The following is a 62,488-nucleotide window of genomic DNA, read 5'->3' as shown; positions in this document are numbered from 1 at the left end:
TCAGAGCAGGACTTAAACCAGATTTATGAGCTTTTTTTTTCAATGACACCACTGATCATGGGGAACAGGTTACAATGGAAGCAAATGGCCTCAGTGTAAACACCTAAAATATCTTTACTGAGGTAGTTCAGAAGTTCCTGCTCCCTCCTCAGCACCACACTTCTCTACCTGAACTGTACAGTAAGTGATGAAATTCGCTGTTGCTTTATCATGAAAATCCCATCCATTTAAGATACTCTGAAGGGATAAGAAGAGAAAGGGTCCCCCCCACCCCTTGGTGCCTTTCTCCTTAAGGGAGAGGCTGTAAACATACCAACAGCCTTGCTGGCACCAAACAGAATGAAAATACACCGTTGTCAGCAACATGCACCCGGCACTACAATTCCTCCACATGTACTCCTTCCCCTCCTGTAACAAGGAGCGTTAGCAAACCTTTTGGTAGAAAAAAATCTCATGACCTATACAAAGGCATCATACATACCCTGCTCGTCATAAAGTCTTAACGTGTCCAACTTGTTCAGCCGACACACAAGCTTCAGTGGGAATATCTGTTATATGTTCAAGCAGCTGATGTGACGTCGTTTGTACATAAGGGTCTATGTATGTACCAAGGGGGATTATGAAACAATGACTAAAAATATGTGTGATAATGTGAGTTTTGTATTAACTAATGTATTTGTATTTTAAATCAGTGTAGTGAAGCAAAGGGCATGAAGAAAAATAAAAAGTAAATTCTCCTACTGGCTTGCAATGTGGTGATACATATTACATGTCTCTGAGTGAATCGTTTAGATAACAAATGACTGGTGGAGAGTTCAAATGATTAGATCTGTTTCTTAATTAAGAATGATTCTCCATGGCTGCTGGGGCTCATTGGATTGAGTGCCAGCCTGGGAACCAAAGGGTCACCAGTTCAATTCCCAGTCAGGGCACATGCCTGGGTTGCAGGCCAGGACCCGAGCTGGGGGTGTGCAAGAGGCAACCACACACTGATGTTTCTCTCCCGCTCTTTCTCCCTGCCTTCCCCTCTCTCTAAAATAAATAAATAAATAAAATCTTTTAAAAACTTCTAAAAGAGAGAGAGAATGATTCTTGCCCTGGCCCGGTAGCTCAGCTGGTTAGAACATCAGCCCCATATGCCAAGGTTGCAGGTTCAATCCTTGGTGGGGGCACATACAGGAATTGCCTGATGATTGCATAAGTAAAGAGAATAACAATTCAAACCTTTTTTCTCTCTCATCAATAGATAAAAAATTTTTAAAAGAGTGATTCTTAACACACTAGGTCTGCAGTCATCGGTCACTGCGGCTTAAATACCATTGCCACATACTCTGTGTGTAGGTCTGAAAGAAAACCCTGAAGTAAGGTGCTTGGTGCCAGAGACCGATGTCGTGCCCACGCGGGTAAGATCCAGCCATTCTCTCTCGATCAGACGACCTGTACCACCGGTCCCTGACTTACCGTCACAGCAAAAGAGAAGTGCAGAGCCAGCCCCAGGGAAGACAGAAAGGCAGCTTTAGGTGCTCCTGCTGTGTCATTGGTGTCCCCTTCCCTGCCCCTGACACCCAGCATCTCCTCCCTTCCTTGTGTCACCATTCTGGGGTCAAGCGGCACTACATGATTCAAACGTTCCTTACCGTCTCTCCTCCCTGACCTGGGAAAATTTCCCGGTTCCATGGGCCACTCTCTCCAGGGCCCCCCACCCCCTCTGAAGCCAGCTCGACAACATCGCTGCTGGGAACGGCCGGCCGGCGGCCTGCACCACCTCTTTCCATTCCGTGACCGCTGCCGAGCACCTGCGAGGAGCCAAGTACCTTTCCAGGTGTTGGGAACGAAGTGATGAGCAAAACAGCCCAATACCCGTCCCTCGATCCAGCGAGGGAAGAGAGAAACAATAAACAAAAAGTTTACCGTGGTCAGGGGTGCCGAATGCTCAGAGAAAAGCTCAGCGCGAGGGGGGATGAGGAGTTCGGGAGAGGCTGGTGAAGGGGCTCGCCCGAGGTCACAGCGTCTCGGCTCGGGGGCAGCCGACGCCGGTATCTGAACGCTCTGAAGCCCTGAAAAATGGTCCTACCAAGCTACCCTAAAATACAGAAGCCACGTTTTTTTAGTGGAAGGTAGGTAACTATTTATATATTTTTACAGTCTAAATGCGATGTGTTCTATCCTACCTTAAACAAACAAATGAAATCCCACCCATACAAAAGACATGAAGCGATTTCAGAAAACGGCAGAAACACATTCCTTTCCTTAGAGTCCATCAGAACAACACAGTAGGGGTGGCTGGAAGCATGACTCCACTCGTTGAGTAGAAAGCTTGACACTGTTCAAGAGTCTTTACAGGGATGGGGCAAGCCTGAGTCAGTTAGGGGAGAAAAAGTTAAGTACTAAGCACCTGTACTCTGAGTTAACTGGGCCAAGTGCGGTCGCGGGTAAATGACAGCAAGACACCATTCCAAAACCCAAACGTCTTCCCTTTTTATTAATGCTCGAGAAGTGAACTTCGACATTTAATCAGCAAAACACAAATGAAAACACTGAACTTGTATGTATAGTCTCTGTAAACATACACATTATTACATGGATTTAATAACCCTAACCTAAATATGAGAACAATTGGTTCCCTGATCTCAAAATAAATTCAGTGTTGACATTACTGTTTCTAACTTACAGTGTTTTACAGTTAACAGGAAGAATTATAGACACCCAAGTTCAGTATAATCGGGGCTTGCATGTTAAAGTATAAATAGAGTCTTTAAGAAATAAGCTACATAATAAAATAAGTTTACTTTTGAATAGCAGTACAGTCATTTTCTTCAATCAATAAAAATATTCCTTGGTTATAAAGCAGCCTCATTTTGCAAATGTATTTCAGGAAAATAGCTCTAGCAATATTTGAAATGCCACACTCCTTTTTAAAAAGGCAGCAAAGCAACAGAATTTAGATTTTAAATAGCATATTACAAAATAGTTCAACATATTATTTCTAAGCACAAAGTAAGCTCCATTCTGAAGGATGATTTTAATCTCATAAAGCAAACTGTTCTGATATTTCTGTTGTAGTTTAAGGTCTGAATGTGTACAACTGGAGATAAATCATCACACACATAGGACCATAAACTGCAATACTGTCCACAATACAAATGCTCCGCATTATCACATCGCTCGGTGATGAAGCTCAGTTTGTTACCACGTGCTCAGCAAGGAAAATAAAAACATGATACGGTTCTGTAGCTTAACAGGATGAACTTGCAACAATCAGCTTTATGAATAATAAAACAAAAAATCAAGAATAAACAAATGAATACTATAGTCTTCCTAACACATCTTAATTTGCACTCTTCTCTTAAATATAATCTTTCAATGCTTTTCACATCCCAGAAGGAAATGATGGCAAAGCGGAAAGTGCATCGTGTTCTAAAAGTGCTTTGTGTGTCTGTGTGTGTGTTTCAGAGATCTGTCCAATAAGGAAGTTAAACGCGTGCAAAAAATTAAGTCCAGTGTCATGTGCAAAAACGAAAGAGTAAGCAACACCAGCTGGTCACCTACTGGCACATTTTTTCCCAGCTCTCAGAATCTTCTTGGGTCTAAAGCTTCACTAACTTTTTTAAATGGTTATTTCAAAATTGTTTTAAGAGAGCTGGGATTCCCACAGTTCACGCTGCTAGCTCTTGAAAGGAGTCTCTCTGAGTTGTTAAAATGGTTTTTAGGAAGATAGTCGTATTTCCAAATTTTAAATAATGTTTACAGTCTACATGTGCCATGGACTCCGTATTTCACGCCCTATAGATATATACAAGTGTATGTACACACTCGCGCGCGCGCACTCGCACTGAACACTCCAGTTGAGCTCAGCAGTTCTCGTCCACCAGCTTGGAGCCCTTTATCCCCCGGTAGGTGACCCGGCTCGGCCTAACCAAGACGCCGTGGTTCGGCTTGCAGGTGAAATAGCGCGTGTCGCCCACCGCTCCGTCGTTTTTCCCCTTGGCGCTTCGGAGCTCCAGCCCGAGCCAGATGCCCGCGGCGAAGTCCGTGGGGCCCACGTACCTCACGGTGCCCATCTCGTTGGAGCTGGTGAGGAGGACCTGCGCGCCCTCGCGCAGCCGCGCGCCCCGCTCCGCGCCCCCGGCTGCCGCGCCGCTCCAGCTGCGCCGCAGGGCCGGCCTGGACCTGCGCACGGGGAGAGACGGACAGACTGACGCCGGGCCGGGCGCGGCTCCCCGCGCGCACGCCTGCGGCCCGGCTCCCCATCCAGTCGCTAAGAGAACACCTTACCTTCGCAATTGAATTTTTTTATCCTGAATAGCAATGTGAGAATATACTTTAGTAGTTTAGACATTTTTTTAATCTTTTGATTATTTTAGTACCACACTAACTGGATTTAAGATGTACAGATAAAGATATATATAAAGATTTATTTACGACCCTTGAATCAGCCCGCACCTAAGGTTTTTTTGTTCTTTTGTTCCTTGCAACATTAATCACCACGCATTTTGGCCACACGCTCTATAAATAAAAATAAATGAGTTTTAAAGTTGAATAAGTATCCTCAAGAGTATTTTCTCAAACAGGTGCTGAGTCTCAGTCTGCAGGAATCAGTAAAACCTTACTTCCTCCTCACAGGACACGCACGGACCACGGACACGGTCCTCTCGTGACGGCGGGTCGCCGCGGGCGGGCGCGCAAGGCCTCACCCGCCCTGGACCCCCACGCCCCTCCCCCCCCTCTCCGCAGCCGGCCTCCCACCCAACTACGTGGTGACCTCACTCTGCGCCTCTCCCCCTTCGGCATCCTGACATCCTGGTGTGTCCTTAGCCCTTTCTTCTGTTCAGCCTCAGAGTTCCTGAATATCTTCAATGAAGTGGAGCATCAACGTACCGCCCCTATACTCGCTCAGCAACTCAAGTGAGGAGACGAACTTCAAAATTCTCAAAATCAGTGAAGGCTTTAAGGAAGGGAAGCAAACACCCACCCAACCCCACTAAACAGCACCTCCCAGCGCGAGGACCCAGTGCTCGCTCGCAGGGAAACCTTAGGTCTCCGCAAAGCCGCCCAGCGACCTCGGGCCTGATCAGTGCAGAAAGGCCCCCCTGCTGCTTGGGGCACGGTCAAGGTCGCTGAAGGTCGCTGCCTGGTCTCTGATTTCCAGGGGCCTGCAGGGTCTCCCCGCTTGAGCAAGGATATGCACTTCCCCACTCTGGAACTATCCCCCCCCCCACCCAAGACATCACTCATAGACTTATTGGAAGCATTTAAAAATAAAAATAAAAAAGAACCCCTTAACCCAAACAATCTGGAAGAGCCTCACGTTCCTCTAAAAGTAAAACAGTTTCTGAAAGTCTAAGAAAACTGTGTGGGGAAGGGAAGTGGGTGTGGGGTCAATAAATCTAAATGAAAAAAAGAGAGATTCTCTCTATAAGAAACAAAGGGGAAAAAAGCACGTTGCACAGTACACTCCAGCAGATGCCGTGGGAGTGGGCGGCGGGGGCGGGGGGGGGCGGTTTAAAGGCTGGTAAGATCGCCTCATGCAAACAGGCCTGACATTTCCTTCATGAATTCCTGAAAACATTAAATCTCTGACTAATTAAGTAAACGGTTTAAAAAATCAACCCACCCTATTCAATTATAACACAAAGTGCAGACTCCTCCAACTTTTATTAACAGTACTAAACAAATCTGAAAATATATGCAATAGAGTACTTTTCATCACCGCTGACGTTTTTTTATTGCTAAAGAGAGAAAGGACCCTTCTCACTACACGCCTCACACCTTTTTTCTTAAGTGTTAAAATTCTACCAAGCAATGTAAAAGATTCAACATTCTACTTTTCTCTCTTCACAGAATCTCGTCATGTTCCTCTTGAAAGGTGTTTTTCTAAATCTTCTTAATACTTACTTGGCAAAAGCATTTCTTCTGTTAATCTCTTTTTGGGAAGAAGCAGAAGTTGTACTAAAGCTTCTCCTAAAACCTAAATATGAAAGTTAAGGTCAGAAGAGGAAAAATAAGTCATGAATTTGTAGTACTTATTAAAAGTTATCCTTCATCATTTCTTTTACAGATGCTCTATTAGTTCAAACATTTCTTTGGAAACAGAAAGCAAAGCAAATAAATACATACAGAATGTAAAAGCCACTTAGATTTCATGACAAATTTTTATCTTACCTTTCTCACATGCAATGCACATATCTGAACAAGTTAAAACCATAATGTCACCTTTGGAAGTTTTATTATAACATTTCTTGAAGACCAAATAAAACTGAATTATACATTGATAAAGCTGAATCTTTGTTTCTGAAATATTAATCTTGATAAATCATACAAAGAGGGTAAACTAATTTTAAAACACTATCACTAAATATATCCAATTCGTAAAATATTAAGTAGTAAGTTTCAGAGCTTGTGATTGCTGTCATCCCAATGACAGAGTAATTTCTTTTAAAAAAGCACTTTATACAAGGTAAGTTTCTGAAAAGATGTGTTTAAAAAGAATGGGATCTCAGTCCTGGCAGTTAACGGCAGCCAGATGTGCTGAACGACTCCCTTGATCAGAGCGAGTACAATTTAAAACAACTACAGCGTTTTCAACACTGTTGAGCTGACACAAGAGGCAGAATTTCGAAGAGGCCAGAACCTAACAAGAAGAACCGCGAGAGGCGAGGTGACCGAGCACCAAAGCCACCTACCACCGAGGGCCTCGCCCCGGACGGGGAAGGACAGACAGCGCGGAGCTGCCGAGATGAGGATTCTCACAAGACGGCTGGTCAGAGTGAGAACCCCGAGCTGCTCACCCTCAGCCTAAGGTCAGAGCAGCCAAACGAAATGCCGTTTGGACGAAGACAAAGGGAAGCTGGATGGTGTTAACATCAATGCTCAGAAACGGGCAAAACTTTCTCCTCTCAAAACTGGTGATCATACGTGAGTTTTATTTTATCTGTGCAATATTTTTTAAAAACTGCAGAGGCAATAAATTAAAACAGCTCCAGGTTGTCGGTGTCGCCAGACAGCTGCCGGAAGTAAATGTAATTTTTTCTGCAGGTGTCCACCCAGGCCTCGGAAATCCCCATACGTCGAATTCCAAGTAAAAGAAGCATTTTGCAATAATGAACGACAAAACTCGCAAGGATAAAAGGCACCATGAGTTGGGCTCAACGGAAACATATGGCAGAATCAGATTCACAGACACTTCAAATATTGAATTATTTAACATAAAATAAAAGATAACATTTAAAATGTTTAAAGACACAAAAGGGAAAAAAAACTTGAAAATGTGGGGAAGGAATAAATGACAGTAAGTAACGACCAAACAGATTTACAAAGAGAAATTAAAAATCTATAATCGAGAACTCTGGGGTCAGATTAGGCAGCTCCATAAACACAGCCGATGAGAGGACCAGGGGAGGAAGGCTCTGAACCTGCCCCGATGCTGTCCACGTCCACGGGGACAAACTGTGACAGAGACGACACCGGCGTGGGAGAGCGAGGAAGTCTACTCTTCCACTCCCCAGAGTTTCAGAAACTGATAACGCAGAGGATGAAGGAGAACCTAAGTTAAGAATACGGACAGGAATTTTCACAGAATTGACCACCAGGCACTAATTTCCAGACCCAGGAAGACCCGGGAAGCCAACGGGATGAACAAAAGAGTTCCGCACCCAGGCACATCACAGCGAAACTGCGGCACGAAGGAAACGGAGACCTTCAAAAGCCATCGGAACAAGCTGCCTACAACAGCATGGCTCAGACTCATGGCTGACTTCTCAAAAAAACGACAGAAGACAGAAAACAGAATTATATTGCCAGTGTGCGGGGAGGAAATATTTTCAAACTTAAATTTTCACTAAGTGTTTACCCAGTAAAACTGTCATGAGAAAAGACTGCCCTGGCTGGTGTGGTTCAGTGGACTGAGTGCCCACCTGCGAGCAAAAGGGTCACCGGGTCGACTCCCAGTCAGGGCACATGCCTGGGTTGCAGGCCAGGTCCCCAGTAGGGGGCGTGTGAGAAGCAACTACACACTGGTGTTTCTCTCCTCTTTCTTTCTCTCTTCCCCTCTCTAAATATAAATAAAGTCTTTTAAAAAAAGAAAAAGACAAAAACTGAGAGACTTTGCTACCAACAGACCCTTTCTAAAAGGACTTTTAAAGAATGTACATGAGGTAGAAACAAAATGATCCCACGTGGAAGTTTCGAGGATTAATGATCAGAGATATTTGCAAATAGGTGAGCAAATTAAATAAATATGGATTATATATAAAACTGTTATAATAATGGGAAATTGGTGGGGAAAATAAAATAGAAACTGAGTCAGTTTCTAAAAATTTTCTATTATTTGGGAAAGAGCAAACATTATGATTACTTAGATTCTGCTAAGTGCGTAAGTCAAGGTACCTAGAGTAATTACTAAGAAGCATATTTATAGATATAACTTTTATACAAGTAGAGAATAAAATGGAGTAAAAGGAGGGTAGGAACATAGCCAGAATTACATCAAGAAAGAAAAAAATATCTAAGTATAAAAATGTTGGAAAAAAATAAAACAAGATAGCATAAATAAATATTTAAAAGCTGATATATGATAAAAAGAATTATTATAAAAGCAATACCATTACATTGACAGCCACAAGTGAAATAATGTAGGTATAAGCCTAATTGAACATGTACAAAATCTACATGAGGGAAACTATAAAACTCTGATGAAAGAAGTCAAAAAAGATCTAAATAACTGGACAGGTATTCTATATTCATGGATAGGAAGACTTAATGTTAAGAGATCAGTTCTTCCAAATTTGAGTGATACACACAATGTAATCCCAATGAAAATGCCAGCAAACTGTTTTGTAGACATCAACAAATGGATTGTAAGTGTATACGAAAAGGCAAAGGCCCCCAGACCGACAAAGCACTGAGGAAGAAGATCAAGGTCAGAGGGCTGACACTACGAGAGGTAAAGAATGGCTGCACAGCTATAGTGACTCGACAGGGCGGTGTCAGCGACAAACGCAGATGAACGCCGGGTGAGGCAGAAGGGAGGCCTGCTTCCGTGTGGTTGGTAGGGCAATAATACGGGTGTCATAACTCATAGTTTCAACTTAAACATTTCACCTAAAATGCCATATGGTGTGCTTGCTTGAGTGTGATATCCCGTTACAGAATTACATGCTTATGATTTTGTAATAAAAGACATTGTCATAAAAAGGGGCGGTATTTGTGCTGGACCCTATAGATCGAGGACCAGAAGAGGGAGCCCGGACACACAAGCCCAGCCGACACATCTCCGGCCCAAGAGCACAGGAATCTCAGCGGGGGAGAGCGGTCTTTCCAGTCGGCAGTCCTGGAACGGTGGGACGGTCACAGGCCCAGACAAATAAATACGTAAATCTAAACACAGCCTTCACACTTTTCATAAGAAATTAGCTCGATGGATCATAAATCTAATGTAAAATGCAAAATGGTAAAACTCCCAGAAGACCCCAGGAGAAAGTCAGGACGACCCTTGGGTTTGGCAAGGACGTTTTCGACACAACGCCCAAAAAACACACATGGATGTTTCCCTCCCTCTCTTAGGCCCTCCCTTCTCCTCTCTAAAAATAAATAAATAACATCTTTTAAAAAAAAAGAATAATTAACATAAAACTGCAGGTCCATAACCTGAGGACAGGCATGTGAAAAGGGGGGCAGAAGAGCTAGGGAAGGGGGTTCCTTTCACTCGAGTCATCATCCACTTCGGCTTGGGGCGGCCATCAGATGCCGGCTTTGCTTTGAGAGGACCCGAACTGCACAGGGACATTTTATATACTCTTTGGTATGCACACACGCTTCGCAATAAGGCGCTTCAGAAAATTAAAAGCAAAGGAGTAATTATTAGAAACATAAAACTGTGCGTCATCTTACCAGGATAAGAATGATTCTGTTTATTCGAAGAAATTTCCGAAAGCGTATCCAGGGAATCTGGGACTCTGTGAATAAAACGAGTAAACACTAGGTAAAAGGTGGGTGTCAGGAGAAAGCCATCCAAGCAGAGGAGGTAACAGGTGCAAAGGCTGGGGGACAGGAGGCCCATTTTTAAACAGAAAGGGAGAGCGAGGGGGCCAGCCACAGCCTGGGAGCGGTGCTGTGCCCGACCGTGGCTGGTCACTGCTTCGTCGAGACTGTCCTCGTGCAGTCCCTAGTTTAAAATCCTTCCTCCTTGAAAATCGGGGGTGTCGTTCAGGAGCTCCAAAGCTGGTTTGAATGAGAAATGCCTCAAATCAGGGACCACGTCTGTTTTATCTGCTCATAGAATGCCTACACAGCACGACGTGGGAAAAGACACTTAATAGTGTTTGATGCTGATGAATGAGACAATCAGAAGATGACAGGAAGACAGCTGGCTCGAGCCAGCGGTCCATTGAGAGAGAGCCCTGTTTCTTTTCAGAGGGGGCCGCTTCTGAACGAATCACCTTAAAGAAGACCGAACAGAAGGCAAGAAAAAACAAACAAACTAGAAAACATGTGTTCCATGAACAAAGTGAGAAAAAGATGAAACCACGAAAAAGAAAGGGACTTCACAATAGGAAGAAGTAAAGCTGTTCCAGTGTGAAAAACACGGCGCTCGACTTGATCCATGCTTTCCGTGCCTGCCACGTGCCGCCCTGTGTTCTCTGGGCAATCGCACAGGAGATGAAGAGCCCTGTCCGTCCTCGTGACGGGGAGACTGCAGCGCCATGTTCATGAAGATTTGTCCGAAGTAACCTGAGAGCCCAGAAGACCGTCACTCCCCTATTACGACGGTCCATAAACCCTCCAACCTCACTGCTCCTTTGGGTACCCACCTCCTTCCTTCCGTGATGCCCCGTGCGTGCAGAAATAAAATGTCAATCTGTCTGTCGTCAGTTTAATTCACAGCCCCCCCCACCCCACCCCACCCCAGCTGCTAGTGCTGAGAGTAGAGAAGTTCATCCTCCCTACACGAGCCGTGAGACTTCAGCTCAATCCCTTCACCTCCTGAAAGCTTCTTCGCCTTCCAGGTGGGAAGGCTCGCAGTACCCCCTGGGTCTGTGAGGACCAATGAGACGTGCATCCAATGTGTGGCACACCGAGGCCGCCCCTTACTGAATGCTCACTAAACGTTCGGACTAGAGAGGCACCGTCATTTCCCAGCTCACCTGAGCAAATACTTACTAGGATCACATAAAGCAACATTTCATTGAAGACCCTTTATAAACTGCAAAGCACAGTAAGTTAAATGCTATATTATCATAAACACTAAAATTGTAACAAGCACATCATGGAAACAAGTTAGTACAAACATTACGAGTAGTTATTCAATGGGAAAAACAAAGGAAGGAAATGGATGTAAGAACTGTTCAACGTGGCAGGGGGGCAGCACACAGTCCAACTGGAAGAGACGTGGCCGAGACCCCCGGGCCGCGCCTGCAGCCCTGCTCTCGTGAGCCAGGTCACACCACATGTGTTGCCTTGTGTTTAACGATGAGCATCCCAGTTCCCCTCTGCAGGGCAGACCAAACCAGCCTCTCCCGGCACACAAGTCACGCCACCAAACAGTACCTGGAATTCCATGACGACTTAGTTTCTACTCAACTTACTGTTTCAAACCAGAGTGAGCAGGGGCAGGAGTGTGCTATCTTAAGAGACGCCGAGGAGGTGGGCCACACATAAATCCTTGAAGCTCCCCTTCCCCCAAAGCTCTACTGCCTATCTATTTTTGAAAACTAAAGAAATCAGAGGGAAGAGCCATTTTGGTTCCATTAGGTTTGCAAGAGAATGAATGGGGTGCCTGAAGCAATCAGGGAGCATTTTTACTTTTGTTTGCACGACAGATTAAGCTTGCTGCTCTCACTGTTCTTAGCTGCCAACGTCATTTCTAATAGCCTGCGCGTGCTCATAGGGTTTGCAAATGAGGAATAAAGGAGGTTTTTAAAATTGCAAATCTTCAGCAAAGCAGATTTAGCTCTCCGAGAGCCTTCTCTCCGGAGGAGGTGGCTGGTTAACCCCTTGAACGACGGCAAGGGCCGCAGTCAGTGCACGTCTTCCATGGAGAATGAGGGCCTCTCGTCTTGAACCGTGCAGACTACACGACGTTCCTGAGACCAAGCACGAGCCCCATCCCTCCTCACCTCTGAACCCTGGAGGGGGGCGCGAATATCCCGTATCTCGGAGAACAGCTGAAGTACTGCACGCCTCCGACCGAGCCGTCGTTCTTGCCGTGGGGCTTCTCCAGCTCTATCCCGTACCAGCACCCTGCAACGAGAGCGGGCTGCACTGCCACACATGCCGCAAGTCCGGGCGGCGGCGCATCTCCACAGGTGACCGAGATCAGGGACGGTTGTCCTGATCGTTCAGCTCTCAGACAAGACAGAATTTGAAAAGTCGAGAAACGAACAGGAAAGGCACTTTACTCGAGCTTGACCGCAGAGCGGCACATTGAGAGAGACAGCGAGGGTGCACCGACACACCCGGGCGAGGACTGGCGGTAAGGCAAGTGGCGCATGATCAGAATTTATCCAACGGCCCCAGTGAGCAAGGGGCGGGCCTGGCCTGGGTGGTGCGGTCGGTGTGTGTCGGTGGGGGCGTGCAGCCCCGTACTGAGCACGCGACCTGTTCATTTCACTCTCCCGACATTAGAAGCACCCCAGACACTCCTTAAATAATTAAAAAACAAAAATAGTATGGAAAATATGACTACACGTCATGGTGATTCTTTGTTTCTCATCCCCATGGCCCCCACTCAGGATGAAAATAAATATTCTTTTTAACCTAAATGAAAAGATTTAGATTAAGAGGAAGGATTTTCAAAAAGGCTTTTAAGTATTTAAAAGGGCCCACTCAAAGAAAAGGCACACAGTTTCCTTTCCCAGAGAGCCTAAATTACAGCAGTGGCATTGCTCTTGGTGTGGTAAATACTAGGTAAATGGGCAAACGCACCTCAGGTAAAGATCCTCAGATTGAGGGCACCTGAGGACCAGTTAAAAGTGCCCAATAATCCACTCATTTTTTTTTACCGAAAAGGGACATATACTAGTACTTGTATTTCAGTCTCTTAAATCAGTATGAAATAAAAAAAATAAGGAGATAGGTATTGAAAAACTTACTGCAAATTATAAATTCCAAAGTACAAAACTACTCTTTCTTTCACAGTGCTAGTTTGAAGAGTCGATTACGTAATGCCTAAGAAGGCAAACCAGAAGTTCTCAGTATTTTTCCCTCTTGCACTCAAAAGGCTGACACGTGAGCCCATCTCCAAACACCGGAGTTTGGGTTGGAAACGGTGATTGCATGACCATGTGTTTTGTGTTGAAGCAGTCCTACTATGTACGAGCAGAGAGCAATGTACGTGAGCCTACTGCGTGGCCATAACCCATGCTCTGAAAGCAGGTCACCCCGTGTCTGAACGCCATTCGCCAGGTTAGCCCGGTTGCCACTGCTATTTCTCTGAGTGTCAGAGTTACGACTTTCCATGTTTTCCTTCTTCTGCTATTGATGCTTTCCTACATAAACTTTTGCATTTTCCTATGTTAACATACCATATAACTGCTCCAGGGTTACCAAATAACCTTTGAAATGGGTAACACACAGCAGAAGGACATTATGACACGTGCCCACAACAGCGAGTGCACGCCGTCGGGGGTGAGAGGCACGCACACCCTCCCTGTGGGTGGTCCTGCTCTTCCGAGGCGGCACCGATGCCCACCAGACAAGGTGGACGGGCGCTCTCAGGGCTGGACCTCATCATCCCTGAACGCCTGGGCAGGACAGCGCCATTCGCTAGAGCTGAGCGGCCTACCCTCTAAGGCCACACGAAATACATGGCGCTGCTTTCTAAAAGGCAGAATAATTTTAATAAAAGTTTCTAACTTTTATTGTATTTGTTTACTACTTCTCAAATGTCTAAATGCTTCACATTAGGAATTTATAAATGAAAAGGCAAATCAAACAATGAACTGTATCCACTGAATCACACCACCCCTGCCTCGTCTGATACAATCACAGAAAGGGACCTCAAAGACATACGGTGACTGTGAAAAGTAAGCCTACCTTTAGGGTTCCTAAGTTTTCATTTGAGAACGACATTAAGAACATCCTAACTAATCTCCATGACTCCCCGGAGGCCTTAGAGAAACATAAATTATAAAACACACAGCCCTCTCAGATCAATGGTTAGACCGCATCGTGAGTGGTGTTAATGGAAGAAGAATGTGTCAGGAGAACATTCCTCCTGGTGCATGCGTGTCTCTGCGTGCGGCGTGGACAGAAGCAGTGACCGGCTGGCTTCCCGTGGGTGCGTGTAGAGAGGACAGCCTTGGAGGAGAGACAGAGCCCCTCCCCCCGGACAAAAGACAGGCCTGCTTCCTCGAGCTCACAGCTCCTCTCCTACAGTGGAAACCCCTGGGTGTGCAGGGGTGCCTGGCCCCCTCTGCCTCACCCTCTGGGAACTGGGGCTCAGGGAACAATTGCAAAAAAAGCCCCAAATGGTGACCCTCTGGTCCCCTGTCTCTCACAGGTCCCCAGGAGCCCAACCTCCTCTGACAGCCCCTGGGAACCGAGGCGATCTAACCTGCCAGCAGGCGAACAGGGCAACACCTCAGACCCCGAGCAGCTCTTCAGAGACTGCTGCGGAGTCTTTAAAAAACCGACGTGCTCAGTAACCCGGCCCGTGCACGCTGCGGTGCCACCGTGTGCCAACACAGCACACTGCTGTTCAAACCACGCGGGCACGGTTTCCCTGGACTGGCTTCTACTGGGAATCACAGCCACTAAAAATAACGTTTCAGTTTTAAGGCAAAATAAGCTTTACTTTGAGAAACACAACATAAATCCAGCTTGGAGTTAATACATAAACACACAGCAGATTTTTAAGGCCCAGAGTAAGCAAAAGCTCCGCCACTTCCCTGTGAGCCGGTGCCTGCCCTTCTGTCCCGCCCGTGCGGACAGACGCCATGTGCGGTGGGTCAGCGCATCATCGACTCACGTTCAGGGTTAGCCGCAACGACATTAACCCCGAGATGCTGTCTCTGGTACTCAGCACACTCAGGAATCAGTGAGAGTAAAATTGGAGAGAGACAACTAATTTTAACACTAGGCAATTTAAAACACGATCGGCAAGAAAATTTTATGGGTAACCGTCAACCTGGGTACAAACAGGCTGCATTTTAATCATCGTTTTGCATTTTCTGCACCCCAGTGACCAACCGTTGATCAAACACTCTCTGCAGTGAAAGGGCACTTGCACGTAACATTTTAAACCTCCCGTGTGGTAAAGAACTCAGACTGAACCAAGAACGTGGGGTGAGTCACCTGGGGCAAAGTTCGTGGTCCCGAAGAACCTGACGGTGCCGAACCTCTGGCCCACCACCAGCACCCGGTCTCCCAGCTGGAGCTCTCCTTCGCCGCGGGCGCTGTTCGCCACGGACGTGGCTGAGGAACTCAGGCCTGTTAGATGGTTCGGTGGGGGGAGGGGGCAGGGCAGGACAGGGGGAGAAAAAACAAAGGGGGGAAAAATCAAAAAGCACATTAGCCAAAACTTTACTCTGTATTCTAACCAGTCTGGCTGGAAGCCTTTCATCCCAGCGCATCACAGCGGCAGCTCCCGACCTTCCTCCCCGCACGGCGCACACACACTACTGAAGCTCTGCGGCACGCCGCCGGAAAATGCGCTGGTGCGTCAGCTGCTGCCCTTTCCCCACTTGACCATCTAAGGGAAAGGAGGTCAGTGCCTCTGACTGGTCCCTTGCAGCGCAGGGGCTGGAAACCGCTGCTCCACCCAGTCCTGTTTCTCTTGTGCATGAGGTAGAGCAGCTCAAAGGAAAGGAGAAGGGTCTCCCGAGAGCACGTGTGCCAGGACGACACCTGCCGACTCTGTCTCCACCGTCTGGTGGTGCCCTCCCAGAGAGAAGGAGACAGCACGCTCTTTCTGTCAAGGGCCGGAGAGTAAATATTTTAGGCCTCGCAAGCCACACAGTCTCTGTCACAACTACCCAACTCTGCTGCGGCAGCACAAAAGCAGGCATAAACAGAATGGGCATGGCCCGTTCCAGTAAAACTTCATTTACAACATCGGAGGGGGAGTGGATTTGGTCTATGGGCTGTCCCTGGCCAGCTGTAAAGTGCTTCAGTTATAGTAGTTCGTGGGAACTCAGTGTAAATGATAACGTACAGGAATGTGGTTTGAAAGTGAAATTGTTGTAAGGTTTCAGTTACCCCAAACTGATTTCCTTGTTAGGAAAAAACCCGCTCCACCCCTCACCTTGACTGAAACCTGAACCCTGAACCGCCCCCTATTTAACATCCAAAGTCCTGCGGAAACGCTGCCTGGAAAGCTGTCCCGTTGCGGCAGAGAAGAGGTGGGCCGCTGAGGCCTCTGCACGCGTCCGCGAGCAGACGTGAACCGCTGCTCCCCGGGAGGCCCAGAGAACCCCACAGGAGGGCACGCGCGGACCAGTCGCACCGACATGGTTCCGATGAACGGAAACCGTGTCAGCCAACGGGCACATGAACCCGGGGAGGAGCAGGAAGAGAGTCTGGATAAAGCACAACACTAAAAAGTCCCAGGCCTCACACTAACTAGTATTTCCACAGCACGTCGCAGTTTCCTCGCTCATAACGTGAGGATGAGGACAGCCGTACCTGCCTGCTCCACAGGTTTATTTTAAGAATTAAATGCAATATGTGAAGTGCCTAGAATAGCACCTCAAATAACAAGTATACAGTATGTTAGTTATTACTAGGTTTATGCTGGAAAAAGAGATAAGGAAGATAACAAACCACGTATCTCCAACTGTCAGAGGATGTCTCATAAAGTTCTGTGATGAGCCTGAAAGGGTCGGGGGCCTCGGACACGTGGAGAACAGCAGACGCCGACCAGACAGGGAAATGGGGTGAGCGGGGCCCTAGGAGAAGGCCCGAGAAGCCCGGAGTGCACTCAAGAAGGGGAGGGCGGTGGAGGCTGGGGGACAGTGGAGGAGGGTGCAGGGAGTTCAACCTGACGGAAGCAGAGGGCTCCTTCTGCACATTCCAAAGGAGCAAACCTGCTTACAGACAAACCAAGACAGAGAACACCAAGCGAGCCTGGTTGAAAAGGCCATAGATACCAGCGCTGGTTCGGGAGGAAACAGACGGGCTCTTGCTCATGGTCGTCTTGCTGCTGCCGCCGCGCGCGTGCGGCTTCCTGGCGTTGCCCTGTCTGTGCTCCAGGGAAGAGGCGGAGGACAGGCTGCTGGTGGATCCGGGCAGGTTCACTGGAACAGGAGAAGGAGAAGGGAAAGGATGTATGGAAGGGCTACAAACAGGAAGCAAGCCAAATGAGATGCTTCCCCAGGTAAATGCTCCCGGAACTCTCCACTTAGCCTCTTCAATTGTGGATTGCCTGTTGTTGAATTAAATGCCTGGTTTCACCCAAACACAGTTGAAACAGAAGATTTTATAACCCAAGCAACTGTACTGTAAGGGTTCACACTATACCATGACAATCTTAGGACAATGTTGTCACATCGATTGACTTAAACTGGCCTATTCTAACCGCCACTCTCACCTCTCCTTTAGATGGGACAGTAGAATCCCATTTTACTTATACAAACAGCACTATTAATATGCTTTCCGTTAACAGAGTTTAACATTAAAATGATTTGAGCTAACCTGAAGGCAAGCAGGAACACTTCTGAACTTTCTATTCACGTTCTGCTCACCCAGTGATTTGATAGCTAAAGGCAACTTTAAATATTTTATCAAGCCATCTACACTAAGTGACTCCCTTTGACGCTCAATATAGTTCAACAGTTCTCTAACTGAAGCGTACATAAGAATCCCCGTACAGGGTTTTATATAAAAATGCAGACATACTTTAGGGTATATGGGGGATTTAGGCTCAGGGGATTTTCAAGGATAAATATTTACGGTAATAATCTTTCCCTGAAAAATCTTTAAAACATAGCCCCCATATAAGCTATATCACTATATTATCTTCAAGTTCCATCGTGAAACTTAATTTTGAGAGCAGAAACTATCAGGTATATTACCATCTTTCTCCGCCACGGTTTTCGGGTCCTCACCCGGAGGCAGCGGAAGCGCTGGTTCGGAAGCACTGTCCTTTTTCGCTGGCATCAGCCCTGCAGCACAGGAGCAAAGCGCTGTCAGCAAGGGAGCGTTCTGTTCAACGTCAAACATAAACACGCGCTTTCCTTTTCCAGCACAGACCCCCACCTCTGAAAACACGCTGGATCATACACCCCCAGACGGCAGGGGCCCATCACTCATTACTGAAAGGGGGAAGAACACATTCCTGGCCCACCTGAAAACTGCGATTTCCCCAAATGTCACTCAAGTATCGTTTCAACCTATTTAACACTCCATTAAGGAATTCCAAGTAATGCAAAGCATTTACAACGGAGCTACCTGTTTGATATTTAATGACCTCATTAGTGTGTTTGCACGACGCCAGCAGGGAAAGCAAACCTAGTGCAGCTGAGATACGTCTGCTGCACACTTGCCAGGACTCGTGAACACTTCGCATGATTTCACTGGCGTGTGCACGCACATTCATCATAGAAGATTCCCTACTTAGATAGTGGATTTGGGGTAAAAACATTTTTACAAGTAATTATAACAAGTACTCATTTAAGTGAGTCAGATAGTAAGAAATCCTATTCTTTGCCACTGGTATTTTGAAAATCACTACTCCACTGTCAGTACACCCAACTCCCACCAAAACACTCACTTAAAAAAGGAAAGCTCATGACTAACACTCTACCTTATTGAGACTCCTTCTACAGAACCCAATTATGTAAGTAATAAACCTAGTGGACCACGCCAGTCTTAAATTCCACCAAGCACTTATTCCGGTTCCACTCACGAAGCATGCTGGGTAAAGAACTGTGCTTGGCACTTCAGCATCACGGACGTGAACCCTAAAGGAGAACCTTTCCCATTTGGGCAGGTAGAAAGACATGGAGATGAATAACTGAAACAGGAGGACATTTTTGATGTAACACTAGCACAGGAGGAGGAGACAATAATCGTGGCCACACCGATAAATTAATGCCTCGACAAGATCACAGTTTGAGACGGGTCTTGAGGGACAGGTCAGATTTCCTCTAGAGATACTGGAGGTATTGTCAGAAAGAACTGGGGGTACGCATGCTGGACAGACAAAAAGGGAAAAAATCTTAAAGACAGGGTCAGAGAAGGATGAGCAGCTGGGCTGGAGTACAGAGTACCCTGGGGATGGCGGAGAAGTAAAGTGGGTAGACTAGGTCACAGTAAGATCTCAGAAGGGAGAGTGCCAGCCGAGGACCTGGAACTCCTCCGTGAGGGGCGAGCCCGACGGGGGACTGGCAGGAACGGTTACAAGTGAGCAGCATGACCCTGGCAGCAAAGTTCAGAAGGAACCAGAGGAGGAGAGACTGGCCGGGAATGAGGGCCAGACTGCAACCGCAGGCACCGAGTGGACAGGTGGGTCAGGGAAGGCAACCCATGGTAACAATAGTACAGTATCATACCCAGGATGCTGACAGTGATACGGCCCACAATCTCACATCACCCCTGTTTTACACGTATCTGTGTGTGCACGTGTGTGCATGTGTGTGCATGTATGCACACGTATCATTTGCTTCCTTTATATCTTCATTCCTCAGCTGACACTTCCTTTCCGCTTGTCTAAGGAGTGCTCACCCTTAATTCTTATAACATTGGTTATTTAAACCCTTTATCTGGCCCTGGCTGGCGTAGCTCAGTGGCTTGAGTGTGGGCTGCGAACCAAAGTGTTGCAGGTTCGATTCCCAGTCAGGGCACATGCCTGGGTTGCAGGCCATGGCCCCCAGCAACCGCACATTGATGTTTCTCTCTCTCTCTCTTTCTCCCTCCCTTCCTTCTCTAAAGATAAATAAATAAAATCTTTAAAAAAAAAACAACCCTTTATCTGCTAAATATCTGTATCATTTCAGGACTGGCATCCTTTGATTGCCTTTTTCCTTGGGAGATGTTGAGTTTTCCTGGCTATTCACATTTGAGCAATTTCGGACCATATCCTATGGATTATGGATATTACTGTGTAGGACCCTGGGTCTGGTTTAAATGCTATAGAGAATGTTGTTTTGTTCTGTGTTGTGTTAGCAGGCAGCTGACCTGGTTAGGTTCAGGCTGAAAGCTCGGACCCACCTTCTGTGACTGTGGCTCCACTGTCAGCTCTGTTGCCAAAGCCTTTTGGGGACCCACCCCATGTATCACGCCGCCCAGCATCAGTCCGGGACCCGGGCACACCCATGCACACCCCACTGGGAAGGGAAGCCCAAGACTCCACAGCCAACATGCCACGGCCACTTTCTTGAGCCCCCTCCCCTCCGTGGTCCCCCTGACACTTCCCTGCCCCCAGGGGGCGCCCCTCCTGGTATTCCGGGTAGAGTGTACAGGCTTTAATTTCCCTGCTCTGTCCTGCAGCCTCCTCAGGCTGACTCTGCCTCGGGCCCAGGCAGTGAGAGAAAAGAAGAAAATCTAATGCGGACTCCAGGCACGTTCTTGGGAGCGGCAATTCTCTGATCAGAGGCCAAGGACCTCCTCCTCTGAGGCAGGGGCCTGGCCGTCCACTGCTGCTGCTGCCCCACGCAGGGCTGCCCAGGGGCAGGGGTGGGGAAGAGCCAATGAGGGAAAAAAGCACTCAAAGCAGCAAGGGCTTTCCTCCACTTTCTGTCCAGTAGGGAACCCCCTTCTCACTCCTCAGACCAGAACAGAGGGCTTCTCCGTGAGCTTTCTTTCCCTGCCTGTTATGAACTTCGGGGTTTCAGCTTAAGGGATTCCATCTACACTAGCTTCAAAAAGTGTACCCGGCTGGTGTAGCTCAGTGGATTGAGTGCGGGCTGTGAACCAAAGTGTCGCAGGTTCGATTCCCAGTCAGGGTACATGCCAGGGTTGCAGGCCATGACCCCCAGCAACTGCACATTGATGTTTCTCTCCCTCTCTCTCTTTCTCCCTCCCTTCCCTCTCTGAAAATAAATAAGTAAAATCTATTTTAAAAAAGTGTGAAGTACCTAGGAATAGATGTAACAAAACAGGTAGATAATTATATATACGGGTACATAATTATAATTTATAGAGAAAGCTATGAAAACTTGTTAACGTATTTTTGAAAGACCTAACTAGATATCCCAAGTCCATAATTAAAAGACTAAATATTGTAAAATTGTCAGTTCTTCCCACCCTGATTTAAAGTGTAAATGCAATACCCATTAAAGCTTCAATGAATATATTTTAAGAGAAACTTAACAGCTTATCCTAAAATGTATACGGAAGTGTGATTGATAAGGGCCCGAATACTGATAGATCAGACACTGTTTAGTTGGGAGGCTTTCCTCTACTGGACATCAAGAGGCACGTTTTCAAAAACCACGGTCATTAGGAAGCGTAGTATTGACGCCGGGATATCCAAACAGCCCGATGGACAGATCAGGAAGGCCAGCCACATTCCTGGACAAAATCCTTCAACCACAGAAGCAAGCCTTGGTGAATCGAGCATTAATTGAGGAGTTAGCAGTACGTACCACGCTCCTATTCTGTGCTCCGTGCTATAGTGCACACCAAAACACAAAACCCTCTCACCGTCCCCCTGAAGTTAAGGTTGTAGTGAGGGAGTGAAAGATCAGCCCAAGTGAAGGAGTCAGAGCACAGAACCCAAGATGATGATGAACAATCAGGGGGCATAGATAAAAGTGGGGGCGAAGTTAGGGGGTGAAGAGATCGAAGTGATCTGGGGTCCTCAGGGAAGTTTTTGAGGAGAAAGAGGATCTGAAAAAGGAAGGTAAGCATGGCGAGGACCGCCAGAGGCAGAAGTCACGTGCCTGCGCTTGGGAACTCGCACAGGACGGAGGAGTGTTCAGGGAAGAGGGAGAACAGCGCACACAGAAGTCAGGGGGCTGCAGGGACCACCGCGCAGCCTCGGAAGCGGGAAGGCTCCACCAAACAGGGGGGGAACTCTGACTGCCAGTTTCCAGAGCCGGAAAGGTTTCTGAGCTTAAGAACAGTCGTTCAAATTCTTGAATCGGTGATAACCATAAAGCTAGTTGTACAAAGATTTATTAGAGGTATACAGTCTAGCTGTGAGGTCAGTTTTGGGGGGTGAGGCAGGCATGGGGGTGGCAGGAGAGAAAAGGAGCAGCTCTGGAAGGCACTTGTCAGGAATTAAAGTCATAAACCATGACTGAGGTCTCAAAACACGTTAAGGTGCAGGTTTTGTGAGGGTCAGGTTTCCCAGTTAGGTAGCAAAAAGAGGTGGAAGGAATCCAGATGTAAGCAATAGGCATTCCACAGATAAAACTAAAATGCTGAAGAAGATATTTAACATTCTGGTTCAACCTACCAGTATTTACTTTCGGCGTCACATGAGCTACATCAGTTTTCTGGGACCTGGTGAGAGGCACAGCTTTGGTGGAAGGAGTGTGCACTGGATTCTTCCTTCGATCCTTTGCTTTACTTATCTTTGAAAGAGGTGCAAAAATACCTAAGGGAGAATACACGATTTCAGTGTTAAGCAATTAAAAGCATTTCAAATAAAGGGGCCAATGCAAGTGTTTTTTTTTCACATCTTGACATAAAATTGTAAGGCCTAAGAAAAGTAAACATATAAAGAAGAATTATTTTTAAAAAGAAGGGTAATACATTTCCAGAGAAACAGCCCATTTGTTTAACTACAGTTCCTCCCTAACTCCACTAAAATATTAGTAAGGAGTAAAAGTGCTATAAACTCTAAAGAAAAAAAAAGAAAATTACAAAAAGGAGAAAAAATGCTAAAAGCATCCAAAGAAGCTCCCAACGAGAGGGGGAAAGGTCAAAAACAGGAGACAGAAAAACTCTGAAACTTCTAAACAGCAACACTGGAAGCTCCGGTTGGCAAAACACAGCGAGGAGCCAGGACCTGCCCAGGCCTGTCTCTGCACCGCCGCCGTGCTGGAGGCCGCGCACCCATCCATGCACACGCGGCGTCTGGCTGCGGCTTCCCTGCAGCAGGAGAGTTGTGTGCGTAGCTGCGATGAGACACGGCACCCCACAGAGCCTAGAATGTCTGCTGTCTGGCCCTTCACAGGAAAAGTGCGCCCAACTCCACGGACAATGAAGCGCCACCTCCAAAAACACTGAGAGAAGATGAATCCCAACCTAACATGCCTTACCTCACTAAACTATGATATGAAGGGTGAGGGTGGAAATAAACGTTGTTTTAGTATAAAAGGTCTCAAAAAATTTACCTCCCGTCCGTCCTTGGTCAAAACAAAAAGGAAACAAACAACAGAAACTGACTCAGACTAGCACAAGCACCAAGCCTTTCTCTCTGAAGTACCAAGTCAAAAGACAAGAAACATCTGAAACTGGGAGAATCGAGAAAGCTCCATACGTTATCTACGAATGCAGACATCAGGAGGTACAACCCACGGAGCTGGAGAGCCCTGTCTCTGAAGTGCAGGCCTCGGGGTCGGGGACGGGCACGCCTCGAAGGGGGTAGTTGTCACCATCACAACAATGAACCTTGGAATAACGAGCTGACTTATTAAACTGGGTCCATGCGTTCACCTTGGTAATTGTTGGACGGCATAAAGCAGCATTACCAATATCAGAATTTATGATAAATGCTCCTGACCGCCCAGACTTAGAAAAAACCACGAGACCCCTCAGCAGGTGGGAGGGTAAACCAAGGCGCACACGGACAATAGAATGTCACTCAGCAGAGAAAGGACCTGAGCTGTGCAGCCAGGAGAAGACGTGGAGGAAACTGAAACACATATTCCTAAGTGAGAAGCCAACGTGAAAAGGCTTCCTACACGCTGCACGATTCCAGCGACTCAATCCTCCGGAAAAGGCACAATTCCTGAAACAGCGAGGAGCTCAGCAGCCACCCCAGACAGAGCGAGAAAGGGATGAGCAGGCAGAGCGCAGAGGGCTTTTCAGGACAGTGAGGACACCCTGTGTGACGCTGTGCTGGTGGACACATGTCATCACACGCTTGCCCAAACCCACAGAACACACGACACAGAGCGAACCCTATGGAAAACCACACACTTGGGGATTATGACGCGCTGACGTCAGTCCATCGATTGGTCCATCGATCACACCGCCTGGCGAAGGGACGCGGGGACAGGGGAGGCCGTGCGTGGGGGGCGCAGGGGTGCACAGGAGCCTCCGCACCTCCCCCTCATTCTACTGCAAACCTGAAACCACTCTGCAAAACCAGGTCTTAAAGTTATTATAAAATTTCTACAACTTGAAAAATGCAGCATGTGCTAGAATTGACAGATCAATGGAACAAAACAAGCCTGAAACAGACTTTATAAGCCTTTATAAGCACGTATAATAAAGGAAATGGAAGTCAGGGGGCAAATGACAGATTTGGAAAGACAGAAAAAACTGCTGCTGAGAAGAGACCAATTCCGTGGCTTCTGTTGAATCAGGGGACTCTTCACCATTCCGGCCCCTGCCTCTCTTTCCCCCGGAACCCACGCAGTGCGGCAGTGACCTGGCTCAGAAGACCGAGCTGGCTCGGCAGGAAGACCGCTCCCATTTTTCACATAACCCAGCACGTGGTCCGTGCCTCCCAACCTGCCTTGAGGCTTGTAAGGGAAGACAGAGGCAGGGGTCCTGGGGTGTCCAGCTAGGCCCTAATCAAGCCTGCCTCTCCTGCGGGTCACGAGATTTGGGGAGCCCACACACTGTTGCAATGTGTAACACGCTGAACGCTGTAGCAATGTCAGCGTTCCCCAGGCGTCCGATTTACACCTGCCACGTGGGCTGCTAACGGTTCCGATCTCGCCTGTAGTCTGCCTGAGAGTCGCCAAAATTAGCTAACAGAGGGAAATTAGAGTTAAATTCTTAATCTCTCCCAACAAACCAAATAAATCCCAGTGGGTTAAGTAATGTAGTTTAGAAAATTAAAACATTTCAAAGAATAAAATATATAACTTACAACTAATCATTGAATTAGGAAGATCTGTCTAAGCTTAAAAGCAATGTAAGAAATTATAAAAGTCTTTTAACTACATAAAACACTGCACGTGACATTCAAAAGCAAATGACAAACTGGATAAAATATCTGTAATAAATATAAGGGCTTAACACCCTAAATATGTATTTGTATTTTTAAAAACTCTTACCACTTTAAAAACACTAACATCTCAACTTTTTAATGGACAAATAATATGAACATTTCTTGGCAATTGCCAAGACAACACAAAAAATACATATACTACAATAAAACATTTAAGTGTTTTATTTCACCACAATCAGTGAAATATTAATTCAAACACAGAAATTTTCACCTATCAATCTAGAAAAATGAAAGGAAATGGAGACATAAAAATCGCAATATTTAAAGATTTGAGGAAATTCTATTGGCAGTCAAGTAAAAGTGCACAATATATAGCTCTCTCTATATAAACCCAAATTTTGTAAAACAGTTAAGCAGAATAAACATTCAGATGATTTTTTGTTCCTTCTCCTTTTGTTTTTCAAATCTTATACAATGGGGATTTTTATAAACAAAATATAATAATTGGCCAAAGAAATGAGGCTCCATCTTAAGTGTATGACAAAAGGAACGTGCTCATTTTGATAAACTTATAACAGCCAGCAAATAGCTAACATTTGTTAAGTGCTTACAGGGAATCAAGCACTATTCTAGCTGCTTTATACAGCGACACAATTTAATCCTCACGTCAGTTCTTGGGGTGTTGCCATCCCCATTTTACAGAAGATAAATTGAGGCACAAGGGAAGAAAAAAGTTGCATGTCTGACAGGCAGAGGAGCGGACTCTGCCCTAGGCTCTCAGACCCCAGAGCCCATGCCGTTCAGCACAACGCCATGCTGCCTGCCCGTGGCGCTAGGGATGAAATGCTGAATGTTCTAGAAGAATATTTCATGGCAAGGAAAACTATTCACAACATAGTATGTGACAAGCAAATTGAAATCAATGCATCAAGGTGTGTGTGAGAGAGAGAGAGAGAGAGAGAGAGAGAGAGAGAGAGAGAAAGAAAGAGATTATGAGTTTAATGAAATAATCATCAGTCAGACAGAGGGTCATTCCAGCTCAGGAGCACAGAAGTAAAGCTGGCCTCTCTTGCTTTCGCAGGTCTCCAAGTTCCAACCCCACCCCTCCCCCAAGTGCTGTGTGCCCTCGGTCACTAAGTCCTTTGCTCAGTCAGGACGCGACCACAGCAGGGTTCCAGGGCGGTCTAGAGAGCTGGGCACACTCCTGGGGAGACACCATCTCCCACCCGCTACACCGCTCACAGCAAGAAAAACACAGCCCTTCGTTTATTACACAAGGGACTGGGGGAGGGCTTTATTTTAAAACAATAAAAGAGTAAAAATCTGATCAGTTTAACTGAACTATCATTGAGTTAGAGAGACTGTCCCTTACCGTATTTGGGGGCACATTTGAAGTACTGGACTTTTGCAACACTGCCGTCGTTTTTTCCTTCTGGTTCATCCAGCTCAATGCCGGCCCACCGCCCGCTTGCAAATTCAGTTGTTCCACAAAATCTTAAGGTTCCAACCTAAAGAAAACATAAATTAGAATAACTTTTGAGTATTACTAGTAGTTCTATGTGTCCTACTCTTGCAGCTTTATCACAGAAGTTTAAAAAGCAGAACCACAGGCTCTCAAAGTATACTTCGGAACAAGGAAATTACCAGGGATAAAGAAAGACATTAAATAATGATAAATAAATCGATGCACCAAGAAGATGTCAGAGACATAAATCCGTATGCACCTAACAACTGAGCTTCAAAACAAAGTAAAAATTGACTGAACTGAAAAGAGAAAATAGACAAACCCGCAATTACAGCTGGAGGCTACAGCACACCTCCCAGTAATCGACAGGCCAAGTAGGCAGGGAATCAGTGAGAATACAAAAAACCCACAAAACTAAGCAAACTCGATGTAACTGACACATACAAACACCTCTACCCAAAACAGCAGAATCCAAATGTAAAAGAACAGAAATCATACAAAACACGTTCTTAGGTCAGAAATCACTGACAGAAAGATATATGCAAAATCTTCAAATATTTGGAAATTAAACGCTATACTTCTAAATTACCCGTGGTAAAGCAGAAAAATCACAGGGAAATTAGAAAATATTTTGGGTTGAATGAAAACGACTACACAACATATCAAAGCACCCGGGATGCGGCAAAAGCAGTGCTGAGAGGAGAACGTGTGGTACTAGAACGCTTGTACTGGGGAAGGTCTCAAACCACCGATACAAACTCCCACCGTAAGAAACTACAAAGTGAAGACCTAAAGCAAGCAAAAGGAAGGAAATAATACAGGTAAGTAATTAAGAACAGAAAAACAGTAGAGAAAAATCAATGAAACCAAAAGCTGGTTCTCTGGAAGAATAAATAAGATTAAACTTTCAAGGGGGGATAAGAAAAACACTAATTATAAACATCTCAAGTGAAAGAGAGATATTATTACCACATTTCCTAAGTCATTTAAAGAGCAGTATGAAAATACTGTGACTAATTCTATGCCTGTAAGTTTGGCAAATGAGGTGAGATGTTCTAGTTCCTTAAAAGATATAAACTGTCAAAGCCCATACCTGCACTGATTGGTAGTTAAAAATCTTTTTCAAAGAAATTCCAGACCCAAGAGGACCCACTGGTGCATTCTCCCTAAGAACTTAAGGAAAAATAATAATATCAGTTCTATGTAAACTCTTCTAGGACATAAAAATAGAGGAAACAATTCCCAATTCATCTGATGAAGCCAGCATTACCTTGACACCAAAACCAGTCATAGACACAAGAAAACTATAGACCAGAATCCCTCAGAAACACAGACACAGGGATCCTCAACCGAACAGGAGCAAACTAACATGCCAGCAACACACAGACGGGACAACACATCACGACTGAGTGAGGCTCATCATGAGGACAGAAAGCTAGTTCCTCCTTTCAGTAGGAACGTAACTCATCACATCCACACACTCAAGGGTAAGAGGAACCCTCGTTCTCTTGACATATGCAAAAAAAATAAATAAAGCATATAGAAAATTTCAACTTTCTTCCATGATTATATTATTTTTTCAAAATGCTCAGCAAACTAGGAGTAGATGGCAACTTCCTCAACTGAATAAAAGGCAGAGCTATACAAAATCTACTGCCAGCAATTATCATTCTTAATAATGAAAGGCTGAGAGCTTTCCCCGTAGGACTGGGCGCAGGGCAAGGATGCTGGCTCTTACCACTTCCGTTCATCCTGGGCAATGAAGCAGGTGAGAGAGATTAAAGGTGTACAGGTTGGAAAGAAGTAAAACTGCCTCTGTTAAGACGGCAGGACTGCTTACAGAGGCTATCTCAAATCCACAAAAATGTAGGCCAGCAGAACTAATAAATGTAGCAAGGTTACAGGATACACATTCAATAAACAAAAATGACTTGTGTTTCTATATGCTGGCAATGACCAATAGGAAAAGGAAACCTCAAAACCACCACCATGTACAATAGCACCAAAGATCGTGAAAAGCTCAGGTACAAATCTAACAAAGTATGTGAGATATCTACATGCTTAAAACTACAAAACTGATGAAACAAACCAAGGGCCTATTAGAGAAACACAGTGTATTCGTGGTTGAAAGACTCAACATTTTTAAGATGTCAAATCTCCTCGACTTAGTCTATATTTAATGCAACACCATTTGAAATTGCAGCAGGTTTTTTTTATAAAAATCTATAAACTGATTCTAAAATGTCAATGGAAAGGCAAAGGAACTAAAAGGAAAAAGAAAAAGTTGAAGGTCTGAAAATTCCTGGTGGCAAGAATTACTATGAAGCTACAGCAATCGTGACAGAGGAGCGCTGAGAAAGGACAACCATCAGGCCGACGGGCCGCAACAGAATCCAGAAACGCGCCCACACGCATGTGGTCGACGGACTCAGAAGTAAAGGCAGTTCAGGAGAGAGAGAACAGTCTTTTCAAAAAATGGTGCTGTTTGGGGAATGCAGGATATAGCGGTAAGGTTTACTGAAGCTGGAGCTAACACAAAGGGCTGAACCCAGGGGACCAGTGTCCCAGAAACAAAAACAAAAACAAATGGCATTGGAACAAATGGATGGAAGGAAGGAAGGAAGGAAGGGAGGAAGGAAGAAAAGAAGGAAGAGAGGGAAAGAGGGAGGAAGGAGAGAGAGGGTGAGGGGAAAAGGAAAGAAAGGGAAAGAGGGACAGACGGAGGGAGGGCTCTATCTACACCCAGTACTTTATATAAAAATTAACTCAAAATTAAATATGAAACTAAATGTAAAACCTAAAATTATAAACTCCTAGAAGAAAACATAGTAAATTTTTTAGATATGTTGAACACATAATCCATGAAAGAAAAAGTTGATAAAACAGACTTTCTCAGAATTTAGAATTTCTGTTCCTTGAAAGACACTCCCCAGAGCACGAGAAGCCCGGCAACAGACCGGGAGAAAATACAGACACAACGAGACGGGAACGAGATGATGAAGCTACACCCAGCTGACTGGCACGTGCATGCTCATTACACGCTTCTACTTTTGTATAAATTATCCAAAATGAAAAGTAAAACGAAACAACAGAATAACTCTTCTAAAAGTACATTTTCAGACACAGGACAGGAATACTAAAGAGGCTTAAAGAGTATTAATCCTCAATTTAAAACATGCTCTGCATCCACAATTTCCTGATACTTGAGCCCCACCGAGAGGACGATGAAGAGCTGACAAATGTCCTCCAAATGGATTTATTCCTTGGAAGCTAGTCCATGTCGTTCTCAGCGTAACAGTTTGCAGCTTATCATCCTTTTCAGAGCAATGTTCTCAGTCAGCCCAACTTCCAAATTTCAGTGTTTTCTGAGAAACGTGCATCTCCCTCCCCACAAGCCCACCCAAAAGTTTAGATGTAACTACATTAGAAAATTCAATTTCCAAGCAAGAATTTCCTGTTCCATTCTCCGTAACCCCAAAATCCGAAACAAAACAAAACGAAACACAACAGAACGCCTGTCCCACAGGAGGCATCAGACAGAGAGAGAACGGCAACGAGTGAATGTCACGAGGAAACCGAGGCTTTGGAGCGTCTTCATCGGGGTGGCCGGGGCAGGGTGCTCTGCTCCACAGACATTTATTTCCATTATCGGGTTACAATTACATCGAAGACTGCACTGTCTGTAGGGTCTCAGAGCCAGACGCCCATGAATGGCGAGGTCCCCTTTGCTCATTTCTGGGGCGTTGCTGGGGGAGAAACACCACAGAGGAGGGCGGGGGTGCAGGGAGTGCAGGGCCCAAGGAAAAACCCCAGCTGGACCGTGCCCCTCAGTCCGCTCACTCCCCGCTCCAATAAAGATGTCTTCAGTGCTAAGTTCAAACAGTTTGTAGCCCTAAACCACACTTCGAGGTAAATGTGAATTTCTGTTTCGCATTTCCCATTAAGTCTCTCTCTAACTCCACATTGAACTTTCTGTGAAGACCCAAACCGCCCACGCCCAGCGCTCCCTTGGCACACAGACTGCCAACACAGCGACCTCGGACGCAGCTCTCGGCACTGCAGCCACTCACTGTACCTTCTGTCCCGCGATAACAACGCGGTCCCCCAGCTTCAGGCCGGCTGACGTCAGCACCGCCTTGCTGGTGACGGGGCTGTAGTTCGGAAGCAGGGGCTTGGAGACGTCACAGGACAGAGGCACCGCATCCAGCAGCATCTGCTTGATCTCTTTGGCGGTGGCCGCGGCATCGGCCATTTCCAAGGGCATCTCCACTGGGTCTGGCACCACATCCGCTGGCGTCTCTCCCTTGTCATTCTGCAAATAGAGAAAAAGCTTCACTGCACACCTACTTGGAGCTCTGCAGTCATACACAATTATGTCTTTTGTAGACATTCAACATCTACTATGTGCCAGACACCATTCTAAGTGCTGATGATACCACGTGAAGGACACAGAAAGCCCTGGCCTCCAAGAGCACACTCTGGTGGAAGTGACAGACCATAACCAGTCAAACCAGTAAAATACGCAGTGTGTCAATGGGAAAAAGTGGCAGTGAAGGAGAGGGTAGCAGAGGACACAGGGACAGAGGTGGCTATTCATGCAGAGTGGTCCAGGAGGGCCTCACTGCTAAGGCCGAGGCCCAAGGATACGTGGGTAGCATGCGGGACGGCTGGGAGGGAGGAACATTCCAGGCACAAGGAGGAGCAAGTGCTAAAACCACGAGTCACAGCATGCCCGGCTGCACGGGTGTAGAGAAAGCACGTTTGGAGACAGAAGCCACAGGACCAACTGGCTTCCTGAGACCCTTTCCACTACCCCACACCGCAACCTCAGCTCTGTGGCCTCGGCCCCTCCTGTACTCAGGGGGTGACTCAGATCTCAGGAATAGAAGCTACATAGAGTTTCCCCACTTTTCAGATGGGGGCTCTGAGTCAAGACAGCAGCTGTGTCCTCACTAGGAAGGAGACACCGTGTCCCGGGACTTACCCTGCAACGAGAGGGAAGGGGTCAGTTACTAGCCCACTAACGTTTGCATGGTGTTTATATAATGACAACCCGACCACATAAACTATCCCATGTGGCTCTCAGTCATGTGGCTCTCACATCGGGAAGAAGTCTGTGAATAAAACAGCTAAAAATCCTTGCCCGTTAGGAATTTACCACAGGACAGTCTGTAGCAGGAGAGACAATCGCCAACTAAAGAAGTCAAACACTACTAACATATCCAGTTTCCCAGTGCAGAACACAAGGCCAAGAGAGGCGAAGGACCTGCTCAGAGTCCATCACAGGACTGCCGGCCCAGGCGACACCAGAAGCCAGGCCCGGGCCCCGCCAGACTCTCGGCATTTCTGCCCCATGCCGCTATGCCTTTCCTCGGTGTTCCCTCGCCGGGAAACTCACAATTTGTGAGACGGATCCCCAGGCTGTAACTTTTAACATGATGAATCAAGATTCTTCTGCTGAAAAGCTTTTTTCCCTTTTTCTTCTCCACTAATAATTATCTTCAAATGATTAATATAGTGTCGGTAAGTTTAAAAGTGCAATTTTTGGCTTAAAATTTGAGTCAGAGCTCTGGCCAGTGTGGCTCGCAGTGGGTTGGAGCATCGTCCCATAAACCCAAAGGTCACGGGTTCAATTCCTGGTCAGCTCACGTGCCAGGGTCGTGGGCCAGGCCCACGGACGGGAGAGTGCAAGGGACAACTCCTGATATTTCCCTCACATATTGATGTTTCTCTTCCCCCTTTCCCAATCTCCAAAGTCAATAAGCATGTTCTCAGGTAAGAAAAAAAAACTAAATATAATAAAATAAAATTCAAGTCAGTTTGGCCCTTAAGTAAAAATATGACAGGAAGAATGTTACCACATTTCTGGGATAGTTATGGGCTATTTTAATCCCAGATTTCAAGAAAAAAATACAAAACATAATGAAGATATGTAGAGCACTAATGTATTTGATAAAAAGAAACAGAGAAAGTTAAGAAGCATATAATTTCATTTAGATATGAAATATAAAACTGAAACAACCAATGCACAAAAAAGAACAAACAAAAATCCATAGACACAGACAACCTGAGTGGTCACCTGAGGAAAGAGGGGTGGGGGACAGTGAAGGGTAAAGGGGGTCAAAGCCATGGTGACAGAAGAAGACCTGACTTTGGGTGGTGGGCACACAATGTAATATGAAGGTCCTGTACATCATAGAAGTGTACACTTGACACCTATATATACTTACTGACCAATGTCATCCCAATAAACATAATAAAAAAAGAGATGGAAAATCTTAAAAATACTTGTACTGACAAGTTGTAAGTTATATTTACAATGAATATTTTACTTCATATTTTTGTTAAGTCCTCACCTTTCTAGAGTAAGTCACATGCTTATGTTAATTCCTATAAAATTCAGCAACTGAAGCTTCTGTTAGTGGGTGTCGTTATGCTACCGTAAGCAGGCTTGTGCATGGTTAATCACAGAATTCCGTTTGTTCTGAAACAGCAGCTATCAGAGCGTGATCTGAGGGCTACGGCTGACCCACGCATTGACTGGTGTTTTCCTTAGGTAGTAAACTTCAAAATGTGGCCATCTATTATTATTTCTGGCCTCGTTGGTGATTTACCTCAATGACATACCTCACTGCACCTTACCAAAGGCAGAATATCCTCTCTGCTCTTGAGGTTTTGTCAACAGTGGTACTCGTGTGACAGGCAGACAGAGCGGAGCAAGGACGGAGGGCCAGGCAGGGGAGGCCACCAGGGCGGAAAGCCCCGGGGGCCGAGCACCCCAGCCTTCCCCCCAGCTGACAAGTTGCTAGCCCCGTGGGTGAGACCCCCTTAGAGGAGTGAGAATGAAGAAGGGGCCTGGAGAACAGCCCTTAAGCATTAAGCCCTGAGAACAAATGTGTCTGGGCCTCAGCTGTGTTTCAGCTCCAGGCCCAGAAAAGCATCAAAACGAGCAGACAATGCCATGACCAGCCACACTGACTAATGGCTCCCTGCCCTGGCGCTGACCAATCAGTGGGCACCATGACCCTGAGAGGACACCCATGGAAAACTGTTGAAAATATTCTATGGAGATCCTTCCCCCGGGACCACCCCTAAAATCTCTAACCCCCGCCCCCTTAAAAGCCCTTAGGCCTGAGGACCCAGTGCCTGGCCCCTCTTTTCTTCCCCCCAGGCTTGTTACCTTTTCCCTTCTCTCTCCTAAGATCCAAGGGCCATTCCTTAGCCTCTGTGACTTCTTCCCTGAGCCCATTCCTTCCACCACTCTTATCTCTGAGACTTTCTAAATAAACACGTCTCTTACAGTCTGAGTCTTGGCTCTGAATTCTTTCTGAGCCAGAACTCAAGTGCAGAGGAAACTGAGCCAAGGTCCAGTCTGACCCCCCCAGTCTGACGCCTGCTGCCATTCTCGCCACTGCCAACACCGGCAAAAGCAAACAGGGATCACCGCCCAGTCCAGCCAACCTGAATCATCACCTCCTAGCCTTCGCTCCTGCTGCCGTCTCTGCCTCAAATGCTTTCCTCGCCTCCCTCCCATGTGTACTCGGTGAACTCTTAACTATGTTTGGGCACTCAACATCACCTTTGCCAGGAAGCTTTGGATACACACTCTTCCTATGTGGCACTCTGTGCACACCCCACCTGCTGCTCTAAAACTAGACTTAACACACCGCAGCAAAACCGACTGCTTACGTGTCCATCCTCCACTCTAGTGGGGATGGACAACCTATTGTCCTCAACAATCTACTGTTGCTTTCTCCCAGTGCCCAATAAACAACAGGGAAGGAAGAAAGGAAAGAAGGGGGGAGGGGTTAATTAACTAACTGATGGAGTAAAACAGAAAGAAAAGTGGCAAGGAAGTAGGGGGGAGGTGGAAAAAGAAAACCAGGGAGGAGGAGAGGAACCTTTTGCAAACATTCCCCACCCCTGACCCTTCAAGAGCAGGGACAGAACCAAGTAAGAATCCCCATCAGGGGAGGCTGCCAAAGTGAGGAGACGAAGGAACATGGCCCAAATGATGTGGAACAGATCAAAATTCCAGAAAAAGAATGAAACAAAATGGAGATAAGCAATCTATCAGATGCACAGTTTAAAACACTGGTTATAAGGATGCTCAAGGAGCCTAGTGAGGACCTCAACAGCATAAAAAAGATCCAGTCAGAAAAGAAGGATACACTCATTGAAAGAAACAACAATTTAGAGGGGGACAACCTTAGAGTGGATGAAGTCAACAACCAAATCAATGGCTTGGAACATAAGGAAATAAAAAACCACCAATCAGAACAAGAAGAAAAAAGAATCCAAAAAAAACAAGGACAGTGTAAGCAGCCTGTGGGACAACTTCAAGAGATCCAACATTCACGCTTTCTCTTCTCCAGAAGGAAGAGGAAAGAGCAAGAAATGGAAACCTATTTGAAAAAATAATAAAACTTCCTAATTTGGTGAAGGAAATAGACATGCAAGTCCAGGAAGCATAGAGAATTCCAAAAGAGATGGATACAAAGAGGCCCACTCCAAGACACATCATAATTAACATGCCATAGGTTAAAAATAAAGAGAGAATCTTAAAAGCAGCAAGAAAAAAGCTGTTAGTTACCCACAGGGAAGTTCCTGCAAGTTTGTCAGCTGATATCTCTACAGAAACTTTGCAGACTAGAAGGGATTGGGAAGAAAAATTCAAAGTCATGAAAAGCAGGACCTACAGCTAAGAGTGCTCTACCCAGCAAAGACATCATATAGAATCAAAGGGCAGATAAAGAGCTTCCTAGACAAGAAAAAACTAAAGGAGTTCGTCATCACCAAACCATGATTATATGAAATGTTAAAGGGACTTATTTAAGGAAAAGAAGAAAGTCAAACTATGCACAATAAAATAGCAATAAATATATATCTATCAACAATTGAATCTAAAAAAACAAACTCAGCAAACAAGAAGAACAGAGACAGAATCATGGATACAGAGAATGTTTTGATGGTTGCCAGATGGGAGAGGGTTATGGAGGAATGAGTGAAGAGGTGAGGGACATTAAGAAGTATAAACAGGCAGCTACAGAATAGCCATGGGGGTGTACAGTACAGTATAGGAAATGGAGCAGCCAAAGAACTTATACTCATGACCTGTGGACCTGAACAATGGTACAGGGATTGCCTGAGGGAGTGGGGGACTCTGGGTGGAGGGGCACAGAGGGGGAAAAATTGGAACCACTGTAATAACATAATCAATAAAATATAATTTAAATAAATTAATTAAAGAGTTCCTATCAGAGCAAGTCACTGACATTAATATAAGGGACAAGAACACCGAGAGCCACTTTTGTGAAGACAGTAGAACACCCAAGGGTTTAATGATTATGAAATTCACTCCCATGTGGTGACCTTGTACACCAGTAACATTACATGAAACACACGTTTTTTCCTTTAGCTTGATTTTCAAATGTTTACTCCATTCTTAAATGTGTATTTTTAAAAACTGTCTGAAATAAGAATTTTCCCAAAGAATTTAAAATATAATTTAACACAGAAACAAAACTTTAATATATGTATGCGTATTTGACAGTTAACTTTTATAAATCTATCAAAAGCCTGTGAAAGATCCTTACACTAACAGATGACAACACTTTAAGGAGCATTTTACTTTGCTGAATGAAAGTAAGTTTTGTAGAGCTTATCAATATAAGGGGGCTGAAATTCACTGCTATGCCCTCAATTTATTTGTGATAGAGTTTATCATCATCCCTCTTCCTATGGGCCATGAAAATACAAATTATCTCCTTATATAAGAACTCAAAAACAACATCTAGATTCAGCTCTTTACTGGGAGAGCATGTTAGATGTTTTAGTTCTTTACATTTACCCTCTTACCCTAAATGCGGGATTTGCTCCAAGCTCCAGCAAGCACTTCACGGTGCCCGCACACAGGTTGTACGCGGCGATGTGCAGAGCCGTCCCAAAATTAAAGTCACTGCAGGTGGCGTCCACATCTGCAATCCAAGGTCACAAGTGCATTAACTGAAATTCTAAGTTAGCCACCACAACGTGAAAGGAGGCAGGTTTCGGGTTTCAGAGGGACAGCTAGGGAGAGGAGCTTTATTACCCAGTCTTCAAGACTCAACCCACTAGAAGCAACATTTCACAACGGAACACAATTTTCATATTACAGTATGGTTAACCAATTATTTTCTTAGGTTAATAACATTTTATTGTAAAACAGATTCGTGTTATCATTAGTTTACCAACTATCACAAACTAAACTATATTTAAAAGCAATTAATGGCAATAATTCATGTTTGCAGAGACAACTGTCTTAACACAATCTCACATGAAACCTCTCATACATTTGCCATGACAACTCCAGGGAGGTAGTAAGGTCTGGGTCAGGACCAGAAATCAACAGTCCACGGGCCAAACTGAACTCACCATCTGTTTTTGTAAATAAAGTTTTACTGGAACATAGTCACACACATTCATTTACATATTCTATTGCTACTTTCATGGAACTGCAGAAACAGGTAGTTGTAACAGAAACCATAAAAAGCCTAAAATATTTACTATCTGACTCTTCACAGAAAAAAAAAAGTAAGTCCTGGCTGGCGTAGCTCAGTGGATTGAGCGCAGGCTGCGAACCAAAGTGTCTCAGGTTCAATTCCCAGTCAGGGCACATGCCTGGGTTGCAGGCCACGGCCCCCAGCAACCGCACATTGGTGTTTCTCTCTCTCTCTTTCTCCCTCCCTTCCCTCTCTAAAAAATAAATAAATAAAATCTTTAAAAAAAATGGTAGGTAAAACAATGCAGAAGTTTCAAACCAGGAAGAAAAAAATATAAATGCCTACATATTGTACTCAATCACAATATTTTATTCAACAAATGAATGTGGACTTCATGAAAGAAAAGAAATCTTGCAATTCTAAGGACATTTTAATAACTTTCAATAAATTATCATGATGCTATATTTAGACACAGGAAATCCTCCAGATTTGGGAATCCCATCTCGAACGTTTTCTGTAACAAGGGTTTACTAGACCTCTGCTTCTGCCGCTCCTACCTTATCCTAATCGCACCACCCCACACGCCTCACCTACAACTGAAAAGCACCAAGACGTGCTCACAACAAACTCTCCTGAGTTATTACAGACACTGTGCTATCGGGAAGGTCTTTCTCCTCACATTATTCAAAAGCAAGAAGGTTACAGAGAGAATGGACAATGATATAAAGCAGAGGTTACAAACAGACATTCTGGGAAACTTACCTACAAAATCTCTAAAACAAGTCTCATAAAAATGGGGAAAGCACAGGACAGTGTCCCTGCAGTTAAAACCACTGCACTTGCCCCCCTGTCTTCATAAAAGAACACTGACCCACTGAGAGGGCCCGAGAAAAAGTCAGAATACCAGGACTGCGATTCAGACGTTCTGAGGTTCGAGCTTAAGATAGCGACATCAGCACAGGAAGGCAGAAAGAAAGAAATGTCGTCCTTTCATAGAATCACAGAATTTAGAACTAAATGCTACCTAAAATAAATACTCCTTATGATTTCAATGCTTGCCTCTGAAGGCTTTCTTGCTCTATTTCTGGCTACTCAAATAAGACAAAGAATTATATAGTTCAAAGATTCAATTACACTTTATAAAATCCACATTATACTGAGAAATTTGCAGAGATATAAAACCCAGAAGACACTTTCTATTTTGCATTTCTTTGTACTAAGCCTTTTGTGAAACGATAGTAATTAATCTTCAATATAGAAAGTTTAAAGTCTTTTTTTAAATGACGGGAGGCCATATGGAACAAGATGGACTAGAAGGACAGACCTCTTTGGATTATCATTTTTGTGCCACTAATAAAATGTTCAATTAGCAACATCTAATGGCGATCTTACAGTACTTGCCTTTTGGTTTGGATGTCTTCAAAATCACTCTTACCAGCTCGGGGACATCAAAATAAGCAGCGTAATGCAAAGCATTCATATTTGTCCAGCGGCTCCGCAAACTAACGTCTGCTCCCAGATCAATAAGTTGAGTTGCAAATTTTACAGCTGTGTCAACATCACCTAAGGAAGGTTTTCTAAATTATTTTCTTCGGTACATATTAAGTTCCCATGGACGGCTATCCACTACCTCATTTAAAAAGCCAAAGCAAACAGCATATACTGAATATACACACTTGTACCTCAGAAATTTCACTTACGAGGAATTTATTCTAACAAAACAAACATACTCGGGGGCGTATTAGCACCCCCGAGCATACATTTAGCTATAAACATGTTAACCATGGCACGTGTCATTATGAATAAAAATTCTGAAATGACCTAGAAGCACAATAACAAGAAAGCAGTTAAACAAACTAGGAGACACCCATGGGGCGGAATACCGCAAAGCTGCGGAAAACAGTGCTCCCAGCCAGTGCTTCGTGGACCACTGCCAGCTCCAAACATAATTTGTCTGAACTTTCTGTAACTCTTTTCTTTCTCCCTATGTAATCATCTCTTATGAAAATACTAATTGAAATGTCATTTTATGCCTCTTGAAAAATATTTAGGCTTGTGTTTTAGATGTCTTTATTTCATTTTTCTAGTATAATTTTATTTTTATGTTATTTTACAAAAGTATCAGTCCATGGGAGATTGCAAAAAAAAAAAAAAAAACATCCTTCACCATCGACAGTTTAAAAAGCACAACATAGGACAGCTGAAACAGAGAGACCGTCCTAAGAGTTAAATAACAGAGGGAGGTTTATACAACAGGAAAGCAGAGGAGAACAGCAAGTTTGGAAAATGTGAGCACACGTCGGGTTTGGAGGAACAGACCTCGGACAGGCCTGCAGCCTGGGGTCTATGGGGGCTGGGCTGCCTGGGAGCCGAGCCTGGGGCCAGAAAGGGTGGGAGGAGCCGGGCGGCTCCACAGGCCTCCCCTGAGAACGGGAAGCAAAGGGAACAAGGTCTGTGGAAGGACAGCCCCGAGTCCTCACCTGTTCAGGGAATAGGGCCATCAGAGCAGGGTGCCCTCGCGGGGACCGTGATCGGCACCAGGCACTCACACAGGCCCCAGCACAGCTGTGCTGGGCAGTGCGCGGGGTCCCCGCATACTCACCAACGCCATGCGCTCCAGACTTGCACGTGTAATGTAGGAGAGTCATGTCGGTCAGCCCATCTCTGTCGTTCACATTGCAGCCCCTCTTCAGAATCTGAGGGAACCGAGGGAGAGGCCGTGAGGACCAGAGCGCGGGAGCCAGCGGACGTCACGCCGCAGCTGGGTGGGCCAGTCCGTCTCACCCGAACTAGTCCTCAACCCAGCGTACAGGCAGGCCTGGCTTCTCCTGCGGGTCCATTGTAAATCCGCACCCAAGAGAAACGAAAAGTGACCTTGTGGACAGACTAAGGGAATTTTTAAAGAGTATTACAAGGTTATCTAGCACTCCAAATGTGTTCCTTAACCCCTCACAGGGTAAGCAAAATTTTCTTTCTAATGATTGTAAATTTGAAAAAAAAAAAAAAGCTCTCTCATCTTACAATATGACAACAGGCTGGTCAAGGGACCCAGTTACTCTCCCATCTCACTTTCAAAAAACCAAGTGTTTTTTTAAATTACATTTAAGCCTAGATCTTTAACAAACTACCCAAAAGTATAGATAAAATATGATGATAATCAAATGCTCTCACGAAAGAATTTTTTGAAGTTTACAAAATTAATTTGTACGAGAAAGAAAAACTGAAAAATGCCCGCCTTCACGGAAAGTCTACAATGTCAGAATTTCAAGTGTAAGAGAGAGCAGAGCACGAGGGGACGGTGGAGAACCTGGAGCACTGGCTGACTGACCGCTCCGTGAAAACCCTGGAGATGCAAAGGACAAACGTCAGACTCCAAAGGGCCTCCCCCTCACCACCGTTCTTCCACTTAGACAGCGGGGAGAATCTACATGATGAAGCATCCTAACCATGCAAAACTTAAGGCACAGTAATTCCTTACCTCATTTCCAATAATGTCGATATTTTGCTGGACCTGAGGAACCCACTGTCTTAAAATGGCAAATAATTCTGACACAGAAGTTTTGGGATCAAAGAGAATTTCCTGACATGATGTGTCATTGGGATCAAAGAAAGAAAACTCTGAAATAAAAAAGGTGCAAATAAAATTTAATCAAAGTTGCAAATAAATATATTGAAAATAATACACAAGAAGACCAGGGCTTAAATTATACAAATATTTTTAGGTGTGAGAAAAAGTAGGTTTACCTTAAGCAATTCTTAAAAGCAAAGTCAAAATCACCAAAAAGTATGAGGTTTTCCTGAACTGTTGTGAGAATGAAATTTTGATTTATCACCCTGCAATTTTCTTAAAGATAAACCAAGAACAGAAGTGTACAAATCCTGATCTCAAACCCTAAATTTTCCAAAAATTACTTCTAAGTCAAAGAAAATTTGTCAAGTTTTATCAATATTCTTGCCTCTAAAAACATAAATATGTCATGAAAAGTAAGTATACAACTAAGTAAATGAATTTGGTATCTAAGTCAAACTTACAAAGATAGGTCTCAAAAAACATTGATCAATAAATTAAGTTGAAGAATAATATACAGTATCTATTTTTTTTACCTAAAACTATAAACACAAAAAAATTCTGCATATTGTTTGTAGACACTCATATAAGTAGTAAAACTATAATATGATGGTTTGGAATATTCACACTAAATATAAGATAGCAGTTACCCCCGGGGAGCAAGGGGAATAGGATCAGAAAGGAAAATGGAGGGAAGTTCAACTTTAAAGTTTTATTTCATTTAATTTAAAAAAAACAAGAGCTAAAGGAAATATGACAAAATGCTCATATTTGTTCATTCTGATGGTGAATGTGTGTGATATATATTTTTGCCATCACGGGTTTTTTGCATTTGTAAATGATTTCCTATTTTTTAAAAAAATGAAATACGATGAGAAAAACCAACACACAGGACCAGGAAAAGTAACAAATCCGCCAACAAACGTGTGAGGCTCGTTTAAACAAACCTGAAGGGGTAAGGGGTACGGGGAACTGAAGTGGAAAGAGACACACGATGTTCCTGCACTGGAAGACAGCGGTCTTCCCAAGAACATCATTTACAACACCTCGACTCTAATTGAAGCCGCGCCACGACCGTAGGAAGAGGCAGAGGAAACTATTCTGTTACCCGTCTGCGCCAGCCCTTTCCAAACCCAAATGTCAACGGGGATCACCCAGGGACCCTGTTACAACGCAGGCTCCACCCCAGTGTCTCAGGTGGGGCCTCGGAGCACATTTCTAGCAAGTTCCGGGGGATGCCAACGCTACACGGATCTTTGCTACACAGTGGGCAGCAAAGATCCAGAAAATACATGTGGGAGAAATAAGCATGAAGATGTGAACCAAGAAGAATAATGGCGGGTGGAGGTAGCCCAATAAAGACTGAAGCATGTGACAATGCTTCGGTAATTACACACTGAAGTGATGGCAAGTCACAGAGTCATTTACATAATAACGATAATAAGTTATACCTATTAAGTGTTTAATGGGTGCCAGGGACTGTTATGTACAGGGTGGGGCCAAAGCGGGTTTACGACTGTGAGTCGGGGAAACACAGTTTATTTCCTATAATTTTCACAGTTTCTTCTTTATTAATTATTTGGAAATTACGAATTTTCCATTCTACAGCTGTAAACCTACTTCTGCCGCGCCCTGTACGCTTCGTGTACATGACCTCATTTCATCCCGTAGCAGCCCGATGAGGCAGGTGTTATCATTCGTCTCACTTGATCAAAAAGGAAACAAGGGGAGCGAGAAGATAAGCGACAGGCCCAAGATCACACGACCGGTAAGTGGTGGAGTCAGGATTAAAGCCAGGCTGACCTGTCAACTCAACTCTCTGATAAAATACAGTCTTGGGGAAGTAAGTTTAAATAGATGAAAACCCAAACACGTCTAAACTTATGTTTTACAGAGGAGATTTAAAGTGAACTGATTTACGTACGAACCAATCTCATTCCACATTCCAGGTAAAGGGCCCGCCCTCCCTGCTTTTTCTTTAAGTTTTACTACTTTTCGTGTGTTCACACTGACTATCGCAGTGGGAGACGGCCGAGACGGGGTCCAGATTGGGGGGCGGGGGGGAGGGGGGAGCTTATGTGCCGGAAGTTGTCATTACACGGTCATCCACGTCCAGATCGTGTCGGGAGTGATTATTTACTGTGTTGATGAGAGCACTGGCCTTTTGGAAACAGCAGGGCCCCTGGAGACGGCTGGTTGACAGCGCTTTTAGGTCATTTTCTTTAGTGTATGGTTTTTTACATAAGTCAGTATATTTACCCACAATAAATCCATCAACAGCGGAAGAATGCAAGATGTGTCAGCACCACTGCCTCCTGAAAATAAGATCCCCTAAATCCATCACGGTGCTTAAAATGAGCATTTTTGCATAACAAAAATGCTGATAGCAGAAATAAAACATGAAGGTTAAGAGGCAGAAAAAAAGCCACTGTATTTCTGAAAAACGAAACTGGCAATGTTGTGGAAACCACAGCATTCACACCGCTCCAGGAAAAGGTGCGAGCGTGAGGAGGACGCAAGGCAGAGGCCAAGTCACGGCCCACAGCAGACACGGACGGCCGCCCCACGTACCGCAGTCCAAAGGCATTGGTGCTGCGGAGACGGAGAAGACCACCGACGCGTCAGAGCCCGGAAACAGGAACGGGTACCGTCCGATCACAGAAGTCTCTTCCAGTGGGAAATCCGGAAGGTCCTCTATGGTCATCTTCTAGAGAGCCACCTTGAGCGAGAAGGGGGAGAGAGCAAAGCTATGATATCCATGTGCAACCAAGAATGACTGCCCTCAGTCCCCAAAGAGACTACCTTCTTTTCACATCTAACTAATCGACATCTTTAACGTCAACCTCCAAGAATCTCTTTGCAAGAGGAAGGGACCAAAAGCTTCCTTGCTGTTTACAGAGTCGGCAGCACACATAATCTTTCTAGACAAAGCTCGGGAGTAGTATTATTTCCCAGTAGGAGGTGAGAACATTTTTAAATGCTGAGCTAACCTAAGTCGGTGCCGTTCTCTTTACCCGCAGTAATGAATCGGGCACATTAGCCCTTGTCAATGGGTCTTCAGCTTCTCCTGGAAGCTGGCACAGGTTATTCCATCTGCCGTCCGGCAGCTCATGCCATGCGCTCGGCACGTGAAAATAACCTAGTTTAGGGCATGCTCGTTAATTCCTGACGTCCCAGAAAACTTCAGCGAAAATTAACCCCATCACTGATATGAATCTAAGAGCTTGACATGGTTCCACTTCCTAACAACATGCAGGGTCTGTTTGTTCCATCCCAGCAGCAGGTGGAAGGCCACGCCTTTTCAGTCACATCCCTGATGGCACCTCTTCTTCCCAGACAACAGGAGCACTTTGAACACATCTGCTCTGACCCGGACGGGCGTGTCACCAAGCCCATACCACAGAAACGAGGGAGAGAGCAGAGAAAACGCTAATAAAGCTGAACTGTGAAGACAAAATCCTTTCCACTTCTTTTACATCACATCTTTAAAGTATGAAACATTATGACTGGCTCTCTGTCTTTAAATATAAGCAGAGAACCATATTACAAAACCAAATGAAAGTGATTTTAGTTTATTTCAGTAGGAAAAAAATAGAACGAGTAAAAGCCGCTGAGAGCTTACTCCAGCAGATTTTGCCACGCTGGGTGTCACTCAGCATGCGCTCTGTTGTACTCGGTTAACCAAGCCCACATCCGAGTCAATCCCCTCCGCCAGCGCCACCCTTCTCTCGGGAAATAGTCACCTCCCCGAGACAACGGGTCCTTTCAGACTCGACCCACAGGCTTTCCAAATCCTAGTAGGAACTGGTAAAGAGTAAAATGCTTTCTTTTTTCTCGTGAATGTTTATATGGACATGGATATTAGTATACATTAAATAACCTAATTCAGTGTTACCACGTTAAAGGTATTCATGTTTTCATGGATGCTAAAATTACCTGCCACACAGTACTTCGAATCACTGTGACACTAACCTTGCCGCGTAAATAGGAAAACAACAAGGAGCTGGCACCCTACAGCAGGGTGATCTCCCCCAAACACTGTCAGTTCCAGAAAGTGCGCACCACGGAGACAGCTCCCCTTCAACGCTGCAGCTCCTCAGCGCGGGAGTAACTCGGGACTGCTACTTGGCGGCCTCTAGTTGTGTGGCAGTTAAGTTGGAACAAAATATCCTACACAGAGTGTGAAGCTACGTCTGAGGTCAAGGCAGAGAAATAACAAATGTGTAACCTCTGTGTGCACAAGGCACTACACTACTCCAGAGGCTTCAGGAAATGCAGAAATGAGTAACGGATGCTTACAGTCGACTCGGGTGACTACAGTAGCACCGATTGCTGCAGACGATGAAACAGAACGGGGTTTGCTCTGGAACAGACAGACAAGGAACCCGTCCTGCGGCAGCTCCCGAGCACCGGAAGAGGTGCGGGGAAGAAGACGTCACCCAGGATGGGCCTTGAAAGAGGAGCGGGCAGAAACTGGCGCAGAGATTTAAAAGGGGAACACGTTAAAGGAGCAGTGGGCTAGAAGGCACACCGCACCCAGGAAAACAGTAGGAGATAATAAGGCTGTGATGGTTTTTTAGGGTTGTACTCGCGAGCACTTCCAACGCCTGATCAAAGACCGAGCCGTCTAATTCCACGAGCACGGAAAACCACTGATGGTTTAAGAGGGGAGTATCGGACGACCGAGCTGTGATCTAGGAAGATTAACCCGATTACAATCCCACTTTGAGACTCAGTCATGTTCTTTGTTATACTCATAATTCTTCGGCAAAGCGAGTAAGTGGGTAGCTCTCTGAGTCAGTTAAGAGGGGCCACCTTTGACAACCTTCCTTTCCAAGAGTGGGTTTTCCATTCACAAATGTTTTTTAAAAGTGATCCCCAAAGCACCTTTCACTTCATTGTAGACTGCTGAAATTCTTAAAGAACTGTATCTGACACGACTACCACTCGCCACAGAGCTAGATTAGCAGCTTACACACACCTAATAAATATGCAAGTCCTAGAGCCGAGGTGGAAAGATGATTCATCCAACACAATGGGATCGACTCCATCATCTTACGCAGCAGCTGCTTCAAGCCCAGGCAAGCTCCAACACTACCTGACCAACGTGGTGAAGATTCTTTGTATTTTGTCTTCATTGCCTTTTTCCTCAGTCTCACTTCCTTTCCTTCCTTAAAAACTCAACATTCTACCTTTTGTCCCACCAAAGAAAATGATACACCTCTACAAACTTTTGTGTCGTCTTAGAATCCTTTTCTAAAAGCAATTTCTAGATGCAAAGACCCATGATACCTGGGAATACTGGTCAAGCTCAGATGCCTAAAACAAAAAGAAACAAACTGAATGCACACCTTTCGTTTGAAATCCTACTATGGTTAATGGGTGATAACAGATTATACAAAGTAAGACTATGATTTTTAAAAAAAAGTTGGCCCTAATTAACTCTATATATAACATGTAAAGAGTACACTCAAATCCCCAAAGCTCTGTTTTATATAGGAATCCCATCCTACTCCATCACCCCAAATCAGCTCTGAGCAAAAGCATCTGGTAACATGGCTGTAATAGCTCATGATTTCCCAAGGACTCCTGGTCCAAGCTCCATGCCCTAACACAGAGTGGTGGTGAGCGGAGAAGCCCACTCACTTCTTCCAGGCAGTTGAAGGCTGTTAGGGCCTCACTAAGGAGCCTTGCTGAGGCCAGGAGGTGCCCTCAGGTTTGGGGACTTTTTTTGTAATATGGTTTAAGAGCAGCATCCTTGAGCTGCCCAACTAACAGGAAACCCAAGTTGTGTCCACACAAGCTGGAGTCATGGGACCCTTTCATGCAACTTCATACAGCATTTTCTCATGAGTCTGCAAGGGAGTCCAGCCCTGGCCAGAGTGGCTCAGTTGGTTGGAGCATCGTCCCACAGAATGAGAGGCTGTGGGTTCAGTTCCCAGTCAGGGCGCATGCCTGGGTTGAGGGTTCAAACCCCGGTCGGGGCACATCTGAGAATGCAACTGATTGGTATTTCTCTCTCACATCAATGATTCTTTCATATTCATATTTATTCTCCCTCTCCTCCTCACTCCCTAAAAGCAATGAAAAACATCCTTGAGTGAAGATTAAAAAAAAAGAAAGATTCAAAAAAAGTAACCCACCCAAAATAAGCATTTAAAATAGATCTCCAATAATCCATTTACACTAAATCTATTCAGGCACTAAGCAGAGATTTGCAGTGTTTGATACTTACTTTGGTCTAGGCCTCAGAGAGAATGCAAAAGACACCTGCCCTCCAGAAGTCTATTTAGTCATTCGACAAACACTAATCAAGTGTTTCTAACTAAATCCTATGCTGGGGTTAGCAAAGGTAAAGAAAATAGGTAAGCCCTCACCCTCATGTATCAACAGATCACAGCCTAGTTTAGGATTCCAGTGGGAACGCTGGAATCACTTGTACTAAGTGCTGGACTCAAGAGAGCCAGGGGAGACCTCCCGAGGGACCAATAATTAAAGCTGCAGGGCCCAACAGGTAGCTGCCAGCTACATGTGGTTCTGTCAGTCAAATTGCAAATTCAGTTCCTCCATCTCTCTAGCCCCGCACAAGAGCTCAGAGCCACACATGGAAAGTTCTACCAAATACTGCCAGAAGAGAACGGTGCTGCTTGAAGCCCAGGGGAGAAAACAACATGCAGGTGCCTAAAACAACAAGAAGCAAGTAAAGGCAACAGACGAAGCAAGCCCACAACAGCATGGTCAATTATACATAGTGACTAAAGGAACAGTAAGCCTAAAAGTAACCAGACATCTGTAGGTTTAAACAGGGAGAGTTAAGTTGACTCTGTAACATGAAGATCACTAGCATGTTTCCAAAAACTGGAGTTATGATAAGCTATAGAAGACACTGTAAAATGTCACTTTTTAAAAAGGCCTTGCTGGTGGGGACTGTGCCTGGTGACACGGAATGTCTGAAAGAATTCCCACACATATTATTTGTGCCAAACCATCTACAAAACATAGACAAATCATATCCATTACTTTTCGAGATCGAATCTCACAGCCCAGGTGGTCCATAGTGAATGAAAGCATTAAAAAATGCGTATTTACGTTAGCAAAATAAGACACAACCAGGAAGGTTTTGCAGCATAAAAATGCAGAAGGCTAAACTTCTGCCATTTTCCTTTCTCTCCTTTGCCTCCACAGTCACTGCGCGTCCTGCACCATGTGATCTGCCATTTAAACGACTTTAAATTGTGCAGAAGATTCTTAAAAGGCAAATGTCAGCATGAAAGCGAAGCATTTACAATTAAAGGATTTGGGGGGTGTGTCTGCGAAGAGGGTTGAAACATTTCAAAGGCACGACTTCTACTATGACATTGCTACAATATGAACCACAACCTAGCTGGGAGCATCTAGCAAGTTAATGTCCCATGAGAATATCATTCTCTGATACATATCAAAACACTGTCTCAGACAGAGTTTAAACCCAAATTGCCTGTGCAGTCTCTGAATGAATGAACAACGTGACGTCTAACGTAAAAGAAAGCTGACTTACGAACCCATCAATCTAATCCACAAGGGTAAGGTCTAACCTCCATCCCTGTTTAGGACAGGTCTCAGAGAAAGGGTTTCTCCAAACTTCCCAATTCCCACGACTTAGAATTAAGGAATCTCTGGTTGGCAAAAGACTGGAAGCAAAATCATTTGGTTTAATTTTGAAATTCCACTGGCAAAAGGTTTCTTAATTTAATAAGCAGGGGGAGATCTGAAGAGGCCCGTTCCGAGAAAAAGCCGGCGGTCTGAGCACAGCACGCAGCACACCAGCGTGCGCGGGGCAGGGAGGGGCCACTCCTAGGGCGCCAGGGCGGTCAAGGTTGGAGCTGAAGAGCTCCCGCCGCCGCCGCTGGTTCCGGCCAGTCCCACACACCGTGGGGGCCTCTCCTGCTAAAGTTAAACCCTCAGCGAGGAACGGAAACCGGAATCCACATCCCCCTCCGGTGGGCCGCGCCACCCCGAGAGGCCTCAGGGAGCCGGCGACACTGGCACCCAACGGAGGCGGCCGCCAGCTTCCCCGAGCCCCCGGCGCCTCCCGCCCCGAACCGCCAACGGGCCCACGGGCACCCGCGCCCCCGCCCACCCGGCCTGGAGCCCCGCGCGCTCCCGCCCCACCTGCTAGGGTCTTCTCAGGGCGGCAGGCTGGGAACGCGGGGAAGCGGAGGAAAGGCCGAGAGGCGCGCTCCCGCGCTGGGAGCCTGTCGCCGGTGGCCACCGCGGAGCCTCCCGCGGCGCCGCTCACGACCTCCGCCGGCCCCTCCCGCCCGCCGCCTCCACGCGCCGGAGCCGGGTCCCACGCGGGATCTGCGCGCGCGCAGTGCAGGCACCCAAGCCGCGCGCAGGCCTCGTCCCCGGCGCGCGCGCGCCAGAGGGAGGGGGTGATGCAGGAGGGGGCGCGCCTGCACTAGCTCACCTCCTGCCCGGGCCCCCATCCCCTCAACAGAAGGCTAGGCTTTGAGGTTAGGACCCTGGGGCGGGGGAGAGTTTCATGGGTTCACCTTACGTGGAGGTGGCGCTGCTGTGACATTGCCCCCGCATCCCGGGGTGGGCTCTCAGAGGAACCCCGCCTGGCCCAGGGAGGGCAGTGAAGGCGGGAAGCAGCCCGCGGCCGGCTGTGCAGACGCTCTTTCATTTAAGCCCTCAGCGCAAGGAACCCGACCTGCATCCGGGGCTAGGAGCACTCCTGCCACCTTCGACAAGGCAGGGGACCCTGTCTTATCCATTCGGGGCTCCCCAGTGTCCAGCCGCGGGCGCAGCCCAGAGCAGATCCATCAATTACCTGTCTGCAGGTCACGCTGTAAAAAGCCTCGTTGATGTGCACCCAAAGTTGAACAATTACACCCAAGTGCCTCAGCGTAGACGCAGAAGTAAGTAGTCATTCCAGAGGTTTATTTCCCCTACTGCTTTGCGCCCCTCCCATCCGCCTCTCTCCTGGTCCCCTTAGCCAACCCCCAAGAACCAGAAAGGGCTGAAACTGGGACAACTCACGGAGCTGGATGCTGACATCCCGGTTCTCCATCACCAGTGGAAGGAAAGGCGTCCCTCGGCAATGAGTCCCCACAATGAAGGTGTCCATTGCTTCCCCACGACTGGGGTTTTTAACACTGAGTCGGCAGCGTCACACCGTGACAGCTCCCTCTGACGTCCAAAGTCCTACACGCGACCCCCGCGTTCACCTCGCACAGAGCCGGGCAGAGCAGATGCTGAACAAATGTCCAACCACGGCTCTGCCAGAGCAGAGAAAATGTTCGGGGCACACCAGAGCGTCTTTTCTTATTAGAATCACTGGTTCCAGGGACTGGCAAAGGCTAACCGCCCCACCCCAGTCGCTTGCGCCTCCCTTACAACATGCTCCCCCCAGATGACCACAGCTGAACCCCTCCAGTCGCCAGGAACGCACTTCCTTTCGAAGCAGCCATTTCATCTTTGCTCAGCCTTGTCGAAAAGGTCCTCCTACCTGGAGCTAAACTCCAGCTCCCTGCGTCTCCTCCTCACTGGGTTCTGCTTCTACCCCCAGGGAACTTCCAAATCAGGTCTGACTGCAATTCAGGGTACTCGGCAAAGGCATTCTCTGCCCCTTAGGCTGCTCTTTGTGTGACAGGGTTCAGACCCCACTCACTCACCGGCATGTTGAGGGGCGCGGGGCGAAGCATCTCAGCTTGTCTAGAGCTCAGGAAGGAGCTGGGTGTCCCGTTGAGTGCAGAGAGGAAACTGCCACCACTTTCTACGCCCTATGTGTCTATCGGCGTGGCTCAAAGTATCGAAATAGCTGTTTGCAGCAGTCACGTCACATTGTTGTGTGGGGTGGGGCATACTGTCAACTAAAACTACAGCACTTGCGCAATGTGTAAACACCATGGCCATCCCACAGCCCCTGGCCAGCTGCCGGTTTCTCTGCCCCTGCAGGTTTAGCATCTTCCTGCTCTTTCAAGGAGGACCCTGTGACGCAGATGCTTCCTTCTGGGGCTGGCGGGGCTCCACCTCCCTCTCCCAGCTCTCTTCACCACAGCCCGGTCCTGTCTGACCCCGCCCACCTCTTAACTGATAAAAAGACGGCAGACAGTCTACCCTTGGTTAGCTTTAAGCAGCCGTAAATGGTCCCTATTGTCAGGGAGCCACAGAAACTTATAAAGAGCTGTGAGTAACAGAAGGCGCTGTTGGTGAACTTTCTACAGGTATACAGTTCACTTTTACAGCTGCTTTAAATAATTCCCCTGAGATACCACTTTTAGTAAATGACAGGGTGTGGCTAGCTGAGTTGTTCTTGGTGATGATGAAAGTCTCTGTGAGAACCAGCCAGGCCACTGTCTTTTTCTCCTACACCTGAACACCACACACAGGCCAATTCCCAGGATACCAAACCACTAGAGAGAATTTCCCATTCACCTCATCACCTTTTCTCAAAAAAAAAAACAAAACGAAGTTAATTCCTAGACCATCATCAAGAATTCAGGTGCCCATCAGAGTCTTGCCTCCTGGAGCATTCCATGGGTCTTATAATTCTTAGAGCCAAGTGTTGCCAAGTTAACAAAAGTTAGTCTGGGCAATGATATGGGCCTAGAGCTTGACCTTGAACCTTCCACCAAGATGAGAAGGCATACAGGGATATGATCCAGCTGCAGCTGCTGAGATTGAATCATATCTGAAGGAACAAGGTTCCTGGGCCTGCAGCTGCTGAGATTGAGTCATATCTGAAGGTACAAGGTTCCTGGGCAATGCAGCAATAAACCACAGTTCCAGGAGGTGATCAGCATTGGTGCTCAGCATCGGTGTGGAGAAGGGGTATACTCACTAGCCATTATATGGCCCTTTACCTACAGAATCTTACACACCTTCAATTCACAAACAAACAGACTCCAGGAGGCTGTGTAATTTGCTCCATGTACCCTGGGACAGAAATAAGATTCCAACATAAGTCTGTAGGCTATGAAGGCCTCTTTGCCCCACTAGTTTAAATTACCCACACAGGGTGTCTTTCTGGGCACTCAGGACACAGAAATGCTGCATTGAGCAGCAAGGGATCATTCAGAAATTCAGGCTGTCAATTTGGCAAGTCAGCATCAAGAAGGTCTGTTGGCACTAACAGGACCCCCAACCATGAGAAGAGGGTCGGAGGAAACAGGAAAAGAAGACAGTGTCTGTCACTGCTCCTACGTGGACCGAGGTACTGAGCAGGATAGCATTCAGAGGAAAGGAAGAAAAGAGCTGTGCTCCCAGAATCGGGGTGTGCAAGGCATTAGCACCCCAAGAGACATCCAGCTGGCAGAACTGGGGTGCCAGAGGGGAGCCAAACCAGCAGAGGTAGTTAAATGCATAATATCAGAGCACTAGGTAGAGCTCCTAAAATATTTCTGTGGGTAGATGATGTAATCATTAGTATTCGAAAAAACCAACAGAATCAACTATTAGAAGTAGTGAGTGAGTTCAGCAAGGTGGCCCAGCACAAGATCAGTTTCTAAAAATCAGTAGTTTCTTCTGCATTGGCAGTAAGCAACCAGGAAATGTAAGGGGCAGTAAGAGACCACTCAGAATAGCAATTACACTCTAACACGTTATATCCAGGAATTAACTAACTACTTACAAGAACTTTATGAGGATAATTTTTAAATTCTATTTAAGGACATACGAAAAGAGTGAATAAATGAAGGGATACTATGAGTAGGAGGACTTCACATGGGAAAAATGACCATTTATAGTCTCTGAACTTACTGTTCTAACCTCCAAAATTCCATCAGGAGCTCAAAGTCTAAGGAACTTCAATAAACTTATAACTCCATAAGGAAAAGTGAATTTTGAAACAGTTAAATCAGCTTGGAGAAGAGAAGAAACCTGCCCTGCCGGGCATTACATGGTTACCACATAGTGAGACCGGGGCGTGGAGCTGGTCACCAACACCCAGAACAGTGACACGGAACTCAGCTCTCAGGGAGCAGACCCAGGGGACCACGGTCTTTGTAAAAGTGGAATCAGAAGCCAATGAGAAGAAGCTAAGTTATTCAGAAGATGGTGTTGGGGACACTGGCTCAGTTTATGAAGAAACAATAGAGTTGGATTTCCCATATCCACCACACACAACGATGAACTCCATGTGGATTAAAGGCCTGCATTTGAAAGGTTAAAAAGAAAATTTAGGAGAATATCTTTGTGAATGTGGAGTAGGGAGTGACTTCATAAAACCAGACTGCAAAAGCACCCACCTTACAACGAAAGCCTGGAAGATTTGACTACATCTCCCCTACAATTTAGGTTTCTCTTCAGGGAGAAATACTGTAGAAAAAACCCACAGACAGCTGACGAATTGGGCACAGGATGTATATACGGTGTGCTCAAAAGCAACAAGGGAATAATATCCAAAACATATAAGGAACTTTTGCAGATCAACAACAACAACAAAAAAAAAACAGAAAATTCAACATAAACATGAGAACGGGATAGGAATAGGTGACTCACAGCAGGGAAAGCCAGATGGCTGGTGAGTTTGAGCATCTCACTGGCAATGAGAGAAGAGAAATACAAGCAATGCGGTACTACCTCTAGCCACTGGTATTATTTAAAACCAGTCTGGGGATGGGGGAGTCCTGATTTACGGCGTTTGCCAATGTCCACAGTGCGAACTCTCACCCCTGTCAGTTTCAGGCCGCTAGGGTGAGGTCGCTGAACGAGGAGTTTGGAAGAAAGGTGTCCAATTCATTCTCGTGAGCCAGCTCCACCAGACACCACTGCTTTACCCACCAGTTTGGCAAAGATAAAAAGATAATCTCAAATATTGGCACCAATACGGGGAAATGGGAATCCGCGAGTACTGCCGATGGGAGTTTACAGTGGTAAACACATTCTGTAGAGCAATCTGGCAGCATTTAGTGAAAAACAAATTGTCGGCACGGTTTATGATTCAGCGATCACCCTCCTAAACACACCTCAGAGAAAGCCTGACAGTGGTCCTACAGGAGCCTTCCGCGCGTGGCCTTTGGGAAGCCGAGCTGTCATTCACTAGATGATATGATCTAGCCCGTGGCTTTAAACACCATCTGTATTTTTATGGTTGTGAAACTTCTATCTTCGACCACGAAGTTCAGACATACATACGTCCAACTGCCAACTCCACATCTAATCCATAGTGTAAAACACGCATCCCACATACAGCATATTCAGAATAGAATCTTCCCCTGTAGCTTTCGCATGTCATAAATGGCGATTCAGTCCTGCCGTTTGCTCACCGGAGTCCTTTCTTTCCTAGTTCTGGATTCCCCATTCGTAAATTCGTGACATCATTTATTGACGAAGATGTTCATCAATACCACTGAAATCCCTACACATCAATCACCACTGGAGACTGCCTTCTGCTTGTCCCTTGGACTCGCGCTCCTCCCACCCACCTCCTTTGCAGTCTCCAGGCTTCCCGCGGGGACTGCCCGCTGCAGCAGACCACAGACCGAAGACCTCACTGGCCTTGTTTTCTGGATCTGTGGCTCTCATTCCTGGTTAAACATTAGAACCTCCTGGATGTCTTCCACAAAGTAAACCCTACAGACCCCCTCCCACACCCTAATTCATCTGGTCTCACTTAGATTCATGCTATCCTGTACATTTATTCTTTCATTAGCCTACTTCCCAAGAAGTCACTGACATGAATTTTCAGACCCAACTTGCCCTGTGTGAGGAGCAGGTTCCTGGGTCTTCCAGTGGGTACCACGCCCCAACACCATGTGACACAACCACTTTTAAAAGTCTTCTTTACAGACCAATATGAAGGAAGAGGGAGCAAAGGGAATGTTTAATGGCATCAGGATCAAAACTGACACTGTCGTACAAGAGCTAGGTTTTCACACTGGCCACGCAAATTTTTGGCCACCAAGACACCTCCAGAAACATCTCTGGCACACAAAAATGGCATCAAGCCAATGTCCACTAAGATGTTCATCAAGGATAGGGGACTATCACGAACAACACCAAGGAGACACAATCAGCCAAGTCTGAAATGTGGGGACTTCTACAGGGCAAATAAGCCAATTCCTACAACCAAAGAATAGCTAAGGGGAACTGGTGTCGATCAAAAGAGAAATAAAAGCTCTTTCTACAACCTATAATGTGCAGACCCTGTTTGGATCCGGTCTCAAAGAAAGATCAAAAAAATTCTTGAGATAATTGGAGCAAATGATATCAAGAAATGTTTGTTAATTTCATTAGGGATCATAATGACATCGTGATTATGTTCTCATGAAAAGTTCTTATCTGAAATATGAAGTATTTGTGATAACATGTTTACCATCTGGGATTTGCTCCATTGAAAATAAATGTGTGGTGGGAATGTAAATTGGTTCAACCACTGTGACAAAAAACATGGAGTTTCCTCAAAAAATTTAACATAGATCTCCCATGTGATCCAGCAATTCTACTTCTGGTATCCACCCAAAGGAAATTAAAACAAGACCACAATGAGATACACACACCCACGTGTTCACCACAGCATTATTCCAGGCTACGGAAACAACCCAATGCCCATCGGTGTGGGAAGGGATGAAAAAGATGTGTTACATATACAGACATAGCTCATTGTATTGCACTTCCCTTTACTGCACTTCACAGATGTTGCTTTTTTTTTTTTTACGAATGAAGGCAAGAATCTCCACCAGCAAAAAGATTACAACTTGCTGTTTTGCTATACTCACTCAATTGCGGTGTCTGGCACTGAACCCACAGTATCTCTGACCTATGCCTGTACCCAGCGGATTATTACTCAGCGTGAGAAAGGACATTCTTCCATTTGCGACAACATGGATGGACCTTGAGCACATGAAGCTAAGCAAGGTAAGTCAGAGAAAGACGAGTACTGTATTATGTCACTTATACATGGAGTCTAAAAAAAGTTACATTCTAAAAAGAAACCCAGAAAATAAAATGGTGGTTACCAGGGGATTGGTGGAGGTAAGGAAGGGGACAGGATAAGAGTGATGGTGTTAAAGGGTACAACTTGCAATGAATATTAAATAAGCCATAGACTCCAATGTGCAGTGCAGACGGTAATATTGTACAATAATTACGTAACATCATAAATATCACTGCATCAGCAATCGTATTACAATGTACAAATCTGTCAAAGTAGCCGACTATGTGCCTTAACTTAGACAATGTTACATGTCGAGTTTATTCAGTTAAAAACATGTGTAGTGAGAGGGATAGATAAAAACAAATGAAAAAATATTAATAATTATTGAAGCTGAATGATGTGTATATTTTTCTTCCTTCTTTTACATAAATTTGGATTTTTTATAATAAAAAGTTATAAAAGAAAAGACTCCCAGAGGAAATGTAGTCTATTCCTGTCACCGCTGTATCTTCAGTACCTAGAACAGTACGTGGCACGTAGTACAAAGTCAATAAATATCTGTTCATCAAATATGCTGGCTCTTTAAGATTTCAGTCTCAGTAAAGAGGGAGTATTATGTCCAAGGAATTTACAAATCACAGAAGTTGCCTTTGTTTCACTGGCGTGCACACACTCTAAAATGGGAAGCATTCAAACATCGCTAAGAGTCTACCAAGTTGTCTTTCCAGCAGCTGTTGACAAAACTAATCCAGTTTCCTCCCTGTTCACTCCAAACCATCAGCTGCTGTAATAGCATCTTGATTAGGGGTTGAAAGGAGACAGACCCAACGGGGCTTGCCCCAGAGTGGGTAGAGAGCAGCTTGCATCATGTCGACAATGAATCAAATGGTTCACCTAACAAAGAAAGTCATTGACAGACCAATTAGCTCGTACTGAGTCATGAGAAAGTCTCCTTGGTGACAAAAACAACATTGATAATAAGATCAGTTGTGACACTTCTCATCTCACCATATTTGCAACAGCAGGGAACAGTTAAGGTGAAAATAAATGCTAATTGCCTTTGTAGATTCACATGGGGTTCAACCCAAGAAGAATAAGTTACAGTCTCTCTTTTATAATATAGTTTGATGGCAAACTATATTATAAAATATCTTAATCATCATTAAGATAACCACAACCATAAGGCACTGAACAACACTTTGAAAAGCAACCAAACTGCATGTTGGTCCATGGAGTCACCAGCAACACAGCGCACGCCCACTCCCTGAAGGGCGGTATGGGGGCTAGCACAGTGTAAGAGTCACTCCTTGTTTTCTAGCAGAGGGGGAGAGTCCTGGCTGCCACGGGGGGGGGGGGGGGGGGGGGAGCAACCTGATTTGGAACTTCAGGATCATCCCTCCTTAACTCTGTAAACCTGGCAAATCACCTAATCCTTGGAGCCTTACTTTGCTCCTTTGTAAAATGAGGTAGAGTACCTGCTGCTGAGTTTTGTCACAAGCGCTAGGCCTGACTCCAAGTGAGCCTCAGTACATAGCTGGGCGAACACTGTAGTGTGTGGTCCTGAGAGAAGACTATCAAGCAACCTGCCAAAGCAACAGTGTCGGGGCGAGGGATTCCCCAAGAGGGAGCCTACACTGCAGGGCGGGCTGACTGGGAAGGCTTCGAGGAAGAAACATTTTGAGCCAAGTGGGGAGGATGATGAGGTGGTTATATAAATGAGGAACTAGCATTTACTGAGTGCTTTGTATGGGATGTGTGTTGTTCTAAGCATTTTTGTGAATTATGTTACTCCTGATGAGGAAATATCATTTTAGTTTCCTTTCCAGTAGGAGAAATCAAGGCATACAGTAGTTAGGTAACTTGCCCATTAGCACACAGTAAGCAGCAGAACCAGAATTTGAACACAGCTGTCTAGTCCAAGAGATTAAACTCTTTAACCATGACATTTTGCAAAAGGAAGGGCTGGAGGCAAAAAAGCTAAACGTGTGCTTGAAGGAGAGTGAGGAGTCGAGCTGGAGCAGAGCCTACGTGACAGGCTGGAAAGTTAGGTTGGGGCTTGACCAGAAATGGCTTTGATTGTCCTGTGGGGAAAAGACCCGTGAGTTTCCAAACAAGATAAGACTAAGGAATCTGTCAATATTGTTCAAAATAGAAACTCCTGCCTAACCTTTATGCACCATATCTCTTGTGCTCTCTCAAAAGCCTGAAACAAAAGCGTATTTTAAAATTCAAGCATTTTATGTTTTTAAGCATATTTTATTGATTATGCTATTATGGTTGTCCCATTCTTTTTTCTCCCCTTTATACCCCTCCATCCAGCACCCCCATTCCCTCCAGCATTCCCCTCCTCTACTTCATGTCCATGGGTTGTACATACAAGTTTTTTGGCTTCTCCATTCCCCATACTATTCTTAACCTACCCCTGTCTATTTTGTAACTATCATTTATGCTTCTTATTCCCTGTACCTTTTCCCCCATTCTTCCCCTTCCCCTCCCTGATGATATCCCTCCATGTGATCTCCATTTCTGTGATTCTGTTCCTGCTTTAGTAGTTTGCTATTTGTTTTGTCTTTGTTTTTTTTTTTAGGTTCAGTTGTTAATACTTGTGAGTTTGTTGTCATTGTACTATTCATAGTTTTGATCTTTTTCTTAGATAAGTCCCTTTAACATTTCATATAATAAGGGCTGGTGATGATGAACTCCTTTAATTTTACTTTATCTGGGAAGCAGTTCATCTGCCCTTCCATTGTAAATGATAGCTTTGCTGGATAGAGTAATCTTGGATGTAGGTCCTTGCCTTTCATGACTTCAAATACTTCTTTCCAGCCCCTTCTTGCCTGTAAGGTTTGTTTTGAGAAATCAGCTGATGGTCTTATGGGAACTCCTTTGTAGGTAACAGTCTCCTTTTCTCTTGCTGCTTTTAAAATTCTCTCCTTATCTTTAATTTTGGGTAATTTAATTATAATGTGTCTTGGTGTGTTCCTCTTTGGGTCTATCTTGTTTGGAACTCTCTGAGCTTCCTGGACATGTACATCTATTTCCTTCACCAGATTTTCTTTTATTATTTTTTCAAATAAGTTTTCAATTTCTTGCTCTTTCTCTTCCTCTTCTGGCACTTCTATGATTTGGATGTTGGAACATTTAAAGTTGTCCCAAAGGTTCCTGTGCCTTTCTTCATTTTTTTGAATTCTTGTTTCTTCATCCTGTTCTGGTTCAGTGTTTATTTCTTCCTTCTATTCCATATCATTGATTTGAGTACCAGTTTCCTTCCCTTTGCAGTTGGTTCCCTGTACATTTCCCTTTATTTCACTTTGTAGAGCCTTCACTTCTTCCTTTACTTTGCAGCCGTACTCAATCATTTCTGTGAGCATCCTGATTATCAGTGTTTTAAACTCTGCATCTGATAGGCTGGCTGTCTCCTCATCTCTTAGTTCTTTTTCTGGAGTTTTGATCAATTCTTTCATTTGGGCCATATTTCTCTGTCTCAGTGCACCTGTTATGTTGCAAGGAGTGGAGCTTTAGGTCTTAGAGTAGGACAACCCACTTCCCTTCGTTGTGGTGCTGTATGTGAGGGAGGGGTCAGAGAGGAAGAAATGTCACTTGTTTGGCTCTTGCCCACTCTCAAGAGACTGGCAATTCCTCCCACTGCCACCACTCCCACAGGTTTTTACAACCAGAGGTTTTGGGGCTTTATTTTTCCTGCGCTGGAACCCTGGGTTGCAGTCTGACTCACCCCCCAGTTGTTCTTCTGGGTTTATCCACATGCAAATGTAAAACCACCTGGTCTGCCAGCTGCCTCTCAACTGCCCAGTCCACCAGCCAGTCCGCCAATCACTGCCTTGACTGCCTAGTCCACCAGCTGGTCTACCAGCCACCGTTTGCCTGCCTGGTCTGCCAGATGCTGCCTTGCCACATGTCCCCTCAGCTCTGGTTGCCCATCCCCACCCCTCCTACCAGTCTGGGTGAATGTTTCTTTTTTAACTTCCTTGTTGTCAGACTTCCATACAGTTCAATTTTCTGGTAGTTCTGGTTGTTTTTTGGTTTTAAATTGGTTGTTGCTCTACTTTTGATTGTGCAAGGAGGCAAAGCATATCTACCTAGGCCTCCATCTTGACCAGAAATCTAATTCTAAAATTCAAGCATTTTAATGTGAAATTTAGCAACTGAAAATAAAGTTGCCTTGACAGTCTTAGCCTTTACCAATTCAATTTATATAAATATTCTTAAAATAGCAAATGATTTCTCCATAGACAACTTAGTTTTCATATTCTGTGTGTGCTCAGTAATGACCTCCATTGAAAAATGAAGTTGAGACGAGTTATACAGGTGACCTTGGGGGAGGGAAATCTATTGTTTCTGCCTTTCCCATCACACCTACCTGCCCACTCTGCAGCCTAACAATAACACCTACCTATCCTTATGTTAGCCACTTGATTATTGTATAGTAATGTAATAATATTATAAGCTTTTGGATATGTGCCCACTACATGAAAGTTCAGTGCCAGCATAAAGAACACCAGCCACTCTGAGAGCTTCCTTGGGTGCTGTCCATCCAGCAAGGTGCTGATGAGCTTGCTGCCCACCCTCTGCGCTGCCCTCCTCCTGATGCCATGGCTCCTGTTTCTCCAGCCTCGCCCATGCCCTAGCTCAGACTTCAGAGCAGCAGGTCTCTCAAGGTTCTGCTTGTCTAGTGAGGCACCTACCAGAAAGCTGCATTTTCACTTTCAATGTAGAAGAGCTGCTGCTAGTTACAATAGCCTGACATCTGTGCAAGCAGTGCCCAGTGACAGCATGGGCACTGCTCATGCTCTGGTCTCGGTTGCATCTAAGATTGGCCATCCCTAATCACCCTAGTCCACACAGTCCTCAGCTCAAAAAACAATGGGGAGCAGGAGAGGCTCCCAGGTTTTAAAGTCAGATATATAGGGCTAGCCCCAAACTGAGAGGATTCTCAGAAAAAAAGCACTTTCATTATTAAAACAGGGCCAGGGATACCTCAACACGCTGGTCACCCTACATACATGTCAAAGTTCAGTGTTAATTAGCTTTGGGATCTTGGACAAATAAAATAACCCCTCAAAGAATCAGAGTCTTCATTTTGTTTCTTCAGAGTCTTCAAATCTTTCTTGTAAGAATTCAACAAACAATTGTATGAAAAACTAAATACAGAGCCTGATATTAAATAATTGCTCACTGATTGTGTATAATCAATAACTATAAGATAGGTATAATGAAAAACTAAATTAGATACTTTAGGGAATAAAATGAGATAAGGGAAAATTTGGGTAGGGTTGACAGGTAAAATATAGGGCACCTAAGTAAATGTTCACTTCAAGAAAACAACAGATTTTTTTGCATAAGTATGTTATCATATTTTAAAAAGCTTTTGTTTATCTAAAATTCAAATTTAACTGAATATCAGGGCATTTTATTTGCTTAAATGGCAACCCTACATAGAAAAAGCAGAACTCAAAATGTCCTTTGGAAGAAGAGAGACGAAAACACACACAAGGCGGAGAGGCCCAGCCAAAGAGCCTAGATTTGGTGCAGAGGGTGCCGGAGAGTGGGGGGTAAGGTGCTGAGGTCCTGGATTGAGGGGGGTCAACAAGAAGAGTGAATGAGAGACTTCACAAAAGAAGAGAATGTTTTAAACCCCAGTCACTATGAGAGGGACGGTACAACCAAGAACAAGCACGCGGCTGGCCTCGTAGTCAGCTGGTGGCCTGAACTCCAGGCGGTGGCACTGGGACTGGGAAAAAGAGTTGCATGCAGACAGACATTATGGAGAAGGCCGTGACTAGCATTCTGATGACGAATGTGTGTGTTTACTATGAAAACTTTAAAATTTCTGTAGTGTCATTACTGGTGACCTGAATAAGCCATTATATGTAACTCTAGAGGAGCTTCTTGAGGTTAACTGAGACCAAGAAAAAAAGAATAAGGAATTTAATGCCCTCTCAGTTCTTCCCTTACTGGTGAGTAAAGCAATGGAACTTGTATGGTTCCTTTTTACTTCCCCCCCCCCCCCCCCCCCCCCCCCCCCCCCGCCGTCCTGAGAGACACCCCCAGGGTCCTCCTGCCCACCAGAAATGACAGAGCTCTTCAAAGAGTTAGCTCAATACAGCCAGCCAGGGAGGAGCCTGGGGAGCTCAGGACACCTTCCCTTGGGGTCTGTGTTGCTATTTTTGACCACCCCAGCAGGTTCCCTGACACCCCCCTACACAGTTTATGTACACAAAATTCTACTCTGGTGGCAAATGAAAAAGCTACAGCCCCATTTGGTAGCTTTTTCCCCAGAAGGGAAGTTGTTCTCATTAGAAACATTCCTTGGCATGAGCCTGTAATTCTGATTCAAAGATGCAAATGGTTCAGAATATCTGCCTTGAGGTATGAGTGGAACCCAATCCAATGGCCCTAAAAGAACCAGACCCAAAGGATCTGCTTAGAACTTAACTCGAAGCACTTGATCAAGTTCTGATTACTCGCACTGGTGTTCTTCAAGACCATTCCCACCTCTGCCTGATCTGATAAACAAAGCCCATCCCTTTACCATCCCGCCTCTGCAACCCTGAGCAAGCCATTCCTTCTGCTCAGACTTTGCCTCTAACCTACCTCCACTCATCCAAATCCTATTACCCTTCTAGGGCCTTCCTGTGTCTCACCTCTTCCACGGAGCACTAGCACCCTAGCTGCTCCAAACAACACGAATGTCTCCCTTTTGCTAAGAAAGGGCATGTTTAATAACTCAAGTGTATACTATACTGGGATGGAGTGGAGGGGGGTTATAGAAATTCTCCGTAACATCTTCTCAGTTTTATGTGAATCTAAAACTGTTCTTAAAAAATAAAGTCACAAAAATGAACTCAAAATGGATCATAGACATAAATGTAAAAAGCAAACTATAAAACTTCTAGAAGATAACTTAGGAGAAAATGTGGGTGACCTTGAATTTAGTAATGACTTTTAGATACAACACCAAATACACAATCTGTGAAAGAATAAATTAACAAGCTGGATTTCATTAGAATTTAAAACTTCTGCTCTATGAAAGACCCTGTTAAGAGAATGAAAAGACACCCTGAGACTGGGAGAAAATCTTGGT

The 62,488-nt window shown here is 45.3% G+C and overlaps 1 protein-coding gene across 4 annotated transcripts; it reads right to left on the bottom strand.

Annotated features, from left to right (window-relative positions):
* Positions 1-2,458: 2,458 nt before the first annotated feature.
* On the bottom strand, positions 2,459-50,433 carry CLIP4 (CAP-Gly domain containing linker protein family member 4). Of its 4 annotated transcripts, XM_036027795.1 has the most exons (17): positions 48,675-48,845; positions 45,816-45,842; positions 43,095-43,242; positions 40,434-40,573; positions 39,558-39,651; positions 38,357-38,518; positions 36,333-36,451; positions 30,550-30,786; positions 26,382-26,517; positions 22,337-22,477; positions 18,009-18,098; positions 17,085-17,231; positions 15,292-15,426; positions 12,114-12,237; positions 9,889-9,953; positions 5,896-5,968; positions 2,459-4,170 (listed from the first exon to the last, which is right to left on the bottom strand). In XM_036027795.1, the coding sequence occupies exons 3-17, from the start codon at positions 43,225-43,227 to the stop codon at positions 3,852-3,854; spliced, it is 2,115 nt and encodes a 704-aa protein (XP_035883688.1). In that variant the 5' UTR covers positions 43,228-43,242; positions 45,816-45,842; positions 48,675-48,845; the 3' UTR covers positions 2,459-3,851. The 4 variants fall into 4 exon arrangements, with proteins under 4 accessions (XP_035883688.1, XP_035883687.1, XP_028371930.1 ...); XM_036027794.1 differs by lacking the exons at positions 45,816-45,842; positions 48,675-48,845 and adding an exon at positions 50,183-50,433; XM_028516129.2 differs by lacking the exon at positions 45,816-45,842.
* Positions 50,434-62,488: the final 12,055 nt, after the last annotated feature.

Source organism: Phyllostomus discolor, chromosome 6 (genome assembly GCF_004126475.2).
Source record: "Phyllostomus discolor isolate MPI-MPIP mPhyDis1 chromosome 6, mPhyDis1.pri.v3, whole genome shotgun sequence".
NCBI classification, from domain to species: Eukaryota; Metazoa; Chordata; class Mammalia; order Chiroptera; family Phyllostomidae; genus Phyllostomus; species Phyllostomus discolor.
This window is presented reverse-complemented; position numbering and strand designations above follow the sequence as displayed.

Bases quoted from the DNA above. Each gene is read 5' to 3' on its own strand.
- CLIP4 (XM_036027794.1), bottom strand. From the start codon at position 43,227: ATGACCATAGAGGACCTTCCGGATTTCCCACTGGAAGAGACTTCTGTG. The intron at 12,238-15,291 runs GTGACTCACCCC...CTCTCGTTGCAG, and splicing joins GACCACGAACTTTGCCCCAG to GGTGCTGGTACGGGATAGAG. The intron at 4,171-5,895 runs GTAAGTATTAAG...CCCCGTGCGCAG, and splicing joins AGAAGAAATGCTTTTGCCAA to GTCCAGGCCGGCCCTGCGGC.